Raw genomic sequence first — 72,089 nt, forward strand, 5'->3', positions numbered from 1 at the left:
GAGAAAAGTGGTGTTACACTTGTTGCCCACGAAAGGTTTTTAAAGCCTAAAGAAGTTGAGGTGAGTTATCCATTGGATTTGGTTCTTCAGTATTTTTACAGGAATTATTAATAAATGTATTCAATGAATAATGTTTGTTCAATGAATAATGTTTGCAGCTAGTTATGTTTTCTTTTCTATCTTGAAGTATATTACTTGCGAAATCCTGTTCAAGAACCATGGTTTGATGACATGATAGGTCGACTTTGGCATTAATGTGTTTGTATTTTTGCGTGCACTTGTTGTTGCTACTACAGAAACTTGTTATAGTGCCCTCAAAGAAAGACCTAGGGCTTGCTTTCAAGGGCAATCAGAAGATGGTGCTTGAAGCATTGGAGGTAACACATCTTGTGCTCCGTCTTTACTTTTTTTGGCAAGTTTATCATGTCAACTGAAGCAGAAACTTTGTCGCTGACTTTATTCTTGGACTCATAGGCTATGAGTGAGAAGGAAGCAATGGATATGAAAGCTGCATTGGAATCTAAGGGGGAGACAAACTTCCAAGTATGCACTCTTGGGAAGGACGTGGTGATTACCAAGAAAATGGTATCGATCAGTATGGAGAAGAAGATGGAGCACCAGCGAGTCTTTACCCCTTCAGTTGTGGAACCTTCATTTGGCATAGGGAGGATAATCTATTGTTTGTTTGAACATTCGTTCTACACGAGGCCTAGCAAGTCCGAAGAGGAACAGCTCAATGTGTTCCGGTTCCCTCCTATCGTGGCTCCTATCAAGTGCACTGTGTTCCCGCTGGTAAAGCTTCCGGAGCTCGATGCTGCTGCCAAAGTGCTTGCTAAAGAATTAACAGCTGCAGGCATATCACACATTATTGACACGGCTGGTATGTGATATCAAACAGAACAGTGTCTAAATATTATGGGATGGTATTGTGCTAACTCCAGAAACACATTATTATTTGCTTTCTGCAGGTATTTCTATTGGCAGGAGGTATGCAAGGACAGACGAGATCGGTGTTCCTTTCGCGGTAACGGTTGATTCTGCAACGGAGGTGACAATCCGAGAGAGGGACAGCAAGCAGCAGGTCAGGGTGGGCATCAATGAGGTGGCATCCGTGGTGAAACAGCTGACGGAGGGCCAAAGCACCTGGACCGATGTTGAATTTAAGTATCCCAGCCATCTCGGTCCCCAAGATGATCAGGAGTGATTATCCTGTCACAGTTTGAACCATCACCAGACAGATTACCAAAGTTGTTCAGTTGACTGAACAGGGTGAACTTCTATATTCCAGTTGCCCTAAGTTGAGTCAATACTGGCGTTGATGCAATTTGCAAGGCAGAGTTCTGCTTTCTTACATGCTACATTGCTGCACCGCTTGTCAAGATCTTACCTATACATTTTGGGAATGTTTTATCATAGTAAAAGAGACATCATGGATCATTTACTTCTCTCAGTTGCAAACATCTCTGTAGGCTTTCTTAAGGATTAAGTTTAAAAGTTGTAACAAAGCTATTGAATTTTCAACCTTTCACCTACTTCTGGCGTCTGCTGTGAAGAGTCAAATATTTTTTCTCACAAACCCGTGTTTGCAAGTCGTGTAAGGTGGCTCCGGTTCTCCTCAACTACCTGGGATGCATGTTTAACACTGCGTGGTGCATGGACTTTGCCATTGCCGTCAGAAACAGCTTCGGGCGACGGGTGCTCCGCAGTCCACAAATGGATAACGCAGCCCAGCCTCTGCTTGCTGCGGCGCACCATGATGATGAGTCCGGCGAGTGCACCACCGTCATTCCTGGCAACGGGGGCATAGGTCCCCAGGAGAGTGTAGTCCATGACTACAATGGCGCAGATGCAGATGAGATGTCCGTGTCCATGCAGCGCCGGCTGGAAGGAAGCGGCGCTTCCTCGGTCTGTGTCGGCGACGAGCAGGAGGATGGTGAGGCCAATAAGATGGCAGCGAGCATGCAGCGCCGCCTGGACGTGCTCCCAGGGAAGCCACACGAGAGCGAGCCCTTCACCATCTTCCGGGTGTCCGGGCCCATGCGCCACCGCAACCGCCACCTCTACGAGCCGCAGATGGTCTCCATCGGGCCATTCCACCGTGGCGCCGCCCGCCTCAGCGCCATGGAGGAGCACAAATGGCGCTACCTCCGCGACCTCCTCCATCGAGGCGACGCGCCGCTCGCCTCCTACGCACGCGCCGCGCAGGCCCTCGAGCCCAGCGCGCGCCGCCGGTACGCCGAGCCCGTGTCGCTCCCGGCACGTGAATTCGCCGAGATGCTCCTCCTCGACGGCTGCTTCATCCTCGAGTTCTTCCTCAAGGGCGAGGACGGCGCCGCCGACGCGCTCATCGACGCCGCCTGGGCCATGCAGAACGTCTACAGCGACCTCTTCCTCCTCGAGAACCAGCTCCCGTTCTTCGTCCTAGAGAGCCTCTACGCCGTCGCCACCCACGGCCGCGACCACATCGCGCTCACCACCCTCCTCGCCAAGTACCTCACCGTCGAGACACCACAAAACGCCGCCACGGCGCGACCACCCGACGGCGAGACCCTCCACCTGCTGCACCTCCACTACCACTGGTTCCTCCCATCCGAGGAGCCCGCCGGCGGCAACGGAGATAACCGCAAGGCCAACGAGGAAGAGGCGTTCGACGAGTGGCTGGCGAAGCCGATGGACGAGCGCCTGCCGTGGCTGCTCCCATCGGCGTCGGAGCTGGAGGACGCCGGGGTCACCTTCCGGGCCAAGAAGTCCCCCCGGAGCCTCGTCGACGTCACCTTCCGCGCCCGCGACGGCGTGCTCGAGATCCCCGCCGTCGAGAGCTACACCAACCGCCCCGTGTTCGCCAACCTGCTCGCGTACGAGCAGAGCCGCGGCCGGTGGGAGCTGCAGCGGCTCATGAGCTACGTGGTGCTCATGGCCTCCGTGGCCGCGCACGGGCGCCGCGACGTGCAGATCCTGCAGCGCGCCGGGGTGTTCGTGAAGGGGGACGAGGAGACGGCCGCCTTCTACGCGCACCTCGGCGAGCTCTGCGGCGGGGCCGGCGCCGGCACGCCGGGCGTCGCCAATAACTGCTACGCCGACATGTTCCGCGACGTCAGGGAGTACTGCGGACGCAGCTGGAATCGGCACCGCGCCGTGCTCGCGCACGACTACTTCAGCAACCCGTGGACGAGCATGTCCGCCGCCGCCGCCGTGCTCCTGCTCGTTCTCACCATCGTGCAGACCGTCTACACCGTGCTGCCGTATTACCACCATTAAAGCTAGCATCGTTGCATGCAACGGGCACACTTCACCTCGTAGACAATCGGTTGTACGAATACTATTACGAGTGATTATGCGATCATACAACCATGTTTCGAGCCTTGTATCTCAACGTATCTATGGACATGAGTTTGAGCTGATTATGCAATCATACAACCATGTTTCGAGCCTTGTATCTCAAACGTTTTCCTTGGTCCTCAACGTATCTATGGACATGACAAGCCTGATTTGACGGTGGCTCATCTACGACATTTTTTTACCACATCGGCTTAAATTACCATCGGCACCCTCCTTGATGATTGTCTGGATTGAGTCCCAGTCTCTGTCACACGCACAATCTTCATCTTCAGGGCACCCTTGCGCCCACGACTTCATTACGCTTCCCTGTGCTCGGTGGCTTCGCATGCGGCTACCTCGACACCAACTATCCTGGTCACAACATGGACCATGATGTCCCTTCCACGGCTAACTTGAAAACATGCCACACCGCCACACACTCTTGACCAACTTAGCATTGGCGCAAAGCGCTATCACCTCGCTTGGAGGGCACCTTGTCAGCTTCCTCTACGATCAAGGCATCCGATCCGTGATGCGATTCTTTCCACGACAGTCGCTGCGACTACGCGGAGGGGGAGGGTAGATGTAAACCGTCGGTATTTACATTTGGTTTCTCTTCAGTTTGAACTCCTGCAAAGTTCATGTTGTTTACCACGCTACCTTCATTACTTGGGGTGCGGTGTTTTAGATATTTTTCGTAGTTAAATATAGGGCAATGCTAGCCCTCGGTCGCCCGATCTGGGGCCAGAAAATCGGTTGCTCTCCCCGCCATCGGATCGCGATCCGGCGTCCACAAACAGCCACGCCAATGTTTGCATTTACCCCCTCAGGTTTTCTGAAAATCAACCCGCAGTCCAGGGCCAGTCCATTTACAACAAAAAAAACATGTGTTTGTAGCAATGCAAAAGTGGTTAACAACATTTTATTTATTACAGATTAGTTGACAACAAAAATCAAAAACTATATTTACTAAAATGACAAACGATTACAACAAAATAACCAATATGTTTACAACAACAAACTAGGAGCAAAAAACAATTTTTTGGGGTGTTTACAAATAGTCAGTTTCCATGCCATAAATATCTTTACACCAAATTAGTAACATATTTACAAAAATAATTAACAACAAAAAACAACATTTTTTATATTTGGATGTTTACAATAATACTTAGCTTTCATACCAGACCACCCTCTAGCCCTCATGTCAAATAGATGACAGAATTGTAAACAATCATAGAATGATTTAAGCTGAGGAACTGTAATATCCCAGGTATTGGGGTTACAAAAATAGAGGAAACAGATGTGTGCATTGCATTCATGCATAGAAAATCTGGGGAATTTTCGCGCTTTAAAGTAAAACAGTCACAGTAACTGAAGTTTCACTTGATCTTGGTGGAATTGAAGTAGCTCATCAAGTCAAGCGCTATAAACCTCAATGTGACTTTGGTTAAAACATTGTTTTGGGTAGAGATGATTTGATCTAAGGGGTTAGATCAAATGGAACTAATAATCAACACAACAATACTTTACTCAATGATCAATTGCTTGATCTTATAAAAGATTATAATATGGTAATCCTTGCCACAACATATGAACATCCATTTAATTGGAAATCAAGTAACAATAATTGGAGTAACTATTCCTAACTTATCTTCTCCATGTCTTAAACTAATCCTTGATCCTACCATGAACCTCATGGTATTCGTTTCACTTCATCCTTGGAAACAAGACAAGGAGATCCAACCAAGGAATACATCTCTTTCTCTATTCCATATTATTATACATCAAACCTAGAGGCAAACCTTGGATATAAATATCCATATGATCACAACATCATCCTCAAGAGGAACCCTAGGATAGTATTGAAGTCTTTCCCAAATGAGAGAGAGCATTCATATCAATCCTAGCTTTACCTAATTAAGAATCAAGGACAATTCTTGAACTAAAGTATTAGGACCTAAACCATTTCACTTTGAAATGATGGGATAACCTAATATCAAATGGAACAAGACTATATCCATGAATTGGTAAAAGAAAGTAGAGACTAACTCAACTAAGTCATCTAGGTAAAGACTTAACCTTTCATACATAGTGAGATCTTGTGAGTACACCCTAAACCCTAGAATAACTATTCTTATATGAGTGGGATCAAGCTATGGAGCTACAGATAAGTAGTTGAGGCAACACTTGAACCTTAGGGAGATAATTAACCAATCATCGGGATGATTATATCATCATATCTTGAGAATAACTCTAAGTAATTATCTCAGGTATTCTCCTGGGATATAATCTATTGAGACAACCATAACCATGTCCACCCAAGAAACTATAAGAGAGATATTATACCCTAGTTGATCAAGACAATACTTGATCTTAGAAGTGAGAAACCTAACTCAGGAGAGATACCTTAGGAAGCTAAACCATGATCATTATAAATTGAGTGATGATCATAAAATCCAAGAACTTGAGGAATTGATATCAAGAACAAGTTGATCATGTCTAACCATGATCATGTTCTTGAGATATGTGAGGATAAGATAAACCCTAATAGGATAAGTAGATATCATTCACCACATAAAATTATGGGGAGATCATTAGTAAGCAACCCTAGACTTATATCCCAACCTTTACTTGTGAACCACTTGGTGATCACAATTAGAATCCTACCATATCTATATTTCCTAAATTAAGGAACCCAAGAGCACCTTAAAGTTAAACACTATACTTTATGTAGTGAGAAACCATACATCCATGTGACCAAAGTTAACTATAAGAAGAACCATAACCAATGTAGTTACTTAAATGATAAATTGAGGTTAACAATAGAAGCCAATTGGTAGAAGATAAAACTAATTCTCAATATCATAGTAACTAGAGGAGAACATAAAATGTTAAGTAAACCACCACCTTATCATGGTTAGGGGAGATTAAACTCTAGCACATGCAATATGGTGTCATCTCATCTCTACAACTCAGAATTAAATCTCAACCCTAACTATTGTATCACTATGGAGATTACAATATAAACCTAGACCATAATTGAGAATCAAACCCATGGCCATTATGTAAATATCATTAGAACCCTGGTATGGCATATTAATGAAATCTTATGCTTCACTTATTAAACCTGAGAAAACCCCTTGTGATACATCTTATAAATAAGACCATAAGGGTGATTATCAACTACTTACCTATATAATTAAGACCCAACCTTGAGGAGAGTAATATCTACTCTAGATAGTTCAAAGTGTTAATAGATCATAACACAATTGCTAATTTAATATGGGATACCATCAAATCTACAAAACTATAATAAAAGGTTGCTCACATGAAATAACATGAAAGTGATTAAGTTCTCAAATAGGAACTAAGAAATAATCACAATTTCAGAAATACCTGGAGAAGAAGATATCAACTCTTATGTTTCTAAAGTGAATGGAATCAATAACAAGAAGGAAAATTAAGTGAAAATATCAATTCATGTCTAATTGCTATTCTGAGTAAAGTTCACATATATACAACTAATCCAATATAAAATATGAATTCAAATAGAATAGTAATACAATAGTCAGTAAACCAAATCTTGATTGAATCAACATAGTTGAATTATTACAAACAGTATTGAATTCAAATTTGAATTTAAATAGGAAACATAAAACAGAAAAGAAACAGAAATAAAGGGGAGAAAAAAACCTTACCTGGCCGAGCAGCCCATGGAGCAGCCCAGCACAAGCCCACCAACACGGCCCAGTCCATCGCCAGAACCAGCCCAACCCCAGCCCTCGTACCTCTTCGCGAGGATAAACACGAGGAAGACGTCCTCGTCTTCGTCCTCCTCTCTGGACGCCCAGGTGCTCGCCACCGCGACGCCCAGGGCCACGTCCCGCGTCGCCGCCGACGATGTTGAACGCCAGCACACGCCTGAAGTCATACAAGTAGCGCGGGAGCCCTCAATTTTCTTTCGTTTTGCCCCAATTCCTCCCCATCCCGAAACCCTAGCTCTCCGGCCATCTCGGCTCGCCGCCGATTGAGGCCGTCTCAAGCCCAACGGTGAGGTCGAGGAGGTGCGCCTCGACGAGTATAGCAACCTGGTGGAGCAGAGCATCTCGGGGAGCTAAGAGGTGGGCGAATTTTGAAGTTCCTTTCTTCTCAGGTTCGCCGGAGATTCCTCAATCGCCATCGATCCCAACCTTCCCCAACCTCGTTGACCATCTCGACGAGACCACGGTGAGCTTGCGCTTCTATGGATACTTAAATTGCATCAATCCGTGGTCTGTAGCTACCTAGAGCTACTTGGCCGGAATAGAACCACCGCGGCCATGCTTGCCGGCGATGCTCCGGTGATCTAATCGAGCAACGAACCACACCATCGGACTCAGCGAGTTGTAGAGGTCCGGAAAGTGCTACTGGCGCGTCTCGGGAGGCCAAAAATCGGCGTCGCCGTCGTCGTTTGACTCGCCGACGGCGAGTTGACCGGCGAGGTGAGGTGGCAGTGGGGTCCAAACACTGGTTTGACCCAGTCAACTGCCAACGAGGTAGCTGACTCAGCCAGACCCCACCTGTCCGTGACTGAGGGGTAGGATTAGGGCGGTAGCTTTAATTATTCTTGTTTATTTTCAATTTCAATTTTTACTGAAACTTCAAATAAATCTACAAAATTCATATTAACTCAGAAAAATACAAATGAGTTATCAAAATTCTTAGAAAAGTAAACTCTATCCAATAAAAATATAAAATGAAATTTTTATTTCTAATAAAAATTTAATTATTTAATACTTGTTATTTAAGCCTTATTTATTAATTCTAAATTCAATTAAATTCAATAAATAAGGAAAACTTTAAAAAATTAAATTGAAACCAGTAAATAAATAAAGAAAACTTTAAAACTAATTTTTTTATTGTTTTATTAAATCCTCATTAGAAGGATTAAAAACCCTGATTAGTAATTACCCTAATTATTAATTCATTTAAAAATAATAAAATGCCAAACCCAACATTATTTTATTTCTAAGTTATTAATAACTTCAATTTCCTTATTGAAGTTATTAATCCAAGAATTATAGGGTAACTAGAAAAACCTAGTTCCATATGGTAGAAAAACAGGAATTCATCATTTCATGGGAAACCTAAAACCCTAATTCAATTGGGACACCTAGCTTCATTATTACATGTGAACCCTAAATTGCTTCCAAACCTAAACCCCAAGTAACATGTGATCATGTCACTTCATTAGTTATCATAGATACATAGTAGCAACTAAATACTTGCCTTGCCACATAAAATGTAGAAGACCTATCACTAATATATGGGTATCCCATGTGTTCATCATCATTAGACCTAACTAATCAAATGGGGTTAACCAAGTGAAAACCCTAGACCCTATTACCCAAAGCCATCATCATTATTTATCCATATTTAGCATCACACCATTGTGATAAACCTTAATAGCAACCATACCTACTATTTTACTTTACATAACTCTGTTCCACTAAACCCTACTAGTGTGAGATACTTATGAACCATCCTATTTAGGAACCAACCATTCTCTACTTAGAAATCCAATATCTAATACAAGACAACCTCAACCTTAATTGTTATACTTCTTATTATTTAAGAAGTATGTTCTTCAAAAGTTATTCTTTTGAAGTAAACAAAGGATCATCATCAACCCTGCCTTATAGGACATATAAACCCTAGCTAGCTAGTACAAAGAAGGTATACCAACCTTGATAGCCCCCATACGCAATTAAATTCCTAAGGTACTCATGCTTCACTAACACTATACAAGCCCTAGGTGTTGATAAATCCAACTAGGTTGTGATCCATCTACTACTTACTCCAGAAGCTAGTTGAAACCATAGTAAACCATAGAACCCCACAACCCTAATTATCATACTTGTTCTTTATTAAAGAACATGTTCTTCAAAAGTTATTCTTTTGAAGTATATAATAATTAATCATTAACCATGCCATATAGCGTTAAAACCAACCACTATTCATTACATGTTAGGATTATACCAAATGTCATCGTTATGTGCTATTAGTATTATTATTATGATTTATTACCACACCTGTTTATGATAACAAGCAACCAATTCCTAATAAGAACCTGGTATGTGAATCACTCTAACAGTGCAACACACCCTAAACCAATCATTACAACTCACTGATCCTAAATCATCGGGGTTAGGTCACGCTTAGAACGATTGCATCTCATACTTATGCATTATTGCATCCTTGCCAATCTTTTAAACATCGTCCTTACCGGACGATGATGTTATTTCAGAATTTGGAGTTATTACGCATCGAAGACCTTGTCTGCATAATCTTGCAGCCAAGAAAGGCAAGTTCATCACTTGCTCATGTCATTTGAGTATTTCTATCAAATTACTTGCAAAGTACTATGATTATCACTATTGCATAAAAACCAAAACCACTATTTTCATAACTATGAATATGACTATGTGGTGGGCAATGGAACCATGGATTGTGTTGATATGGTGGAGGTTCCATTGCAAGGGTTTATATCCATCTAGGATTAAACAACAAATGTCGCCAGTGATTCTTGTGCCGTAATACCCGTGTTAACCATAAGATCTGGAATGGGACGGACTAGTCAATCGTATTTCCACTTCTTGTACATCAACGGATGCGCTTACCGTAGCAGTTGTATCTGGCGGAACAACCGGAGGGTGGGGATCCCACTCTAATTCCCCACGGTAAAGCATTGCTTGCCGTAGCAGTTGTGTCTTGCGGAACAACCGGAGGGTGGGGATCCCACTCTAATTCCCCACGGTAATGCGGTCTATGATGGGTTGCAGCTGCCGGCGAAGGAGTGTATGGTAGAGCCCAGCACTGTCGTCGTGGTCGGGGTCCACCCTGAAATTACGGGAATAATGGGACCGGCGAGGACCTAGGGTCGGGGTTTGCAACAAAGGGTGGGTGTGCGAGGTAGCGGAGGAATATGATTGGCTATGACCTTATACCGGGCCTCACACCATAGGAAGTGTGGACGGGAAGATCACCCGGTTGGCACCAAGGATAAGATCTCTTATGGGTAAAGCAACACACCTCTGCAGAGTGTAAAGAACTGTGACCTGTCACTCCCTGTTCCGGGATAAGGAACTGCGAACGCGGCCGGAAAGGAGCTCCATGAAGTTCTAGTAAACCGGTGAAGGCTGACGGACATAGTTCTTCTGAATAAAAGCAACCTTTTGAAGAAATGGTTATGAAAACCTGCATTGGTATTAGACTTTCTGGTCTAATGCTGTAGCTAGTGCATTAAACACCTCTTTCCTATAATGAACTTGTTGAGTACGCTCGTACTCATCCCACTCTTAAATCCCCTGCTTAGATATGGAGGCCACAAAGGAGGATCTACAGTACAACTTGAAGACCGAGGAGTCAACAACTACTTCAAGAGACAGGACCCTGTCAGATGAGTCAGATACCACATCCAACAAGGGAGAAAACCTAGTTTAGCCATAGAAGGGAACTAGCTTCCTAAACCTAGCTCCTATTTAGCTAGAATCTATTCATAGCCTCTATAGCTAGATAAATACTCTACAAATAGAGTTCGTGATAAGACTAGACTACGAGTCGTTCTTCTGGAGTTATTTGCAGTTTTACCTCATTGTAAAGTAGGAGGCTGTGATGATCTTATGTAACAGAGTCAATGTTATAATTCTATAGACATGCCTTGGACCCGCATATGTTTCTGTTGTACCACTCTGAGCGATATAATACTAGTGGAACAGTGTTTCATTGGTGTTATATCAGACTTGCATACTACACCATGCAGTGGTATGTCAGGTCACCACAGTTGGTATCAGAGCAAATGCTTTGACCTTAGGATTAAAATCCTTTAAAGGAGACCTATAGGATTGGTAGTGTCTATAGGAAGTTGTCTTAGTTAAACCAAATCTTCTTATGACTTGAAATGGATATTCACTTGAGAATAATCCTGACACACTTGAGTCAACCTTTTTATCTATCTTTACTAAGTAAAGTTAGCTAATCCCAAACATGTAGCACATCAATAAGTCCTTAAAACAATCGATGAGTAGATCATAGTTGGTATACGATACATGGTAGTCCAAAGAGAGGATACAACCATAAGGAAGATATCCTATTGGAAGATGTGTACCAACACCTGTCATGAATAAATAGAAGTTATCCAGACCTATAATAGGAGTAGTATCAAGTGATACAGATAATTAAGATATCCTAATAGAAGATGTAGACAATTTAAGTAATGAGTAAGTAAATTATCCAAACATGTGAAACAATTGATAGTAAGTAATAACTATGAGTTATATTAGGTAGTATAGACCATGATGCGTCAACCATGGGAGGTAAGAAAGAGATAGGAATAATATATGTCTACTTACATGGTAGAGATAGAAATCATATATGATTCACCTAAGAATCGTTATATGATGGACTAGAACATCATAAGTACTTAGGAGGAGTTTGATAAGAAGTTAGACGCGAAACAATAGAGCAAGATTTGTGTTCCAAAACTATGGGAAGTGTGCCAAGCACATCATAACCATAGTCTTAGGATAGAAACACTTGGAAATATAGGAACTAAGCTCTAATAGTTAGGAGTTTAGAGTAGCTATACTAGAATCTGGAGATAGCATGTGAAGTAGTCCTCAATAAAATGGAAGCTAAGTTAGAAGTTCCAAAGAAAATTAGGTTAACCTTAACTATCCTAGACCACTTTGTTTCAAGTTTATCTCACTGCAATTGTGCAATTAAGGTAAAGGTTGAGACAAATAGCAGAATCCCAGATACTCGTGCTAAGTATCACGATATAAACCTATCTTATGTGGTGTATATACTACACATCTCAGTCTGATGTTTAGAAATGTCTTACTCAACTAGTATACTCAGGCTATTGATGGTGTGTATTATATGCACAAAGCTGAATCTTCTTGGATTTTATTGGATTTTCATTGTTTGACTAGATCCATACATGAAGTTTGACTTTGATATGCAAATGCATGTTGCACTATCAAGTTCCTACTTGATGTTAAAGATCTAGAGGGTAATGGTAAACGTGTGAGGAAGTGACAAATTCTGAAGATTCCGAAGACAAGATGAAGGTTCATCAGAAAAAGGAAGCAAAATTGTGGGAAGTAACCACAATACTCTGAAGATAGTACCAATCAAAACTCATGCTTTGCCTCAACAGAGGAGTACCTTAGTACGAAAGAAGCATGAAAGTGACAAATCTTGTGATTATGGTGAAGCTAAAGCTGATCCATAGTCAACATAGGAGAGGGAATGCATGGGAAATCACTTAGGATACTATATTCATAGTGTCAGCTAGTGGTTTTCTTGCAAAATAAACCCTGAAGGAAGGTAGATAACCTATGAAACTATAGCAGATATAATCAGACCATAGTTGATATCAGAAGATCACAATTGGTATAGGATCAAAACTGCGAGATAAAGTAGAAGATGTCTCGTCCAATTGATCAGAACCTATAATAGAATCCATTTTTAGATAACAAATAGCCACAATTGGTATCAAGTAGTCCACCATTGGATTATTTGTACCAAGAAGTGGTGAACAAATAAAATTTTGTTAACCAAATAACAATGACCTATAATCATTTAGTTGAAGGATTCACATTGGATGTCCACAACTGAGTGGATATACCATAAACATTCTTCACAAGACCTTAGAAGAATCAAAAACCATAAGCTACACCTAGACCAATATTCTAACCATCAATCCAATGGTTGGAATAAAAGGAGTTGAAGACCATAAAAAACTCTAAGGGGTAGAGTAAAGATTGAGTTGGATCCACGACTCAATACTTTGAGTAAGATATAAGAAGAAGGTCTGAACTGAGAGGAAGTTCGATCTTATTTTCATAAGATTGTTGGACATTACTTTCAGAAGGATGTCAGACCAGAAGCCGAGATTCATACCTCGAGGAAGTAAGAAGTGGACTATAACTTGAGAAAGTAAGTAGTAATTACTCATAAGTACTCAAGCTTAAGTCAGCTAATGATAATGAAGTTGGATGAAGGAAATACCATAGACCAAATACAGATCAAAAAGGCCAAAGACCGGAGAAGATTGAACATACAAATACCAAAGTCTAATAGAATGATTCCTTTCATGGAACCTAAATAACCAACGTAATTATAGGTACCAACTATAAACCATGATTGGATGGACTAAATGAGTCTAATCAATTCTTAGGAAAATAAACCATCACGACCATTCCATGTTAAGTACCTTACTTAGTACAATTATTGCAGTTTTGGTAGTAAGGGAAAACAAAGACCTATTTACCAATTAGGAGTATTTTATCCAATTAGTCTTCAGTTAAGACTAGCAGCACAAGAAGAAGTCCCAATCATTGAATATTCAATGAGAAAGGAAACAAGCTTATAATATTTGAGGAAATCATGGAAGTAAAGGAAGTAATAGTTGTTTGATGTGAAACACTAATGGATTCCAGGAAGAATCTGGACAAGGGATATATTCAATTATATCCAGTGAGATCACCACGGAGTTCTAGAAAAGTTTAAGTCTGCATAAGTCAGAACCACACTTCGGAAACGTGAGAGAGTTCAAACTTCGAGGACGAAGTTTAGTTTAAGGGGTAGAGACTGTAATATCCCAGGTATTGGGGTTACAAAAATAGAGGAAACAGATGTGTGCATTGCATTCATGCATAGAAAATCTGGGGAATTTTCGCGCTTTAAAGTAAAACAGTCACAGTAACTGAAGTTTCACTTGATCTTGGTGGAATTGAAGTAGCTCATCAAGTCAAGCGCTATAAACCTCAATGTGACTTTGGTTAAAACATTGTTTTGGGTAGAGATGATTTGATCTAAGGGGTTAGATCAAATGGAACTAATAATCAACACAACAATACTTTACTCAATGATCAATTGCTTGATCTTATAAAAGATTATAATATGGTAATCCTTGCCACAACATATGAACATCCATTTAATTGGAAATCAAGTAACAATAATTGGAGTAACTATTCCTAACTTATCTTCTCCATGTCTTAAACTAATCCTTGATCCTACCATGAACCTCATGGTATTCGTTTCACTTCATCCTTGGAAACAAGACAAGGAGATCCAACCAAGGAATACATCTCTTTCTCTATTCCATATTATTATACATCAAACCTAGAGGAAAACCTTGGATATAAATATCCATATGATCACAACATCATCCTCAAGAGGAACCCTAGGATAGTATTGAAGTCTTTCCCAAATGAGAGAGAGCATTCATATCAATCCTAGCTTTACCTAATTAAGAATCAAGGACAATTCTTGAACTAAAGTATTAGGACCTAAACCATTTCACTTTGAAATGATGGGATAACCTAATATCAAATGGAACAAGACTATATCCATGAATTGGTAAAAGAAAGTAGAGACTAACTCAACAAAGTCATCTAGGTAAAGACTTAACCTTTCATACATAGTGAGATCTTGTGAGTACACCCTAAACCCTAGAATAACTATTCTTATATGAGTGGGATCAAGCTATGGAGCTACAGATAAGTAGTTGAGGCAGCACTTGAACCTTAGGGAGATAATTAACCAATCATCAGGATGATTATATCATCATATCTTGAGAATAACTCTAAGTAATTATCTCAGGTATTCTCCTGGGATATAATCTATTGAGACAACCATAGCCATGTCCACCCAAGAAACTATAAGAGAGATATTATACCCTAGTTGATCAAGACAATACTTGATCTTAGAAGTGAGAAACCTAACTCAGGAGAGATACCTTAGGAAGCTAAACCTTGATCATTATAAATTGAGTGATGATCATAAAATCCAAGAACTTGAGGAATTGATATCAAGAACAAGTTGATCATGTCTAACCATGATCATGTTCTTGAGATATGTGAGGATAAGATAAACCCTAATAGGATAAGTAGATATCATTCACCACATAAAATTATGGGGAGATCATTAGTAAGCAACCCTAGACTTATATCCCAACCTTTACTTGTGAACCACTTGGTGATCACAATTAGAATCCTACCATACCTATATTTCCTAAATTAAGGAACCCAAGAGCACCTTAAAGTTAAACACTATACTTTATGTAGTGAGAAACCATACATCCATGTGACCAAAGTTAACTATAAGAAGAACCATAACCAATGTAGTTACTTAAATGATAAATTGAGGTTAACAATAGAAGCCAATTGGTAGAAGATAAAACTAATTCTCAATATCATAGTAACTAGAGGAGAACATAAAATGTTAAGTAAACCACCACCTTATCATGGTTAGGGGAGATTAAACTCTAGCACATGCAATATGGTGTCATCTCATCTCTACAACTCAGAATTAAATCTCAACCCTAACTATTGTATCACTATGGAGATTACAATATAAACCTAGACCATAATTGAGAATCAAACCCATGGCCATTATGTAAATATCATTAGAACCCTGGTATGGCATATTAATGAAATCTTATGCTTCACTTATTAAACCTGAGAAAACCCCTTGTGGTACATCTTATAAATAAGACCATAAGGGTGATTATCAACTACTTACCTATATAATTAAGACCCAACCTTGAGGAGAGTAATATCTACTCTAGATAGTTCAAAGTGTTAATAGATCATAACACAATTGCTAATTTAATATGGGATACCATCAAATCTACAAAACTATAATAAAAGGTTGCTCACATGAAATAACATGAAAGTGATTAAGTTCTCAAATAGGAACTAAGAAATAATCACAATTTCAGAAATACCTGGAGAAGAAGATATCAACTCTTATGTTTCTAAAGTGAATGGAATCAATAACAAGAAGGAAAATTAAGTGAAAATATCAATTCATGTCTAATTGCTATTCTGAGTAAAGTTCACATATATACAACTAATCCAATATAAAATATGAATTCAAATAGAATAGTAATACAATAGTCAGTAAACCAAATCTTGATTGAATCAACATAATTGAATTATTACAAACAGTATTGAATTCAAATTTGAATTTAAATAGGAAACATAAAACAGAAAAGAAACAGAAATAAAGGGGAGAAAAAAACCTTACCTGGCCGAGCAGCCCATGGAGCAGCCCAGCACAAGCCCACCAACACGGCCCAGTCCATCGCCAGAACCAGCCCAACCCCAGCCCTCGTACCTCTTCGCGAGGATAAACACGAGGAAGACGTCCTCGTCTTCGTCCTCCTCTCTGGACGCCCAGGTGCTCGCCACCGCGACGCCCAGGGCCACGTCCCGCATCGCCGCCGACGATGTTGACCGCCAGCACTCGCCTGAAGTCATATAAGTAGCGCGGGAGCCCTCAATTTTCTTTCGTTTTGCCCCAATTCCTCCCCATCCCGAAACCCTAGCTCTCCGGCCATCTCGGCGCCCAACGGTGAGGTCGAGGAGGTGCGCCTCGACGAGTACAGCAACCTGGTGGAGCAGAGCATCTCGGGGAGCTAAGAGGTGGGCGAATTTTGAAGTTCCTTTCTTCTCAGGTTCGCCGGAGATTCCTCAATCGCCATCGATCCCAACCTTCCCCAACCTCGTTGACCATCTCGACGAGACCACGGTGAGCTTGCGCTTCTATGGATACTTAAATTGCATCAATCCGTGGTCTGTAGCTACCTAGAGCTACTTGGCCGGAATAGAACCACCGCGGCCATGCTTGCCGGCGATGCTCCGGTGATCTAATCGAGCAACGAACCACACCATCGGACTCAGCGAGTTGTAGAGGTCCGGAAAGTGCTACTGGCGCGTCTCGGGAGGCCAAAAATCGGCGTCGCCGTCGTCGTTTGACTCGCCGACGGCGAGTTGACCGGCGAGGTGAGGTGGCAGTGGGGTCCAAACACTGGTTTGACCCAGTCAACTGCCAACGAGGCAGCTGACTCAGCCAGACCCCACCTGTCCGTGACTGAGGGGTAGGATTAGGGCGGTAGCTTTAATTATTCTTGTTTATTTTCAATTTCAATTTTTACTGAAACTTCAAATAAATCTACAAAATTCATATTAACTCAGAAAAATACAAATGAGTTATCAAAATTCTTAGAAAAGTAAACTCTATCCAATAAAAATATAAAATGAAATTTTTATTTCTAATAAAAATTTAATTATTTAATACTTGTTATTTAAGCCTTATTTATTAATTCTAAATTCAATTAAATTCAATAAATAAGGAAAACTTTAAAAAATTAAATTGAAACCAGTAAATAAATAAAGAAAACTTTAAAACTATTTTTTTATTGTTTTATTAAATCCTCATTAGAAGGATTAAAAACCCTGATTAGTAATTACCCTAATTATTAATTAATTTAAAAATAATAAAATGCCAAACCCAACATTATTTTATTTCTAAGTTATTAATAACTTCAATTTCCTTATTGAAGTTATTAATCCAAGAATTATAGGGTAACTAGAAAAACCTAGTTCCATATGGTAGAAAAACAGGAATTCATCATTTCATGGGAAACCTAAAACCCTAATTCAATTGGGACACCTAGCTTCATTATTACATGTGAACCCTAAATTGCTTCCAAACCTAAACCCCAAGTAACATGTGATCATGTCACTTCATTAGTTATCATAGATACATAGTAGCAACTAAATACTTGCCTTGCCACATAAAATGTAGAAGACCTATCACTAATATATGGGTATCCCATGTGTTCATCATCATTAGACCTAACTAATCAAATGGGGTTAACCAAGTGAAAACCCTAGACCCTATTACCCAAAGCCATCATCATTATTTATCCATATTTAGCATCACACCATTGTGATAAACCTTAATAGCAACCATACCTACTATTTTACTTTACATAACTCTGTTCCACTAAACCCTACTAGTGTGAGATACTTATGAACCATCCTATTTAGGAACCAACCATTCTCTACTTAGAAATCCAATATCTAATACAAGACAACCTCAACCTTAATTGTTATACTTCTTATTATTTAAGAAGTATGTTCTTCAAAAGTTATTCTTTTGAAGTAAACAAAGGATCATCATCAACCCTGCCTTATAGGACATATAAACCCTAGCTAGCTAGTACAGCAAGGTATACCAACCTTGATAGCCCCCATATGCAATTAAATTCCTAAGGTACTCATGCTTCACTAACACTATACAAGCCCTAGGTGTTGATAAATCCAACTAGGTTGTGATCCATCTACTACTTACTCGAGAAGCTAGTTGAAACCATAGTAAACCATAGAACCCCACAACCCTAATTATCATACTTGTTCTTTATTAAAGAACATGTTCTTCAAAAGTTATTCTTTTGAAGTATATAATAATTAATCATTAACCATGCCATATAGCGTTAAAACCAACCACTATTCATTACATGTTAGGATTATACCAAATGTCATTGTTATGTGCTATTAGTATTATTATTATGATTTATTACCACACCTGTTTATGATAACAAGCAACCAATTCCTAATAAGAACCTGGTATGTGAATCACTCTAACAGTGCAACACACCCTAAACCAATCATTACAACTCACTGATCCTAAATCATCGGGGTTAGGTCACGCTTAGAACGATTGCATCTCATACTTATGCATTATTGCATCCTTGCCAATCTTTTAAACATCGTCCTTACCGGACGATGATGTTATTTCAGAATTTGGAGTTATTACGCATCGAAGACCTTGTCTGCATAATCTTGCAGCCAAGAAAGGCAAGTTCATCACTTGCTCATGTCATTTGAGTATTTCTATCAAATTACTTGCAAAGTACTATGATTATCACTATTGCATAAAAACCAAAACCACTATTTTCATAACTATGAATATGACTATGTGGTGGGCAATGGAACCATGGATTGTGTTGATATGGTGGAGGTTCCATTGCAAGGGTTTATATCCATCTAGGATTAAACAACAAATGTCGCCAGTGATTCTTGTGCCGTAATACCCGTGTTAACCATAAGATCTGGAATGGGACGGACTAGTCAATCGTATTTCCACCTCTTGTACATCAACGGATTCGCTTACCGTAGCAGTTGTATCTGGCGGAACAACCGGAGGGTGGGGATCCCACTCTAATTCCCCACGGTAAAGCATTGCTTGCCGTAGCAGTTGTGTCTTGCGGAACAACCGGAGGGTGGGGATCCCACTCTAATTCCCCACGGTAATGCGGTCTATGATGGGTTGCAGCTGCCGGCGAAGGAGTGTATGGTAGAGCCCAGCACTGTCGTCGTGGTCGGGATCCACCCTGAAATTACGGGAATAATGGGACCGGCGAGGACCCAGGGTCGGGGTTTGCAACAAAGGGTGGGTGTGCGAGGTAGCGGAGGAATATGATTGGCTATGACCTTATACCGGGCCTCACACCATAGGAAGTGTGGACGGGAAGATCACCCGGTTGGCACCAAGGATAAGATCTCTTATGGGTAAAGCAACACACCTCTGCAGAGTGTAAAGAACTGTGACCTGTCACTCCCTGTTCCGGGATAAGGAACTGCGAACGCAGCCGAAAAGGAGCTCCATGAAGTTCTAGTAAACCGGTGAAGGCTGACGGACATAGTTCTTCTGAATAAAAGCAACCTTTTGAAGAAATGGTTATGAAAACCTGCATTGGTATTAGACTTTCTGGTCTAATGCTGTAGCTAGTGCATTAAACACCTCTTTCCTATAATGAACTTGTTGAGTACGCTCGTACTCATCCCACTCTTAAATCCCCTGCTTAGATATGGAGGCCACAAAGGAGGATCTACAGTACAACTCGAAGACCGAGGAGTCAACAACTACTTCAAGAGACAGGACCCTGTCAGATGAGTCAGATACCACATCCAACAAGGGAGAAAACCTAGTTTAGCCATAGAAGGGAACTAGCTTCCTAAACCTAGCTCCTATTTAGCTAGAATCTATTCATAGCCTCTATAGCTAGATAAATACTCTACAAATAGAGTTCGTGATAAGACTAGACTACGAGTCGTTCTTCTGGAGTTATTTGCAGTTTTACCTCATTGTAAAGTAGGAGGCTGTGATGATCTTATGTAACAGAGTCAATGTTGTAATTCTATAGACATGCCTTGGACCCGCATATGTTTCTGTTGTACCACTCTGAGCGATATAATACTAGTGGAACAGTGTTTCATTGGTGTTATATCAGACTTGCATACTACACCATGCAGTGGTATGTCGGGTCACCACAGGAACATAGAGGTCTCTCCCACAATTTGTGTAATATACCTCTGGAATAGTGTTGAAATCACACGCCACTAAGCAGGGGCGGATCAAGTCATTTACTAGTCAATGAACTGACTAAACCCTGTCTGTTCTGGGAATTGATCCACTTAACTATACTCTTAGGGCAAGCCGCCCTGTGCTAATTAACTCCGTAAAATCTGTATCAGTCTTGAGGCAACCCATTCATGCGATTCAATCCTCTGCTCTGATTCTATTAAAAAGGAAACACTCCACTAAGTCGTACACACTCCCCAATAAGTCTGGTAATTAATTCCATTTCAATGTGTCTTTCCAAAAATCTTTGGTATGCCTTTTCCTGGTCAAAAGGTTTGTTTGGGAAAGCTTCTAAATCTAGGGTTCAATGTCCCCGAAAAACCCCCTGGGGCAGGATAGTAAAGAGCTGATTCTAGGGAAAGCTAGGATTTCACTTTTATCTCAGCCATCGAGTTGGAGTAGTTAACCTTCTATATGCCATGGAAGAATACGCATAAGCATTAGTTCTTGCCCTTCCAGTGTAAGTGGCAGATCAAAGGTCAGTAACATATTTACAACAAATAATTAGCAAAAAAACCACAAAATAATTTAGGTGTTTACAACAATAATCCACAACAAATTTACAACAAAAAAATTCCCATAGCATAAATATATTTACAACAAATCTCCAAAATATTAACAACAATAGTTAACAGTAAAACCAACAAAAAAATTATTGTCTGCTGCCCCCAAACCTACTTGCCCATCTCCACCAATACCTCCCCCCGCCGGCAACAGCACCGGTGGTGGGGGCGCAACTGGATGGGGAGTAGACGGCGCACACGCCAGGAGGAGCAGCGGCGGCGCGCTCGTCGGGGGAGGAGCAACGACGGCGCGCTCGTCGGGGGAGGAGCAGCAGCGGCGCGCTCGCCGGGGAAGGAGCAGCAGCGGCGCGCTCGCCGGGGGAGGAGCAGGAGGTGCTCTCGTCGGGGGAGGAGCGGCGGCGCGCTCGTCGGGGGAGGAGCAACGGCGGCGCGCTCGTCGGGGAGGAGCAGCAGCGGCGCGTTAGCCGGGGGAGGAGCGACCGCGCGGGGCAGCGCGCTGACCGGGACGACCGATTTTCTCCTCTGGATCGGTCGGTGGATACAGAGCATTTTCCTTAAATATAGCACTAAATTAGATAGAAATTATTTCCATCGTTGGCTTCTTGCCTGCTATATATAGTCACCCTCAGGGCCTCAGTAGTCAACAGCCATACTCCAATTGTCATCCTCTTTCACTGATAAGTAACATTCTCCATCGATAACAAAAGAAGAAATAACATCCTCCAGTATTCATATGAATTTTCTTTGAAGAGAAATAATGTCAAACCGTCGGTACGGAATTCTCTCCGCCGAGTGACATCCAGCAAAGATCATCATCTATTGTGGTGTATGCGTGGAGTTATAACTTTCTTGGCGTTGTACCGTGCTGACCTTTCTTCTCCTTTTAGAGTGTATTCTCAAAAAAAAAAATCATCATCTAATATATTTTTATATTGAATAATCATGCGTTCGATTCAAACATCATATCTGTTGAATACCACTCAGATGATAGTTATGATTTTGCTGATCATGCACCCGTCTCCATCACGCATCGGCAATAATACAGCGAATCTCTCCGTCCCATACGCCACATAACTAGCTAGAGGAGAATGTGTAGCCGACGAATCCCGAACCCGAAGGACGCTCGGCGCTCAGCTGTGCTCCAGATGGTAGTTCCACAACACAAGGGCATACGTACAACCGGCGGCGTCTCCAGGGTCAAGTGCTACTCCCAAACAATTCCGGAAAAATGAGGTCAACCGCCTCACCGGAGGTCGGTTGCCGATCAATGGGGAGCAGATCTGCCCGAGTGCCAGACGTGTACCTGTCGGAGAGAGCAAAATTAATGGCGCCAAATGTCATCGGACCAAGTGCGAGGTTCCGCCCAGGGAAACGGCACGGCATACATCGATAATATTGATACATATACAATCTTTCTGTCAATAGATAAATAAATACATACATACACAACCTTGAGAGTTGCTTGTGAACATTATTATAGTCCTGGAGAAAATAAGCATATAATCAAGTTTGGTGGCCTCTCGGGCGACTCCGGAGGCGCCCATCACCATTCAAAAAAAGCCCGTTTCTATGGCTTCGCTCACGATGTCACCGTTGCCGGAGGCTGTCGGCAGACGGCTTCGGTGGGGTGTTCCCAATAAATCCACTCTCTTGATGTTTTTTCGCCTCCTTTCTTGGCCCTAGCGTGTTCTGCCACCGTCACCATGTGCAACTTGTAACGACCGACACCGGATGTGAAATAGGGACCTCGATATGCAGTGGTTTGCCTCCCGCATCATGTTCCTGCCGCCAGTCGGGCGACACAGAGATTCCATAGGGGTTGCATTGGCGAGGTACACAGACCAGAATCGCGCGTGCTTGGATTTGCGGGCGTCATATCGGTGTATGTGATCGATAGAGCGATGGGCTCGTTCGCCTGCTCTGCATTCACCACCGAAGTGCGGCGCAAAGTGCCTCCTCCTTGAAGGTGATGTGAACATCATGTTCCTATGCATCTTGGGTCTGTCTTGGCACCTTCATCGTCGCGATTTTCAAGGTCTCGATGGGGATCATGGCAATCATGTTCGAAGAAGCCTAGATAGGCCCTGGAGGCTCCATCTCGCTTGCTCATGTCAAGTCGAGAACTTCCAGGGAGTACTCTAAGCGGTTTGGAAGAAGTATGCATGTTGGACGATCGGTGTTTTGCAGCAGTGTTCGGCGCCCGCATAGGCTTTGTTCTTGGGGACCTCGGTTTTTAGGGTGAAAAACCCTAGTTATGACATTCGGTGGCTGTACTTGGCAATGCCGGCTTCTTAATCGATTCCTTATTGGAGGCATTTTCTATTGGATCTTCTCCGAACCGAAAACTTAGAATCCAACCGTACTGGTTAGATTGGACGATGACGGTGTTTGTGCACCGTTGCCCTTCATAGAGACGTCGTTTTGGAGAACTTTTTTCGGAGTCTAGTGTCGTCATCACCCAGTGGTGCTCTTGTTACTCCGAGTCTCTGATTGCTTCGGCGGATTTTTGTTTCTTCTTCTTCTTCTTTGATTTTTTTTTGGCTGTGCAAATATTATTTGTTGCAGACATCGGTATCATCTTAATATCAACATATTACTAGTATTTTTTTATCAAAATATAATCACGTTTTGACTCTAGAGAAACATGCAATCACATTCAAAATTTCATAGATTATGATTATGATTACCATAATGCACCTAATCTCGCGATTAGCAGTCCAGTAAGGAGGCGCGGACGGGAACGGGACAGCGTTCCGTGCCCAACGGGGCCTCCAGAATTTGTACTCTTCCTTTGACTGCAGCACAGCAGCCGCCGATATACGACCATTCCCTCCCGCACTTGGCCCACCTGTCAGAGAAACGCCGTTCCGCAACCGCCAGCGAGTCAAACCCCCCGACGCGTCTTCGTCTCCGCCTTCGTCTTCTTCCCCTACCTCTCCCCTCTTCTCCAATGGCACCAACCAGCCTCCGCCCCTAGGGTTCCGTGCGCAACCGCCGAGCCGCCATGGACCCTCCTCCTCCGCTCCTCCCCCTGCTGCTGCTCCTCCTAGCCGCGGGCTCCAGCACCGCCTTCGCCGCGGGGGACGGCTGCACCGTGGGCACGGGCTGCGACCTCGCGCTGGGCTCCTACCTCGTGGGCACGGACCAGAACGCCACCTACATCGGCCAGCTCTTCGGGCACGGCGACAACTACCGCCTGCTCCAGCCCTACAACCCCGGGCAGCCCAACCTGGACTTCATCCGCGTCGGGGACCGCGTCAACGCCTCCTTCCCCTGCCGCTGCCGCGCGCGCCCCGCCGACCCCGCCGCCACCTACCTCGCCGGCTCCTTCCCGCACGACGTCAAAACGGGGGAGACCTACACCAGCATCGCCGAGCCGTACAACAACCTCACCACCGTCGACTGGCTCGCCGCCACCAACTCCTTCCCGCCCAACCAGATCCCCGACGTCGGCACCGTCAACGTCACCGTCAACTGCTCCTGCGGCGACCCGGCCGTGTCCAGGGACTACGGCCTCTTCCTCACCTACCCGCTCAGGGGCGGCGAGACGCTCGCCTCCGTCGCGGCTAGCCATGGCTTCTCGTCGCCCGGGCAGCTGGACATGATTAAAAAGTATAACCCTGGGATGGACGGGGTCACTGGCAGCGGCATCGTCTACATCCCTGTCAAAGGTGATTCACTGAATTCGATTTTAATTAGTACTGCTACTACTACTACTTGGTTTGAATTCTGGGGAACACTATTGGGAACCGATTAATTGCTGTATACAAAAGTGCGTTATGCAGTTGCGTGCTCAATTGTGCCGTATTATTGCTGTTTGATGCAAAATTGGTCATGGCGTTAGTTTTATAGTGGGTACTACCAGAAACTGTTTTCGATTAGCAATTGATCATAGTTTCAGCTATTACGTCATTGTGTTTGTGAGTAGCAGCCAATGAACCGATTGAACTGTTTTCGATTAGTCAATCGATCATAGTTTCTGCTTACAGCGCTGACTACACATGCTTCCTACCTCCATTTGCCATTTTTCTATGTTACTGATTATGGTTCATGTCAATTCTGCATCTATGTTAACTCAAGGAATTTTTTTCCTGAAATATTTGTGGAAGTCAAACTATCTGCAGTATTATAGCTCTTTTTTTTTGCAAAATTGGTCATGGCGTTAGTTTTATACTGGGTGCCACAAACTGTTCTCGATTAGCAATTGATCATAGTTTCAGCTATTATGTTATTGTGTTTGTGAGTAGCCAATGACCCGATTGAACTCTGCTTATGGTGCTAACCGTACACATTTTGTTCCTTCATGTACCATTTGGTTGCCACAAGTTGATTGATTTTTTTTATGTTACTGATTATGTGGGTTGGTTCATGTCAATTCTGCATCCGTGGTAACTCAGTAAGAAAATTGCCTGAAATATTTGTGGAGCTCAAACTATCATGGCATAATTATCAATTTGCAAAATCAAATTCGAGTGAAACCCTTAATGAATTTGATGATACCCTCAGCTTGATGCATATGTTTTTTCCTCAAGAACACAGTTGCCATCAATTGTATGTTGTGTAGAATTGATCACATCCTCCTAAAATATCTTACTCTGCTTGTTTGTCTTTCCAGATCCCAATGGAAGTTACCGTCCTCTGCAATCATCAGGGTAAGAGCTGCTCTACTGTTGTCCATGTTATGTTTATTCTCACGCAGTTGTGCTGATAAGTATCCTCGTGTTGTGCAGTACAGGCAGCCTCTGTCCTTTTGCGAGATATTTATTGCTCTGCATTGAGGTTTTTGGAAAGGAAAACATCATGTCGTTGATTTGAACTATGATGTTTATTTATCTTCAACTCCGCGGACCAGGGAAAGGAGCTTCGGCAGGAGCAATAGCAGGAGGTGTTGTGGGTGGCGTAACTGCACTAGTCCTGGCTATGTTGGTATTCTTGTTTTATAGGCGAAGAAAGGCGAAACAGGGTGCGCTGCTTCCATCTTCTGAAGAGTCTAGCCGGCTAGGTATTGATAATTTTTTTTGTGGATCTCTGTCTGTATCTTTGACCCTGCAACAGATTGTTATTCTTGTAGCGCTTCTGTAAAAAACTTTTTTGCATGCCCTAGTTTCACCACTGCAAGCTAATTTGTGCCATCATTCATCTCAACAATGTTCTGCTACAAGCACTAAGTGGTTTGAAGAATGCTTATCTATCCTGTGAGGAACTATTTTGATCTTCGTGACATTAGTTTGAATAATGCTTATCTATCCTGCGAGCAGTTTTTTTTTTTTATCTTCGTGAACCTGGAAATATTGTGAGTAAAAATAGGGTCTGATAGGGTTATGATCATGAGCAATAGTTTGGGGGACTTTTAACCGATGAGCTATTTTAGGTACCTATAAGTCTAGTTTTAGACAACAGAGAAAGTTAGAGAACCTTGAATTATGCTTCCATTGTTCACTTCTTCTGTGCTTCTACTATTTCTGAATTATTGTTCATTTTGTTCCAGCCAGTACAATATCCATGCAAAAAGTGACGCCATCGGCCACGCAAGCTGATGGAGCTTCACCATCTGCTGGCATTACAGTTGACAGATCAGTGGAGTTCTCATATGAAGAACTTTTTAATGCTACAGAAGGCTTTAACTTGATTCACAAAATCGGACAAGGTGGTTTTGGTGCTGTCTATTATGCTGAGCTTAGAGGGGAGGTTAGTTTTTTTTTCATTTGCATTTCAGAAATCCACATGCTACCTAACTAGGGGCTTGAACAATGGTGCAAGAACATAATTCTATGATGGTCCATGCATTTTGATCATGCAACATCATGATATGTTCTTCGTTTTAAATGACTTGCCTCTTTGTCTTGCTTTGTCCACTGTTCAGAAAGCTGCCATAAAGAAAATGGACATGCAGGCTACTCAAGAGTTCCTTGCTGAGTTAAAGGTTTTGACACATGTTCATCATCTGAATCTGGTTCGTTATTCTTCTATATTTTATCTAAATAATACTGTTTCTTAACGGGATAATAATCTTTAGTGAACTTAAAATTAACCTTTCACTGCCATTTCAATGTTTGATTTCATGCAGGTGCGCTTGATTGGTTATTGCACAGAGGGTTCTCTGTTTCTTGTCTATGAGTTTATCGAGAATGGCAACTTAAGCCAGCATTTGCGTGGAACTGGTAATGTTTTCCCTCTCAAAATACTTGCTGGGTCTTTTCTGTTGCTTCCAGCAAATTAATCCGTCGGCGCATTTTTATAGGTTATGAGCCTCTGTCTTGGACTGAAAGAGTTCAGATTGCACTAGATTCAGCTAGAGGTCTTGAGTACATTCATGAGCATACTGTTCCAGTCTACATACATCGGGATATCAAATCCGCAAACATATTGATAGACAAGAACACACGTGCAAAGGTAGGAATGATTCAAGGAGAATTCATGTGTTCTATGTATTCTGTCCCTACTTCATATAACAATTATGTGTATCTTCCAGGTTGCAGATTTTGGTCTCACAAAACTTACAGAAGTTGGTGGTACATCATTGCAAACACGTGTTGTTGGTACATTCGGTTACATGCCTCCAGAGTAGGTGTCCGCAACATTTACTTGTTATTGTCACTTTGTGAGTACCCCCTGTTTGTGATGAATGCTGACATTCATGGAAAATGATATTTGCAGATATGCTCGATACGGTGATGTTTCTCCCAAGGTTGATGTCTATGCCTTTGGTGTTGTCCTGTACGAACTTATTTCTGCGAAAGATGCCATTGTCAGATCAGCTGAATCTGCTACTGATTCAAAGGGATTAGTTTATCTGGTAATTGTGCTGCTCAGCTAACTGGTTTCTTTCTGCTCCCAGTGCTTGCTGAAACTGCTAGGGTACCTGTTCCCTGTGTCAATCTGCTTGTTTAGTTTTAATGACATCAGTTAGTTCAAGGAGGTCTGAATAATAGGATGTTGACCTCATCATCTGTTTTAAAATACCAGATGATAATGTCAAAGTCCTATTATTCAGACCTTCTGGAGCTAAGTCATAGATAGTCAAGCATCTTTTGTTATCGATCACTTTATGCTGTTCAAGACACATACATGCTCTGGGTCCATGGTAAAGTTCCTTCTTGCCTGTTTGATGACTTACCATATTGAAATCTGTAGTTTGAGGAGGCTCTCAACTCACCGGATCCAAAGGAAGGCCTCCGGAAGCTGGTCGATCCAAAGCTGGGAGACGATTACTCCATCGACAACATTCTCAAGGTTAGAGAAACATGCTCAGTCAGAGCAATTCCATCGCATACCCTTGCGTCGTTCAGTTAGATATACGCGAGGATAAAACATCTGTTGCCCTTGTGCTTGCAGATGACGCACCTAGCGAACGCGTGCACACAGGAGGACCCCAAGCTGAGGCCCACGATGCGATCCGTGGTCGTCGCCCTCATGACGCTATCTTCCACGAGCGAGTTCTGGGACATGAACGCCCTCTACGAAAACCCGGGCCTGGTCAACCTCATGTCCGGGAGATGACCTCCTTTAGCCACATGCTTCTCCCCTGGCATTGTACATCGGGGCGCATTTCATTTCTACCACGTACAGTCTAATGATGGACGATAAGGTGGTCGCTTATTTCTGCCATCTACATGTATTTTTTCCCCATCGGTATAGGCTCATTTTATTGTCTTGAAGACCTTAGAACTAGTGTCCATGTGAGTTATACGTCTGTTGTACGTAAGTGTAATATATGTATGAGTTTACTTTTCAATGGCTATGGAAGTAGGCTCTGCTGTCTATGGATAACTCTAGGGCTTCTGTGGCAGAACCGTGGCAAAGGATGCGCCGAGTCTATCTTCAGTGGGGACGGCGAGAAACAGCTGGACTGAGATATCGACAATACAGAGCCTCCGTAAGTCCGTTGGCTGCTTGCTCCAGTTACGTGTAGCCAAGCAAGCACGTCGGCAATCGCTGGGGGATGGAAACGTCAGACGTGTGGAAGATTGTCGCTGTGTGGAGGATGGAGAGTCAAAGAAGTGCACTGCTTGTCCGGGAATAGATAGCAGGTTACCAGCTTTCCATTTGTCCACGCGAATCGAAACGATAGGGCAATAAGCGTGACGTGCACCTATTAATTTCGTCGGCTTGATACTGTTTAAATTGTACATCAGTTGATTCTGTGCATCGGGAAGTTGATATGGCCGAGTTGGTCTAAGGCGCCAGATTAAGGTTCTGGTCCGAAAGGGCGTGGGTTCAAATCCCACTGTCAACAAATCCCCATCTTTGTTTTTGTCCTACGCGATACACATGCTCCATCATAACGCGTAAACACAGTGCATGGCCATTACTATGTGTGTGTGTTTTTATTTTTTTTGAGAGAAATATGGCGCTTTATTGATTAAGCAACATCAGAACAAAGTACATCATGGATGCAATCCGGAATAACATCAAAAGAAAGATAACACTTAGACAGCTCACTACTACGAGCTAAAATATGAGCGGCGCCATTCAGCTTACGTCCAACATGTTTGAAAGAACAAACAAAAAACTCTGAAGCAAGACGTTGGATATCGCCCACCAAAGAACCAACAAGAGTGCGATCCCTCACGGAAGAAGAAATCTTCTGGATAAGAGATAGACAATCCGACGCTAGGATGATGCTCCTGAATCCATGATCCTTAGTTAGAGTATGTTTAGCTAAGGTTAGTGCGTGCTCCCCGTCGTCATGCTTTTTTCCATTATCGTGCAGGTCCAGCCAGACGCAGCTAGTTGTTCTTTAATTTTTTTTTGACATGGGGTGCAGCTAGTTGTTAATAAATGGAGTGTCTTAGCAACAATGACCAATTAGATCACTCCATATGATCTTTATACGAAAAAACATCCAACTTTGTTGATTAAATTAATTAACATACACATCAAACTAAATTGAGATACATTGAACTTAAAATTTCTCCCTATGCTCCCCCTAAACCACACCCGTTGCTCGCCGGCAATGCGAGTTTTTCCGCCTTGATTCGATCAAATTTGGCCATATCTTACCTCAACACTAGACTTAATACACACATTTTTGCAGTGAAAACTTGAACATCATCCCAAAAAATAAACATAAAGTTCTGAAGGAAGAAATCTGCCCAAGAAAGTATGCAACACAACCCAGCTTGCCACAGCTTCGCCACCTTCTACAGAGAAAAGTCGCGTGAACTATCTTGCTCCTTCTTGTAGAAAGATATAGGGTTTTCAAGGAGGGTCTCGGGAAAAATCCTTCACTATATCTATTAATTCATTCACAACGGTGGGCAACCTTTTTTCAATTTTAAATAATTTTCAATTTTGAATTTTGTGGGCAACTTCTTTGACTAGAACATCTTCACCGCGATAATTAGGGTGATGTTTCTGCCTTCGCCGCTAAGTCTACGCCTCATGTGGTCGTGCCACCGGCCAATAAGCACTTAATTCTTAACTAACCCGCCATTTCTGTTTAACTTCCCCACATCTTACCTCAGGAGCAGTTTTACTGCATACACTTGCATATTGATTTTACCTCAGCACTAGACTTGCAAATTTTTAAAGGAAGAACTCCTCCCCAAGAAAACAAACATCCAACACCAACACAATCCAACTTGCCACGGCCTCACCCCCTTCTAGAAAGAAGAGGCGGTGTGAACTGCCTCCCCCGCGTTCAGATCAAATCCCCATACTACTACACGCAGCAGAAACGCAAGCACTGTCGTAAGCACCGCCGCCACGTGTTCTGACGCCACACCCTATAAAACCGGCCGCACGAACTGAGCTCCCACAGCTCCTCCTCCGCCCGGTCGTCAGTCCCCTTCCAGGTACGCCTCGTCGTCGTCCTCCTCTTCCTCTCCATCCTCCTAGCTCTGCTCCGCCCTCACCGCCCATCGCCCGATAGGATAGCTGTCATGAAGAATACTCTGATTTACAGTCCGCGTCGATTGACTGCTCTGTGGCACCATTCATCCGTTCAATCCGCCGGTTAGGGAGAAAGATTTCGTCGGTAGATCCCTTCGTGTCCTCTTGTGCTATCCTTTTTCTGCTCTCGCGTTCATTTCTTCCTATTTGCGATCCACGCATATGGGTCAGTACGCAGAGAAACCATCGTCTCTTCGCGGGGGGATGTTTCTGGTTCCAGATTTGGGGTCTGCTTGCGCCGCACAGGCTTGATTTAGCCTTCACCAATTGCTTATCTTCTTCTTATTTTATTAGTGGTCGAAAAGGTTCAGAGAGTCGGAGTGCTTGACCGCTTAGTTCCCCGGTTTAGTGATGATCCACGTGTGGGCAACAAGTCATCTCTGATGCTCACTTGAATACTAGTTTATTTGGATAACCTATGAAACATCCCACCTTATTTTATTGACTGGATTGGCATAGGGGATAGTACCACGAAGTTGATGTAATTGTCTGTTATGGTTGTCTTGTGCAAGGGTTTGGACTTTCTGTTGTCAAGTTGCTCAAGTACAGATGTGCTTGCTTAGTAAACGTTTCAGTTATACTTTCTTGCTATGCTTTCAGCCTTTCATACTCCACGTAGGATCGTCTGACTACTAATAGTTGTCTTGAATCAGTTTGATAAGGAACATAGGCTTATATTATTGTGTAGTCAGTTCAATACTCTTTCAAGAGAAGTTGCACCAGAACTCAAGAACAGATGTTCACACTCTACGGTTATAGACATATATGTTTTTTTTTTTTTTTGGAAAGCCAGTTAAGATATATGCTCACGCTCAACAGTTATAGACACATGTTTCCTCAGAAACAGTTCAGATATGTGACAAAAAATAAAGTATATTTATGCAAAATAGTTTTATCAGGTGTAAACTGACTTTTTCTTATTCATAATACTTACTTATATTGCTATAAAATGCTTTTTCACTCAATGTAACTAATTTTGTGATAGGTTGTTTAGCTTCTTTTTGGGCAATCATATCTGATGGATGATCCATTTTTTGCAGCTGGTAACAAGATGAAAATGGCTGTGTCTGTTGTGCTGCTCATATCACTCCTATCTGCTATCGCCCCACTACCCTCTGAAGCCCTCAATGTGAGAGGTCATCTACTGAAGTCAAAGACGTTCTGTTCTCCACCCATCTTATTGGCTCCTGGATCAGTCTCAAACAAGTTCTACGCTGATATTGACTTTCCTCAAGGACACCTTGCCATCAAGAGCTTTGATGCAGAGGTTGTCGATGAGAACGGCGTCCCTGTGCCGCTCCACGAGACTTACCTGCATCACTGGGTTGCAGAACCATACTATGCTTTGAAGAACAGTAATCACAGCACTGACACACAGAAGCTTCCAAAGGGGGTGCTTAAAAGGAATGATGGAGTGTGCAAGACCACACTAGGCCAGTACTTTGGGCTTGGTTCCGAGACTCGTCACACCGCCACATGGGTCCCTGATCCTTATGGAATAGAGGCAGGCAATCCGGAGAAGGCCCCTGAAGGTTATGAGGAGAAATGGTTGCTCAATGTTCACGCCATCGACACGAGGGGTGTGGCCGACAAGCCTGGCTGCACCGAGTGCAAGTGTAGCTTCTACAATGTTACAATAGATGAGTATGGGCGCACAATCCCAAAGAACTATATTGGCGGGTTGAATTGCTGCTATGATCAGACCCAGTGTCAGGTCAAAGAAGGGTTCAATGGTGAGGTGCGGAAGCTGTTCTTGCAGTACAAGGTGACGTGGCTCGATTGGACTGATGCGGTGGTGCCTGTCAAGATTTACATATTTGACGTTACTGACACCGCTCTGCTTGATGGGACTCCTGAACATTCTTGCAAGGTATGCAAATAGAACTTCACATAATGGCGATTGTTTCAGGTTTTGAGAACTCTCGTATTACTTCAAATGCTCAATCTTTTTTTCTTGCGAATTACTTCAATGCTCAATCTGAAGGCCTGAATTATTTTGTAGTAGGTTTGTTTTTGATTTAAGCCGTTGATTGTACAGGTTGAGTACCAGGTCGATGAATGCAGCTCAGTAAACCGAGCCAACAAGGATTGTACGCATGTTAAGACTTCTAGAGCAGTGTTACCGCGTGGAGGAGATATCGTGTTCGGTGTTGCACACCAGCACTCTGGCGGTAGCGGTTCTTCTTTGCATGGCCAGGTAATGGATTTTTCGTTAGTGTCTTACATGCGATGTCTTAAACTCTGCACAAATTGAATGCGACCTTCTATATATGATGTCTAAATGGTAACATCACAACATGTTCTTGAGAGATCAACAGTGGGTTAACTTGTGAGGTACATTCCATTTACTTCAGGACGGACGCCTTCTATGCGAATCTCTTCCAACCTACGGCACAGGACAGGAGGCAGGGAACGAGGCAAACTACATCGTCGGCATGTCGACGTGCTACCCAAAGCCGGGGTCCATCAAGGTCAGCGACAGCGAGGTGCTGACCGTGGTGTCCAACTACAGCAGCGACCGGCAGCACACAGGCGTCATGGGCCTGTTCTACATCCTCGTGGCCGAGCCCCAGCAGTTGGCTCCTGCCCCATCCCTCTGCTTCAGCTTCCCAGCCAAATGTGAGTTCCTCTAGAACTTGGCCATGTCTTTCCCCAGAGCATACTCATATTGCTGCCGTGAGAACTCTGAAAACTGCAAATTTGCATTTCATATTAATCCGTTGATCTCTCTTTTCTAGGGTGCTTACCGGCATGGATCACCAGCAACATGTGAAGAGAAGATGATCATCTATCATCTCCTGGTGAAGTGCAATTCAGTTATGCAAATGGTGATGTCTGAAGAATCAATCGATCAATCATAGTTAGCTTACGAGACGCGACAGACGTTTTGAGTCAATAAAATCGCCCTTTAACGGGGAAAATATTATGGCTGGGTTTTTGTCATGTATAGCTAATAGTAGTATACGCAGCAGTCAGTGAGTGGCAGGTTGTGTCATTTCGCTGAGGCGCTGAGCCATCAGTTTCTGATGATCTGTAGTTGAGTATCATCTGTATCCGAAGAAGCCGAGCTTTATGAGTTCGTCATTAGCAGAAGCAAAATCTGTGTCCGTGTAATAGTAATCAAAAGCTGTACAATCTCTTGTACGAACACCTTGCGGTCTTTACTAGTGATACACTGGCGTATACATTGTGGGGAATTGGTGCACTCGAATGTATCGTTGCCCGTGGCTGAAAAAGCATATTCATTAAAGTCAACATATGGAGGAAACTGACCCTAGAACAAGTCCTGGCTGCAACATCAGCTACTACAAGTACTAGCGGATTTCAGCAAACGAATAGAACAACTAGTACATGATACAAGCTTAGAGCAGAGCATGCAGGTTTTTGCAAGGAAAGAGGTTTCATTAATTAAAAGGGGGAATACAATCAGCCTTGATCGCGTCAGCGATTTCAGGCGGGTAGTTCTGTAGCTAAACACCAGATCGTTCATGTACTCTCCCTAACAAGGCGAGGCCACCATTGGCATCCCGACTTACCTTTTGTAAACCTACCTCTCTTTCCCTAATTCTATCACGAATCAATTTAATCCTCATAGGATGGCGTGACAAGTTCAGGGTTCCTTCCTTCGCGAGCATTAGTGCGTCCGTGCTGTCAGACTCAAGGATGAAAGGACCTGGTTCCCAGGCCAGGCCTAGTGCCAGCCCTTCTTCCATAGCTGCTATCTCCGCTTCATGTTTAACTTGGCAACTCCCTGGATGGATCGTAGCGAACACGGGGGGGGGTGTGTGAATGGGCATTGCCTTTTTCAATTTTTAGTGCAACGGAAGTAAATGTGATAGCTTTGATGCTCAAGGTGATCCTAGTATGATCCTAGACAAGTGCAAAAAGTAAAGGAACCAAGCATGATAGTAAGAGTAAGGAGCGGGACAACCGGAGGACGCGGAGACGAGGCGAGGTTTGTTTCCCGCAGTTTCTCTCACAAAAAGGAGTACGTCTGCGTTGAGGAGGTGCTAGCCTTACACAAGAGGCTAGGCGACCACACCACGAAGGAAGGTCTCACCTTCTTCCTCGAGAGAGCTCCACAAAGGGGCTCCCCCTTCTCCACTAAGGCACCGGTCGAGGCGGTGGTTCCTTCACAAGGTTGGGGCGAGCTCCACAACATTAGGAGGCTCCCAACAACCTATGGGGCTAGCACAACACCAAACTAGCCTCCATAGGTGCACTTCCTCCAAGATTCCACCATAGGAACCCTAGCAACAAGATCCACTAAGGACTACCACGAATTGGTGAAATCTCTCTTGGTAGAACGATAGATCGGGGCCTCCTCCATCACTCCTCAAAGTATGGGCAAGATTGATTGGTAGGTGGGGAGATCCACTAAGCTTGAGCTCAGGAACAATGGAGGAGAGAAGAAGAGAAGAGCTGAAAACGAGCTGGGGAAGAAGGGCCCTTTAAATAGGTCTCCTCAAATCTAACCGTTATATGCAGTTTCTGCCTAAGCGGTACTACCGCTTTGGCAAGCGGTACTACCGCTCTGGATTCGAAATCCCCACAGAACTTATCCACGTGGACACACAGCGGTACTACCGCTTGAGGTACCGCAATGGCCTCTGGGAGTACTGGATCCCAAGCGGTACCGAAGCGGTACCACATCGGTAGTGCCGTAACTTATGTTACGGTACCTAAGCGGTACCGAGGCGGTACTACCGCTCTCAAGCGGTACTACCGCTCAAGGTACCGCAGAGGTACCGCAACATGTTCTGTGGGACTTTCTCAGTGTAAAGCTCCAGAGCGGTACCGTTGGGCGGTACGAGTAGGGTAGCGGTACTACCGCTCCTGGTACCGGTAGTACCGCTTTGGCAGAAACTGCTTTTTCCTCTTTTCCTCTCCAACCATGTCACCTCGCGACACACACACAAAACCAGAAAACCTATAAGCTACGCTTCAGTCCTCTGATCATGACGTGTTCAGCGAGGATACCGTGCACTTGCAAATCTAACAAAAACAATATTTGCGCACGGTTAAATTCATTCAAGTGTTGTCATCACAAGAATTTGCAACATAGCATAAGATATTATGATAGGGTTCTTGATTTGCAAAAGTAGACGGAGCTCCCCCTAGATGTGTGCATATTTGGAATATGCATTTGTATACAAATGCACACATCCTAGAGGAACAACTCTCCCTAGATTCTACAAACCATGCACATATTCCAAGAATATTTGACAAGATCATATAGCATATGCACAATATGGAGGCAACACATGATCATGCAAGGAGCTTGGGTGGATTTGTCATACCTTTTCCTTGAGAAAACCCAACTCACAATAAGTGCCTCCAAAGAATTGGTGTAGCCAACAAGAGATAAATAACGAAGATCAATAGGCTACCACGAATAAGTATTAATACAAATCGGGGGATCGGGAGATCCACAAATAGAGTAGCAAGCACGCATACGAATAAAGTTCTAAATAACTAGGGGCAAGATATGATGCCAAGGCCGAAAAACCAAAATTAAGCACCAAGCCCTTGGCATCCCCATGCAAATTCCCGTCCTAATAGATCAACTTCTCCCCCTTTGGCATCGAAACACCAAAAAGGGAGAAGAAGCATACTAACGTCCCAAGGGGATCACTCGTCATCATCATCCTCCTCGTCATCATCATCATCATCATCGTCGCCTTCCTCGTCGTCCTCCTCACCATCACCTTCCTCCATCTCCTCGTCCTTGTCGTCCTCTTCATCTTCGTCTTCATCTTCAACATGGCCCTTGCCATGAGGTGGTGGAGAGGGGCGAAAAATGCGCTCGGGGATGGAGTCCTCGGAGCTTGACCAAGTGTACTTGGACTTTCATTCACCAGGAGGTGTGATGTTGTCCTTGGAGCCCTCGGAGACGGGAAGCCCCATGTGCCTCATCATCGCCTTTTGGCGTTGGCGGATCTTCTTGTTGTTATGGTGAGCTTGATACATCTTGTCTTGGAGGTCCTCCTTGAAGCAAAATGACTTCTTGAGGAGAGCAGTGAGCTTGGCGAAGAGGACTTTGGTCTTGACGGAGTTGGGCACGAAGTCGGAGTCATCACTATCGGCTTCCTCCTCCTCGGTGTCCTTGGGTGCCTTCTTGCCAAACCTCGGAAGATCATGATTCTTGACAAGGGAGCTCTTCTCCTTATGGATAGTGATATTGGGCGGCATTGCTCTAGGAGATCTCCACGGCCAGCTTGATCCCATTTGAGGCAAATGAGCCTCATGACATAGGGCGCATATTGAGGAAGCTTGCGGAGGAACGCACAATCCCGCATCTCATGCCATATGTAATCCATGATGTCCAATTGCTTGCCGCGACCCCTCATCTGATCAGTGCGAACAAGAAGGTTCACAAGAAATCCATGCACCTCATCTTGGTTGGTATGCTTGGGGTTGATGGTGCTGCGGTAGATGCGGTTCATGATGTCGTAGACGGGTAGAAGATGATAAGCACTTCCACACAACATTCTTCCGGGGATGTAGAGGTTGGCCATCTTTTCCTTGGCCATTGGCTTGGCTTGAAGGTGAATCCGGAAGAAGTTGATATCATAGTCGGGGAGATCATAACCAATGCCCCTAACAAACTCCTGCCACGTGGCCTCCATCACGTACTCCTTGGTCATCCAGTTTAGCGAGCAGAAACCACCTTCATCTTCAAGAAACACCAAGATGGCATAGAATTGACATATCACCTCCTTGGAGTAGTCGTGGGAGAAGGTCATCAAAGGAATCAACCCTTGCTCTTCACATATCTCAAGAGCCTCCCCAAAGTATTCCGGCTTAGATTGGAGCTTTTCCATGCTAATGGAGTATTGGGGGCAACAATTGAATTCCTTAGCCCCATAGACTTCATTGTAAATCCTCTCTTGATCGGCATGGTAGAAGAAGGGATTGGGGCATTGACGAGAGTTCCTTGGCAACAAATACAGATTGTCTCCTCGTACTTGTAAGAATTGAGCTTTCTTGAGGTCGGTCATAGACTTTCGAGGACCCGAGGCAGTCCTTTTGCTAGCTGCTGCTGCTGCATCCCTCTGGCGCTTGGTGGTTCTTGTTGGAACAATCTCTTCATGCTCTTCTTCTTCTCGATGACGACGAGTAGGAGGCTTGACCTTGGCGCCACCATGGGGCTTGGATGGACCTGTGAACATCATAGGTTTGGGAGGGAATAGGGTATAAGTGCACAAGTCATGGAGTTAAAGATCAAGTAGGACACTAATAAGCATCATAGGTGAAACTAGTCAAAGCGGTAGTACCGCGACCTAACCCGGTAGTACCGCTTGGACCGGTAGTACCGCTCGTGAACGAGCGGTACTACCGCTCAAGCTCAGCACATCTAGATCAAGGTCAAGATTCATGGAAAAGAAGTTCATAGTCTCACACAATGTTGCTAGCTAGTATCCCCGTACATGAAGAGCTTCCAAGAAGGTTTCTCCACCACAAACCCCCATCAAACCCTAGCCTATGCATCTAGGGAGTTCAACACACCCTAGAGAGAGAGATTAGAGCCCATACCGGAGGACTTGGTGGAGAAGAGGGTGGGGAAGCTTCTCCACGGAGGAGATTTGACCGGGGATGGCCGGAGGAGGAGATCGGGGCCGGTCCCCTCGAGGTCTTGGAGCTTGGGGGCGTTTTGACTTGAAGTGGATGGGGAAAAGTGATGAGTTGGGAAGGAACTCGTCCCACCCGGTACCCTAAGTCAAAAGTGCAAGCGGTAGTACCGCTCATGTGAGCGGTAGTACCGCTTACTGGTACTTGCCCGGTACCTCGGGCGGTAGTACCGCTCTGGGGCAAACTCCTGACAGTCGTCAGGTTACTGCACCGGAGCGGTCGTACCGGCCTCCAAAACTCCAAAACACTCAGATTTTGGTGTAGACTTGTGCTTTTACACTGAATTGGCTCAAGAGGTAGGTATTGGTTTAGGTTTAGATGTCGGAACTGTTAAGGTACTACTCAACCAAGCTTGCAAGAATCAAAGCATGAAAAGCCAAGCTTGGGTGAATCTCCCACAAAGAACATGGAGAGAAAAAAACCAAAAGCAAAAAGGGAAAAAGGGAAAAAGAAACCAAAAGAAAATCAAAGAAAACAAGAAGAACAAAAAAAAGCTCCTCAAGGAGGAGGTTGATGGCCGAGGCCACCGTGTGAGAGTATAGTGGTGTGAGGTCGCGTAGATGTATCTAGGACCAACGGTCACAACTCAACATGAAGCTCATTAGTCACTTAGTTGACAAATAGAGAATGTTTTGGGTTTCTTTATGCATTATGGGGGGAGGGATAGCTCAATAAGTTTAAAGCGCACTCCCCCTATGTTCATGCGTGTTTTCCATCTAGACATATAACACAAAAGTGGTATGTGAATACCCACTCTCAACGCAATGTCCGGATGAAAAGCACAAAGGGAGAGAAGCAAACCTTATCGTTGACCGGTAGAGCATGAGACCGTTTCCTTGTCGGCCTCATCAAGGGAGTGTTGACACTTTAGGTACTTCGGGGTTCCTATACCGTTGGCCCCTTACATATCTTGCTATTGAGAATGTCTTGAACGTACTTTGCTCGAGTTATGAAGGAGCCTTGACACTTTTGCACACCGGCGAGAATGGACCATAGGGATAGATTCTTGTGAGGTCCCTTGATCTTCATCATGGTTTAGGTCCTTGCCTTGACCCTCATTGTTGTTGATGCCGAACTTGAGGTTGTGGAAGAGGTGGACTTTCACTTGGTTGTTCAACGGAAGAAGCTTGGCCTTGTGGTGTAGATGGCTCCACATAGGTGGAACTTCATCCTTCCCCGGCACTCATAGAAGGTAGCTTTTGAGGTCGGCGAGTGCCAACACCCATCCTTCGTACGGTAACCGGGGGAATTGCATCTCCTTTCTCACAAGAAGCACATCGCCCCTCCAAAGAACTATCATCTTCAACAAAAGTCCCATCACACAATTCCACAAGCACACAATAGACTCATACTCCATCATCATGTTTGAGTGTCTTCACTAAAGTTTGACTTTCTCTTCAGACAACCCCATGGTTTTGGGGAAAGAAAATGGCTAGGAGCATATGTTGGATTCCTTCTTTGCCAAGGAAGACATCCAAGATGTAGAACTTGAACTCCATTCCATTGTTGGTCCTTATTGCGAAGATCATGGTGTAGAACTTGCGTTGAACTTGATTGAAAAACTTCATCATGGTCCATTGGGTCTTACTCTTGAACTCGTGATAGATATGGTTGTCTTGGCCTTGTGAGGAGCCCCATGCCTTTTCTTTCAACGCAATCCCTACAAAACACGATCTCTACAAAAGGAAGCATTTTCAATTAGTCCAAGACCGTGGCCTCTCGGAGAGACTAGCTCCACAAGAGGACCACCACATGTTCATTGTAAAAGGTACAAAGACCCAAGCGTGTGAAACGATGAACGAAAAGAATTTTGTAAACAAGGGTCTTGACAAGGTAGGATGTACCACCACCTTGTCAAGGCCCAATACCTTTGAGCTTGCTTGTGTTGTCGCCATGAGAAATAGTAGAAAGAGATGGCTCGAGAACGACAACAAATTCCTTGCTTCCGGTCATAAGACTAGTGGCTTCAACATCAACCACCCAATAAGCACCACCGAAAGCAAGGTCCTTCATGGATCAAGACTTGGATATAGGAACCCATTTTTCAACGGGTCCTATAATGATGTCCCTCTTTATCTTGATCCTTCTTCCTCTCTTCTTCTTTGGCTTTATAGCCACTTCTCCTTGATTGCAAGATCCCTCATTGGCTTCGACTCTAGCTTCAATGACTCCTTCCAAGAATTGGGCTTGGATTTGGAGACTTTGAATTTTGGACTTCAAATGGTTGACTTCATCTTCATGATCCGGGTGAGGGTGAGTGATGTCAAATACTTGAACCTCTTTCTTCTTATTCACCCGGAATTGTTCCGATAATGCTTCTTCTAGAAGAGAATTCCTTTTCAAGAGCAAACGCTTGTGTCCTTCTAAGGTTGCAATGTCGTCTTCATGGTTGCAACAAATGTGGTCCTTGCTTGCGAGATGGTACTCTTTCAACGCTTCATCTTGCATGGACTTGATAACCATAAGGTTGGCCTTGCTCCTCTTTAGAGAGGCAATTTCTTCCTCATGGTTACAGCAAGTAATCTTTTCCTTGCTCAAGCGAACCCACTCCATCAAGGACTCATTTTGCATATCATTCACTTCCTTGAGCTTGGCCTTGTGTCTCTTTAGAGTGGCAATCTCTTCTTCATGATCACAACATGGCACCTTCTCTTTACTTAAGCGGTGGTACTCATCCAAGGCTTCCTCTTGGATAGAAATGACTTCCAAGAATCTTGCATTATGTCTTCTCAAAGAACAAACTTCATCAAGGAGCTTATCACAACATGAATTGGGACCTTCGTCTTCTTTCTTCTTGTACACTTTGATGACGCGTCAAGCACACGCCCGTTGGGAACCCCAGCTAAGAGGAAGGTGTGATGCGTACAACAACAAGTTTTCCCTCAGTAAGAAACCAAGGTTATCGAACCAGTAGGAGTCAAGGAGCACGTGAAGGTTGTTGGTGACGGAGTGTAGTGCGGCGCAACACCAGGGATTCCGGCGCCAACGTGGAACCTGCACAACACAATCCAAATACTTTGCCCCAACTTAACATTGAGGTTGTCAATCTCACCGGCTTGCTGTAAACAAAGGATTAAATGTATGGTGTGGAAAATGATGTTTGTTCACGAAGAACATTAAAGAACAATGATTGCAGTAGATTGTATTCAGATGTAAAAGAATGGACCGGGGTCCACAGTTCACTAGTGGTGTCTCTCCAATAAGATAAAGCATGTTGGGTGAACAAATTACAGTTGGGCAATTGACAAATAAAGAGGGCATAACAATGCACATACATATCATGATGAGTAGTGTGAGATTCAATCGGGCATTACGACAAAGTACATAGACCGCTATCCAGCATGCATCTATGCCTAAAAAGTCCACCTTCGGGTTAGCATCCGCACCCCTTCCAGTATTAAGTTGCAAACAACAGACAATTGCATTAAGTATGGTGCGTAATGTAATCAACACAAATATCCTTAGACAAAGCATCGATGTTTTATCCCTAGTGGCAACAGCACATCCACAACCTTAGAACTTTCTGTCACTGTCCCAGATTTAATGGAGGCATGAACCCACTATCGAGCATAAATACTCCCTCTTGGAGTCACAAGTATCAACTTGGCTAGAGCCTCTACTAGCAACGGAGAGCATGCAAGATCATAAACAACACATATATGATAGATTGATAATCAACATGACATAGTATTCCATATTCATCGGATCCCACCAAACACAACATGTAGCATTACAAATAGATGATCTTGATCATGATAGGCAGCTCACAAGATCTAACATGATAGCACAATGAGGAGAAGACAACCATCTAGCTACTGCTATGGACCCATAGTCCAGGGGTGAACTACTCACACATCAATCCGGAGGCGATCATGGCGATGAAGAGTCCTCCGGGAGATGATTCCCCTCTCCGGCAGGGTGCCGGAGGCGATCTCCTGAATCCCCCGAGATGGGAGTGGCGGCAGCGGTGTCTCTGGAAGGTTTTCCGTATCGTGGCTCTCGGTACAGGGGTTTTCGCGATGAAGGCTATAAGTAGGCGGAAGGGCAGGGTTGGAGGCGGCACGAGGGGCCCACACCATAGGGCGGCGTGGGCCCCCTTTGGCCGCGCGGCCCTATGGTGGCGGCGCCTCGTCGCCCCACTTCGTATCCCCTTCGGTCTTCTGGAAGCTTCGTGGAAAAATAAGACCTTGGGCGTTGATTTCGTCCAATTCCGAGAATATTTCCTTTGTAGGATAACTGAAACCAAAAACAGCAAAAAACAACAACTGGCTCTTCGGCATCTTGTCAATAGGTTAGTGCCGGAAAATGCATAATAATGACATAAAGTGTGTATAAAACATGTGAGTATCATCATAAAAGTAGCATGGAACATAAGAAATTATAGATACGTTTGAGACGTATCAAGCATCCCCAAGCTTAGTTCCTACTCGCCCTCGAGTAGGTAAACGATAACAAGGATAATTTCTGAAGTGACATGCTATCATAATCTTGATCAATACTATTGTAAAGCATATGAGATGAATGAAGTGATTCGAAGCAATGGTAAAGACAATGATTAAACAACTGAATCATATAGCAAAGACTTTTCATGAATAGTACTTTCAAGACAAGCATCAATAAGACTTGCATAGGAGTTGACTCATAAAGTAATAGATTCTTAGTAGAAAGTTTTGAAGCAACACGAAGGAAGATATAAGTTTCAACAGTTGCTTTCAACTTCAACATGTTTATCTCATGGATAATTGTCAACACAAAGTAATATGATGAATGCAAATAAGCAAGTATGTAGGAATCAATGCACACAGTTGACACAAGTGTTTGCTTCTAAGATAGAAAGAAGTAGGTGAACTGACTCAACATAAAGTAAAAGAAAGGCCCTTCGCAGAGGGAAGCATGGATTGCTATATTTGTGCTAGAGCTTTTATTTTGAAAACATAGAAACAATTTTGTCAACGGTAGTAATAATTCATATGTGTTATGCATAAGACATCTTATAAGTTGCAAGCCTCATGCATAGTATACCAATAGTGCCCGCACCTTGTCCTAATTAGCTTGGATTTACATGGATTATCATTGTATAGCATATGTTTCAACCAAGTATCACAAAGGGGTACCTCTATGCCGCCTGTACAAAGGTCTAAGGAGAAAGTTCGCATTGGATTTCTCGCTTTTGATTATTCTCAACTTAGACATCCATACCGGGAAAACATAGACAACAGATAATGGACTCCTCTTTAATGCATAAGCATTCAACAACAGATAATATTCTCATAAGAGATTGAGGATTGTTGTCTAAACTGAAACTTCCACCATGGATCATGGCTTTAGTTAGCGGCCCAATGTTCTTCTCAAACAATATGCATACTCAAACCATTTGATCATGATAAATCACCCTTACTTCAGACAAGACAAACATGCATAGCAACTCAGATGATATTCAACAAAGGTGAAATAGTTGATGGCGTCCCCAGGAACATGGTTATCGCTCAACAAGCAACTTATAAGAAATAAGATACATAAGCGACATATTCTTCATCACAATAGTTTTTAAGCTATTTTTCCCATGAGCTATATATTGCAAAGACAAAGAATGGAATTTTAAAGGTAGCACTCAAGCAATTTACTTTGGAATGGCAGAGAAATACCATGTAGTAGGTAAGTATGGTGGACACAAATGGCATAGTTTTTGGCTCAAGGATTTTGGATGCACGAGAAGTAATCCCTCTCAATACAAGGCTTAGGCTAGCAAGGTTGTTTGAAGCAAACACAAGTATGAACTGGTACAACAAAACTTACATAAAAACATATTGCAAGCATTATAAGACTCTACACTGTCTTCCTTGTTGTTCAAACCCTCACCAGAAAATATCTAGACTTTAGAGAGACCAATCATGCAAACAAAATTTCAACAAGCTCTATGGTATTTCTTCATTAATAGTTTAGGGATTCGTTGCATAGAAAACAAAAAATTTCCTACCGCGAACACGCAATCCAAGCCAAGATGCAATCTAGAAGACGGTAGCAACGAGGGGATTATCGAGTCTCACCCTTGAAGAGATTCCAAAGCCTACAAGATGAGGCTCTTGTTGCTGCGGTAGACGTTCACTTGCCGCTTGCAAAAGCGCGTAGAAGATCTTGATCACGGCGCCACGAACGGGCAGCACCTCCGTACTCGGTCACACGTTCGGTTGTTGATGAAGACGACGTCCACCTCCCCGTTCCAGCGGGCAGCGGAAGTAGTATCTCCTCTTGAATCCGGCAGCACGACGGCGTGGTGTCGGTGGTGGTGGAGAAACCCGGTGGAGCTTCGCTAAGCGTGCGGGAAGTGGAGGAGCGGGGCGGCTAGGGTTTGGGGAGAGGGGGCACCGGCCACTCTAGGGGTGCGGCCACCTTGTGGTTGTTGGGGTGGCCGCCCCCTTCCCTTGGCCCTCATTATATAGGTGGAAGCCCCAAGTGTTGGACTACAAGTCTCCGAATAAGACCCGAACCCAAAACCTTCCATGTGATAGGGAAACCTACCCAAGGTGGGAATCCCACTTGGGGTGGGATTCCCCCCTTCCATGTGGGGGGGTGGCCGGCCCCCTTTGGGGAGTCCACTTGGGACTCCTCCCCTTCTAGGGTTGGCCGGCCATGGAGGTGGAGTCCCTTTGGGACTCCGCCTTCCAAAGTGGTTTCTTCCGGACTTTTCTAGAACCTTCTAGAACCTTCCATAGAACCTTCCGTATCATTTTAAATCTTATAAAATGACTTCCTATATGTGAATCTTATTCTCCGGACCATTCCGGAACTCCTCGTGATGTCCGGGATCTCATCCGGGACTCCGAACAAATATTCGAACTCCATTCCATATTCAAGTTCTACCATTTCAACATCCAACTTTAAGTGTGTCACCCTACGGTTCGTGAACTATGCGGACATGGTTGAGTACTCACTCCGACCAATAACCAATAGCGGGATCTGGAGATCCATAATGGCTCCCACATATTCAACGATGACTTTAGTGATCGAATGAACCATTCACATACGATACCAATTCCATTTGTCACGCGATATTTTACTTGTCCGAGGTTTGATCATCGGTATCACTCTATACCTTGTTCAACCTCGTCTCCTGACAAGTACTCTTTACTCGTACCGTGGTATGTGGTCTCTTATGAACTCATTCATATGCTTGCAAGACATTAGACGACATTCCACCGAGAGGGCCCAGAGTATATCTATCCATCATCGGGATGGACAAATCCCACTGTTGATCCATATGCCTCAACTCATACTTTCCGGATACTTAATCCCACCTTTATAACCACCCATTTACGCAGTGGCGTTTGATGTAATCAAAGTACCTTTCCGGTATAAGTGATTTACATGATCTCATGGTCATAAGGACTAGGTAACTATGTATCGAAAGCTTATAGCAAATAACTTAATGACGTGATCTTATGCTACGCTTAATTGGGTGTGTCCATTACATCATTCATACAATGATATAACCTTGTTATTAATAACATCCAATGTTCATGATTACGAAACTAATCATCTATTAATCAACAAGCTAGTTAAGAGGCATACTAGGGACTCTTTGTTGTTTACATATCACACATGTATCAATGTTTCGGTTAATACAATTATAGCATGATATATAAACATTTATCATAAACATAAAGATATATAATAACCACTTTATTATTGCCTCTAGGGCATATCTCCTTCAGTCTCCCACTTGCACTAGAGTCAATAATCTAGATTACATTGTAAGGTACCTAACACCCATGGCATTCTGGTGTTGGTCATGCTTTGCCCTAGGGAGAGCTTTAGTCAACGGATCTGCTACATTCAGATCAGTGTGTACTTTGCAAATCTTTACTTCTCCATCTTCGATGTACTCGCGAATCGAGTGGTAACGCAGCTTGATATGCTTCAGCCTCTTGTGTGACCTTGGTTCTTGTGCATTGGCGATGGCACCCATGTTGTCACAGTAAATGACTAGTGGGTCCAATGCACTAGGAACCACACCGAGCTCTACAATGAACCTCTTCATCCATACCGCTTCTGATGAAGCCTCTGAAGCCGCTATGTACTCTGATTCTGTTGAAGACTTCGCCACCGTGCACTGCTTCGAGCTTGCCCAGCTTACTGCAACACCATTCAATATAAACACGTACCCAGACTGTGACTTAGAGTCATCAGGATCAGTGTTCCAACTTGCATCGGTGTAACCACTTACAACAAGCTCTTGGTCACCTCCATAATAAAGAAACATATCCTTAGTTCTTTTCAAGTACTTCAGGATATTCTTGACCGCTGTCCAGTGTTCCATTCCTGGATCACTTTGATATCTGCTAGTCAAACTAACATCATGTGCTATATCCGGTCTAGTACATAGCATGGCATACATGATAGATCCTACTGCTGAGGCATAGGGGATATTACTCATCCTTTCTCTTTCTTCTTCCGTAGCCGGTCCTTGAGTCTTACTCAAGACCTTGCCTGGTAACATAGGTAAGAACCCTTTCTTACTTTCGTCCATTCTAAACTTCTTTAGAATCTTGTCCAGATATGTACTCTGTGATAGCCCTATTAGGCGTCTTGATCTATCTCTATAAATCTTGATGCCTAATATATACGATGCTTCACCAAGGTCTTTCATTGAAAAACTATTATTCAAATAACCTTTTACACTGCTTAATAGTTCTATATCATTCCCAATCAATAATATGTCATCTACATATAATATCAGGAATGCTACAGAGCTCCCACTCACTTTCTTGTAAATACAGGCCTCTCCATGACACTGTATAAACCCGAAGTCTTTGATCACCTTATCAAAGCGTCGGTTCCAACTTCTTGATGCTTGCTTCAGTCCATAGATTGAACGCTGAAGTTTGCATACTTTGTCAGCATTTTTAGGATCGACAAAACCTTTGGGTTGTACCATATACAACTCTTCCTCAATGTCTCCATTAAGGAACGCCGTTTTGACATCCATCTGCCAAATCTCATAATCGAAAAATGCAGCTATTGCTAACAAAATCCTCACAGATTTTAGCTTCGCTACAGGTGAGAAAGTCTCATCGTAGTCAACTCCTTGAATTTGTCGGAAACCCTTTGCGACAAGTCGAGCTTTATAGACAGTAATATTACCATCAGCATCTGTTTTTCTCTTGAAGATCCATTTGTTCTCGACAGCCTTGCGGCTATCAGGTAAGTCTACCAAAGTCCATACTTTGTTGTCATACATGGATCCCATTTCAGATTTCATGGCTTCTTGCCATTTGTTGGAATCTGGGCTCATCATCGCTTCTTCATACGTCGCAGGGTCCTCATCATTGTTGTCCACAATCATGACATTTAGACAAGGATCATACCAATCAGGAGTGGCACGTTCCCTTGTCGATCTGCGAGGTTCAGTAGTTTCCTCGTTCGAAGTTTCATGATCATTATCATTAGCTTCCTCTGTTGCCGGTGTAGGCGGTACAGGTACAACTTCGATCTTGCGCTACTCTGATCAACGAGTATAGATTCATCAATCTCATCGAGTTCTACTTTTCTTCCAGTCACTTCTTTAGTGAGAAATTCTTTCTCAAGAAAGGTTCCGTTCTTAGCAACAAAGATTTTGCCTTCGGATCTGTGATAGAAAGTGTACCCTATAGTTTCCTTAGGGTATCCTATGAAGACGCATTTCTCCGCTTTGGGTTCTAGCTTGTCCGGTTGTAACTTCTTTACATAGGCTTCGCAACCCCAAACTTTAAGGAACGACATCTTAGGTTTCTTATTAAACCATAATTCATACGGTGTCGTTTCTACGGATTTTGATGGTGCTCTATTTAAAGTGAATGCGGCTGTCTCTAATGCATAATTCCAAAATGATAACGGCAAATCAGTAAGAGACATCATAGAATGAACCATATCTAAGAGAGTTCGATTACGACGTTCGGACACACCGTTTCGTTGTGGTGTTTCTGGTGGTGTCAATTGTGAAAGTATTCCGCATTTCTTTAAATGCATGCCAAACTCATAACTCAGATATTCACCTCCACGACCAGATCGTAGAAATTTAATCTTCTTGTTACGTTGATTTTCTACTTCACTTTGAAATTCCTTAAACTTCTCAAAAGTTTCGGATTTATGTTTCATGAAATAGATATACCCATATCTACTCAGATCATCTGTGAAGGTTAGAACATAACGATAACTACCGCGCGATGCTACGCTCATTGGTCCGCACACATCGGTATGTATGATTTCCAATAAGTCAGTAGCTCGCTCCATCATACCAGAAAATGGAGTCTTAGTCATTTTTCCCATTAGACATGCTTCGCATCTATCAAGTGACTCAAAGTCAAGTGATTCAAGTAATCCATCGGTATGGAGTTTCTTCATGCGTTTCACTCCAATATGACCAAGACGACAGTGCCACATATAAGTAGAATTATCATTCAATTTAATTCGCTTAGCATCAATGTTATGTATATGCGTATCACTACTATCGAGATCTAACAGAAATAAGCCATTCTTTTCAGGTGCTCGACCATAAAAGATATTATTCATAAAAATAGAACAACCATTATTCTCAGACTTGAATGAATAACCGTCTTGCATTAAACAAGATCCAGATATAATGTTCATGCTCAACGCGGGTACAAAATAACAATTATTTAGGCTTAAAACTAATCCCGAAGGTAGATGTAGAGGAAGTGTGCCGACAGCGATCACATCGACTTTGGACCCTTTTCCAACGCGCATCGTCACTTCATCTTTCAATAGTCTTCGTTTATTCTTTAGTTCCAGTTTCGAGTTACAAATATGAGCAACCGAACCAGTATCAAATACCTAGGTACTAGAACGAGAACCAGTGAGATAAACATCTATAACATGTATATCAGATATACCTTCTTTCTTTTTCTTGACAAGGCCGCTCTTCAGATCAGCCAGATACTTGGAGCAATTACGCTTCCAGTGTCCCTTCTCCTTGCAGTAATAGCACTCAGCATCAGGTTTAGGGCCGTTCTTAGGTTTCACAGTAGGCGTGGCAGCTTTCTTGCCACCCTTCTTGAATTTCCCCTTAGACTTGCCCTGTTTCTTGAAACTGGTGGTCTTGTTGACCATCAACACTTGGTGCTCTTTCTTGATCTCAATCTCAGCAGCTTTTAGCATGCCAAAGTGTTCAGGTAACTCCTTGTTCATGTTCTGCATATTGTAGTTCATCACAAAGTTCTTGTAACTTGGTGGCAGTGATTGAAGGACACGATTAATCCCCAGTCTATTAGGAATCACTATTCCCAAGTCACTGAGTTTCTTCGCATGCCCGGTCATGGCGAGCATGTGCTCACTAACGGAGCTGCCTTCTTCCATCATGCAGCTGAAGAAGTGTTTCGATGCTTCATAGCATTCCACGGCCGCATGAGTTTCAAATATAGCTTTCAGCTCATTGACCAACTCATGAGGATCGTGGTGCTCAAAACGTTTTTGAAGATCGGCTTCCAGACTGCACAGGAGGGCACACTGAACTTGAGAGTACCGAGTTTTCCGAGTCGCGTAAACAGCTTTTACTTCATCAGTTTCAGTTTCTGCAGGAGGGTCACCTAGCGGTGCATCAAGCACAAATTGCAGATTTCCGCCAGAGAGGAAGATCCTCACATGACGGAACCAGTCGGTGAAGTTGCTACCGTTGCTCTTAAGTTTTTCTTTCTCTAGGAACTGGTTAAAATTGACTGGGGACGCCATCTCTACAACATATATTTGCAAAAGTTTAGACTAAGTTTATGACAAATTGAGTTCAAATTTTAATTCAACATAATTAAAAAACTAGGTGAACTCCCACTCAAAACAATATCCCTCGCATTGTCTTAGTGATCACACGAACCAAATCCACCGCACCTAAGTCCGATCATCACGAGACAAGGTGTGATTTCAATGGCGAACACTCAAAGTGTTCATCATATCAACCATATGATTCATGCTCTACCTTTCGGTATCACGTGTTCCGAGACCATGTCTGTACATGCTAGGCTCGTCAAGGCCACCTTAGTATCCGCATGTGCAAAACTGGCTTGCACCCGTTGTATGCACTTGTTGATTCTATCACACCCGATCATCACGAGATGCTTCGAAACGACAAGTCTTGGCAACAGTGCTACTAAGGATGAACACTTTATTATCTTGAGATTTTAGTGAGGGATCATCTTATAATGCTACCGTCGCGATCTAAGCAAAATAAGATGCATAAAAGGATTAACATCACATGCAGTTCATATGTGATATGATATGGCCCTTTTGTCTTTGCGCCTTTGATCTTCATCTCCAAAGCACGGACATGATCTCCATCATCTTCGGGCATGATCTCCATCATCGTCGGCCTAGCGTCAAGGTCAATGGCGCCGTCTTCATGATTGTCCTCCATGTAGCAACTATTACAACTACTTTGAAATACTACTCAACATGAAATTTAAAGACAACCATAAGGCTCCTGCCGGTTTCCACAATACAATAATGATCATCTCATACATATTCATCATCACATTATGGCCATATCACATCACCAAACCCTGCAAAAACAAGTTAGACGTCTCTAATTTGGTTTGCATATTTTACGTGGTTTAGGGTTTTCGATAGAGATCTAATCTACCTACGAACATGAACCACAACATTGATACTAATGTTGTCAATAGAAGAGTAAATTGAATCTTTACTATAGTAGGAGAGACCGACACCCGCAAAGCCTCTTATGCAATACAAGTTGCATGTTGAACGAGGAACAAGTCTCATGAACGCGGTCATGTAAAGTTAGTCCGAGCCGCTTCATCCCACTATGCCACAAAGATGCAAAGTACTCAAACTAAAGATAACAAGAGCATCAACGCCCACAAAACCATTGTGTTCTACTCGTGCAACCATCTATGCATAGACACGGCTCTGATACCACTGTAGGGATTCGTTGCATAGAAAACAAAAAATTTCCTACCGCGAACACGCAATCCAAGCCAAGATGCAATCTAGAAGACGGTAGCAACGAGGGGATTATCGAGTCTCACCCTTGAAGAGATTCCAAAGCCTACAAGATGAGGCTCTTGTTACTGCGGTAGACGTTCACTTGCCGCTTGCAAAAGCGCGTAGAAGATCTTGATCACGGCGCCACGAACGGGCAGCACCTCCGTACTCGGTCACACGTTCGCTTGTTGATGAAGACGACGTCCACCTCCCCGTTCCAGCGGGCAGCGGAAGTAGTAGCTCCTCTTGAATCCGGCTGCATGACGGCGTGGTGTCGGTGGTGGTGGAGAAACCCGGCGGAGCTTCGCTAAGCGTGCGGGAAGTGGAGGAGCGGGGCGACTAGGGTTTGGGGAGAGGGGGCGCCGGCCACTCTAGGGGTGCGGCCACCTTGTGGTTGTTGGGGTGGCCGACCCCCTCCCCTTGGCCCTCATTATATAGGTGGAAGCCCCAAGTGTTGGACTACAAGTCTCCGAATAAGACCCGAACCCAAAACCTTCCATGTGATAGGGAAACCTACCCAAGGTGGGAATCCCACTTGGGGTGGGATTCCCCCCTTCCATGTGGGGGGGGGGGGTGGCCGGCCCCCTTTGGGGAGTCCACTTGGGACTCCTCCCCTTCTAGGGTTGGCCGGCCATGGAGGTGGAGTCCCTTTGGGACTCCGCCTTCCAAAGTGGTTTCTTCCAGACTTTTCTAGAACCTTCCATAGAACCTTCCGGATCATTTTAAATCTTATAAAATGACTTCCTATATGTGAATCTTATTCTCCGGACCATTCCGGAACTCCTCGTGATGTCCGGGATCTCATCCGGGACTCCGAACAAATATTTGAACTCCATTCCATATTCAAGTTCTACCATTTCAACATCCAACTTTAAGTGTGTCACCCTACGGTTCGTGAACTATGCGGACATGGTTGAGTACTCACTCCGACCAATAACCAATAGCGGGATCTGGAGATCCATAATGGCTCCCACATATTCAACGATGACTTTAGTGATCGAATGAACCATTCACATACGATACCAATTCCCTTTGTCACGCGATATTTTACTTGTCCGAGGTTTGATCATCGGTATCACTCTATACCTTGTTCAACCTCGTCTCCTGACAAGTACTCTTTACTCGTACCGTGGTATGTGGTCTCTTATGAACTCATTCATATGCTTGCAATACATTAGACGACATTCCACCGAGAGGGCCCAGAGTATATCAATCCGTCATCGGGATGGACAAATCCTTTGTTGATCCATATGCCTCAACTCATACTTTCCGGATACTTAATCCCACCTTTATAACCACCCATTTACGCAGTGGCGTTTGATGTAATCAAAGTACCTTTCCGGTATAAGTGATTTACATGATCTCATGGTCATAAGGACTAGGTAACTATGTATCGAAAGCTTATAGCAAATAACTTAATGACGTGATCTTATGCTACGCTTAATTGGGTGTGTCCATTACATCATTCATACAATGATATAACCTTGTTATTAATAACATCCAATGTTCATGATTATGAAACTAATCATCTATTAATCAACAAGCTAGTTAAGAGGCATACTAGGGACTCTTTGTTGTTTACATATCACACATGTATCAATGTTTCGGTTAATACAATTATAGCATGATATATAAACATTTATCATAAACATAAAGATATATAATAACCACTTTATTATTGCCTATAGGGCATATCTCCTTCAAATAGGTGCAAAGTACATGATGCAAGAGCTTAAACATGATCTATTTGAGCACAACAATTGCCAAGTATCAAATTATTCAAGACATTATACCAATTACCACATGCAGCATTTTCTGTTTCCAACCATATAACAATGAACGAAGCAGTTTCAACCTTCGCCATGAACATTAAGAGTAAAGCTAAGAACACATGTGTTCATATGCAACAGAGGAGCGTGTCTCTCTCCCACACAAAGAATGCTAGGATCCGATTTTATTCAAACACAAAAACGAAAATAAAAACATACAGACGCTCCAATTAAAGCACATAAGATGTGACGGAATAAAAATACAGTTTCACTAGAGGTGACCTGATAATTTGTCGATGAAGAAGGGGATGCCTTGGGCATCCCCAAGCTTAGATGCTTGAGTCTTCTTGAAATATGCATGGATGAACCACGGGGGCATCCCCAAGCTTAGAGTTTTCACTCTTCTTGATCATATTGTATCATCCTCCTCTCTTGATCCTTGAAAACTTCCTCCACACCAAACTCAAAACAAACTCATTAGAGGGTTAGTGCATAACCAAAAATTCACATATTCAGAGGTGACATAATCATTCTTAACACTTCTGGACATTGCACAAAGCTACTGAAAGTTAATGGAACAAAGAAATCCGTCAAACATAGCAAAACAGGCAATGCGAAATAAAAGGCAGAATCTGTCAAAACAGAACAGCCCGTAAAGACGAATTTTTCTGGGGCACTTAACTTGCTCAGATGAAAATGCTCAAATTGAATGAAAGTTGTAGGATAACGTTGCATAGAAAACAAAAACTTTCCTATGGCGAACACGCAATCCAAGCCAAGATGCAATCTAGAAGACGGTAGCAACGAGGGGATTATCGAGTCTCACCCTTGAAGAGATTCCAAAGCCTACAAGATGAGGCTCTTGTTGCTGCGGTAGACGTTCACTTGCCGCTTGCAAAAGCGCGTAGAAGATCTTGATCACGGCGCCACGAACGGGCAGCACCTCCGTACTCGGTCACACGTTCGGTTGTTGATGAAGACGACGTCCACCTCCCGTTCCAGCGGGCAGCGGAAGTAATAGCTCCTCTTGAATCTGACAGCACGACGGCGTGGTGTCGGTGGTGGTGGAGAAATCCGGTGTTGCTTCGCTAAGCGTGCGGGATGTGGTGGAGGAGAGAAGCCGCTAGGGTTTGGGAGAGGGGGGCGCCGGCCACTAAGGGGTGCGGCCACCTTGGTGGTTCTTGAGGTGGCCGGCCCCCTCCCCTTGGCCCTCATTATATAGGTGGAACACCCAAGAGTTGGTCTACAAGTCTCCAAATAAGACCCCAAACCAAAACCTTCCATAACACATGAAACCTACCCAAGCTAGGACTCCCACTAGAGGTGGGAATCCCACCTTCCTTGGGAGGGGGTGGCCGGCCCCCCTTGGGGAGTCCACTTGGGACTCCTCCCCTTTAGGGTTGGCCGGCCATGGGAGGTGGAGTCCCACCGGGACTCCGTCTTCCTTGGTGGTTTCTTCCGGACTTTTCTAGAACCTTGTAGAACCTTCCATAGAACCTTCCGAATCATTTTAAATCACATAAAATGACATCCTATATATGAATCTTATTCTCCGGACCATTCCGGAACTCCTCGTGATGTCCGGGATCTCATCCGGGACTCCGAACAAATATTCGAACTCCATTCCATATTCAAGTTCTACCATTTCAACATCCAACTTTAAGTGTGTCACCCTACGGTTCGTGAACTATGCGGACATGGTTGAGTACTCACTCCGACCAATAACCAATAGCGGGATCTGGAGATCCATAATGGCTCCCACATATAAAACGATGACTTTAGTGATCGAATGAACCATTCACATACGATACCAATTCCCTTTGTCACGCGATATTTTACTTGTCCGAGGTTTGATCATCGGTATCACTCTATACCTTGTTCAACCTCGTCTCCTGACAAGTACTCTTTACTAAATGCCGTGGTATGTGGTCTCTTATGAACTTATTCATATGCTTGCAAGACATTAGACGACATTCCACCGAGAGGGCCCAGAGTATATCTATCCGTCATCGGGATGGACAAATCCCACTGTTGATCCATATGCCTCAACTCATACTTTCCGGATACTTAATCCCAACTTTATAACCACCCATTTACGCAGTGGCGTTTGGTGTAATCAAAGTACCTTTCCGGTATAAGTGATTTACATGATCTCATGGTCATAAGGACTAGGTAACTATGTATCGAAAGCTTATAGCAAATAACTTAATGACGAGATCTTATGCTACGCTTAATTGGGTGTGTCCATTACATCATTCATACAATGATATAACCTTGTTATTAATAACATCCAATGTTCATGATTATGAAACTAATCATCCATTAATCAACAAGCTAGTTAAGAGGCATACTAGGGACTCTTTGTTGTCTACACATCACACATGTACTAATGTTTCGGTTAATACAATTATAGCATGATATATAAACATTTATCATAAACATAAAGATATAAATAATAACCACTTTATTATTGCCTCTAGGGCATATCTCCTTGATCTCCCACTTGCACTAGAGTCAATAATCTAGATTACATTGTAATATACCTAACACCCATGGCATTCTGGTGTTGGTCATGCTTTGCCCTAGGGAGAGCTTTAGTCAACGGATCTGCTACATTCAGATCAGTATGTACTTTGCAAATCTTTACTTCTCCATCTTCGATGTACTCGCGAATCGAGTGGTAACGCAGCTTGATATGCTTCAGCCTCTTGTGTGACCTTGGCTCTTGTGCATTGGCGATGGCACCCATATTATCACAGTAGATGATTAATGGGTCAAATGCACTAGGAACCACACCGAGCTCTACAATGAACCTCTTCATCCATACCGCTTCTGATGAAGCCTCTGAAGCCGCTATGTACTCTAATTCTGTTGAAAACTTCGCCACCGTGCACTGCTTCGAGCTTGCCCAGCTTACTGCAGCACCATTCAATATAAACACGTACCCAGACTGTGACTTAGAGTCATCAGGATCAGTGTTCCAACTTGCATCGGTGTAACCACTTACAACGAGCTCTTGGTCACCTCCATAACAAAGAAACATATCCTTAGTTCTTTTCAAGTACTTCAGGATATTCTTGACCGCTGTCCAGTGTTCCATTCCTGGATCACTTTGATATCTGCTAGTCAAACTAACAGCATGCGCTATATCCGGTCTAGTACATAGCATGGCATACATGATAGATCCTCATCGCGAGGCATAGGGGATATTACTCATCCTTTCTCTTTCTTCTGCCGTAGCCGGTCCTTGAGTCTTACTCAAGACCTTGCCTGGTAACATAGGTAAGAACCCTTTCTTACTTTCGTCCATTCTAAACTTCTTTAGAATCTTGTCCAGATATGTACTCTGTGATAGCCCTATTAGGCGTCTTGATCTATCTCTATAAATCTTGATGCCTAATATATACGATGCTTCACCAAGGTCTTTCATTGAAAAACTATTATTCAAATAACCTTTTACACTGCTTAATAGTTCTATATCATTCCCAATCAATAATATGTCATCTACATATAATATCAGGAATGCTACAGAGCTCCCACTCACTTTCTTGTAAATACAGGCCTCTCCATGACACTGTATAAACCCGAAGTCTTTGATCACCTTATCAAAGCGTCGGTTCCAACTTCTTGATGCTTGCTTCAGTCCATAGATTGAACGCTGAAGTTTGCATACTTTGTCAGCATTTTTAGGATCGACAAAACCTTTGGGTTGTACCATATACAACTCTTCCTCAATGTCTCCATTAAGGAATGCCGTTTTGACATCCATCTGCCAAATCTCATAATCGAAAAATGCAGCTATTGCTAACAAAATCCTCACAGATTTTAGCTTCGCTACAGGTGAGAAAGTCTGATCGTAGTCAACTCCTTGAATTTGTCGGAAACCCTTTGCGATAAGTCGAGCTTTATAGACAATAATATTACCATCAGCATCTGTTTTTCTCTTGAAGATCCATTTATTCTCGACAGCCTTTCGGCTATCAGGTAAGTCTACCAAAGTCCATACTTTGTTATCATACATGGATCCCATTTCGGATTTCATGGCTTCTTGCCATTTGTTGGAATCTGGGCTCATCATCGCTTCTTCATACGTCGCAGGATCCTCATCATTGTTATCCACAATCATGACATTTAGACAAGGATCATACCAATCAGGAGTGGCACGTTCCCTTGTCGATCTGCGAGGTTCAGTAGTTCCCTCATTCGAAGTTTCATGATCATTATCATTAGCTTCCTCTGTTGCCGGTGTAGGCGGTACAGGTACAACTTCCGGTACTGCGCTACTCTGATCAACGAGTATAGATTCATCAATCTCATCGAGTTCTACTTTTCTTCCAGTCACTTCTTTAGTGAGAAATTCTTTCTCAAGAAAGGTTCTGTTCTTAGCAACAAAGATTTTGCCTTCGGATCTGTGATAGAAAGTGTACCCTATAGTTTCCTTAGGGTATCCTATGAAGACGCATTTCTCCACTTTGGGTTATAGCTTGTCCAGTTGTAACTTCTTTACATAGGCTTCGCAACCCCAAACTTTCAGGAACGACAGCTTAGGTTTCTTATTAAACCATAATTCATACGGTGTCGTTTCTACGGATTTTGATGGTGCTCTATTTAAAGTGAATGCGGCTGTCTCTAATGCATAACTCCAAAATGATAACGGCAAATCAGTAAGAGACATCATAGAACGAACCATATCTAAGAGAGTTCGATTACGACATTCGGACACACCGTTTCGTTGAGGTGTTCCCGACGGTGTCAATTGTGAAAGTATTCCGCATTTCTTTAAATGCATGCCAAACTCATAACTCAGATATTCACCTCCACGATCAGATCGTAGAAATTTAATCTTCTTGTTACGTTGATTTTCTACTTCACTTTGGAATTCCTTAAACTTCTCGAAAGTTTCGGATTTATGTTTCATGAAATAGATATACCCATATCTACTCAGATCATCTGTGAAGGTTAGAACATAACGATAACCACCGCGCGATGCTACGCTCATTGGTCCGCACACATCGGTATGTATGATTTCCAATAAGTCAGTAGCTTGCTCCATCATACCAGAAAATGGAGTCTTAGTCATTCTTCCCATTAGACATGCTTTGCATCTATCAAGTGACTCAAAGTCAAGTGATTCAAGTAATCCATCGGTATGGAGTTTCTTCATGCGTTTCACTCCAATATGACCAAGGCAGCGATTGCCACATATAAGTAGAATTATCATTCAATTTAATTCGCTTAGCATCAATGTTATGTATATGCGTATCACTACTATCGAGATCTAACAGAAATAAGACATTCTTTTCAGGTGCTCGACCATAAAAGATATTATTCATAAAAATAGAACAACCATTATTCTCAGACTTGAATGAATAACCGTCTTGCATTAAACAAGATCCAGATATAATGTTCATGCTCAACGCGGGTACAAAATAACAATTATTTAGGCTTAAAACTAATCCCGAAGGTAGATGTAGAGGAAGTGTGCCGACAGCGATCACATCGACTTTGGATCCGTTTCCAACGCGCATCGTCACTTCATGTTTCAGTAGTCTTCGTTTATTCTTTAGTTCCTGTTTCGAGTTACATATATGAGCAACCGAACCAGTATCAAATACCCAGGTACTAGAACGAGAACCAGTGAGATAAACATCTATAACATGTATATCAGATATACCTTCTTTCTTCTTCTTGACAAGGCCGCTCTTCAGATCAGCCAGATACTTGGAGCAATTACGCTTCCAGTGTCCCTTCTCCTTGCAGTAATAGCACTCAGCATCAGGCTTAGGGCCGTTCTTAGGTTTCATAGGAGGTGTGGCAGCTTTCTTGCCACCCTTCTTGAATTTCCCCTTAGACTTGCCCTGTTTCTTGAAACTGGTGGTCTTGTTGACCATCAACACTTGGTGCTCTTTCTTTATCTCAATCTCAGCAGCTTTTAGCATGCCAAAGAGTTCAGGTAACTCCTTGTTCATGTTCTGCATATTGTAGTTCATCACAAAGTTCTTGTAACTTGGTGGCAGTGATTGAAGGACACGATTAATCCCCAATCTGTTAGGAATCACTATTCCCAAGTCACTGAGTTTCTTCGCATGCCCGGTCATGGCGAGCATGTGCTCACTAACGGAGCTGCCTTCTTCCATCATACAGCTGAAGAAATGTTTCGATGCTTCATAGCATTCCATGGCCGCATGAGTCTCAAAAATAGCTTTCAGCTCTTTCATCAACTCATGAGGATCGTGGTGCTCAAAACGTTTTTGAAGATCGGATTCCAGACTGCACAGGATGGCACACTGAACTTGAGAGTACCGAGTTTTCTGAGTCTCGTAAACAGCTTTTACTTCATCGGTTTCAGTTTCTGCAGGAGGGCCACCTAGCGGTGCATCAAGCACATATTGCAGATTTCCGCCAGAGAGGAAGATCCTCACATGACGGAACCAGTCGGTGAAGTTGCTACCGTTGCTCTTAAGTTTTTCTTTCTCTAGGAACTGGTTAAAATTGATTGGGGACGCCATCTCTACAACATATATTTACAAAAGTTTAAACTAAGTTTATGACAAATTGAGTTCAAATTTTAATTCAACATAATTAAAAATCTAGGTGAACTCCGACTCAAAACAATATCCCTCGCATTGTCTTAGTGATCACACGAACCAAATCCACCGCACCTAAGTCCGATCATCACGAGACAAGGTGTGATTTCAATGGTGAACACTCAAAGTGTTCATCATATCAACCATATGATTCATGCTCTACCTTTTGGTATCACGTGTTCCGAGACCATGTCTGTACATGCTAGGCTCGTCAAGGCCACCTTAGTATCCGCATGTGCAAAACTGTCTTGCACCCGTTGTATGCACTTGTTGATTCTATCACACCCGATCATCACGAGATGCTTCGAAACGACAAGTCTTGGCAACGGTGCTACTAAGGATGAACACTTTATTATCTTGAGATTTTAGTGAGGGATCATCTTATAATGCTACCGTCGCGATCTAAGCAAAATAAGATGCATAAAAGGATTAACATCACATGCAGTTCATATGTGATATGATATGGCCCTTTTGTCTTTGCGCCTTTGATCTTCATCTCCAAAGCACGGACATGATCTCCGTCATCTTCGGGCATGATCTCCATCATCGTCGGCGTAGCATCAAGGTCAATGGCGCCGTCTTCATGATTGTCCTCCATGTAGCAACTATTACAACTACTTTGAGATACTACTCAACATGAAATTTAAAGACAACCATAAGGCTCCTGCCGGTTGCCACAATACAATAATGATCATCTCATACATATTCATCATCACATTATGGCCATATCACATCACCAAACCCTGCAAAAACAAGTTAGACGTCTCTAATTTGGTTTGCATATTTTACGTGGTTTAGGGTTTTCGATAGAGATCTAATCTACCTACGAACATGAACCACAACGTTGATACTAATGTTGTCAATAGAAGAGTAAATTGAATCTTCACTGTAGTAGGAGAGACAGACACCCGCAAAGCCTCTTATGCAATACAAGTTGCATGTCGAACGAGGAACAAGTCTCATGAACGCGGTCATGTAAAGTTAGTCCGAGCCGCTTCATCCCACTATGCCACAAAGATGCAAAGTACTCAAACTAAAGATAACAAGAGCATCAACGCCCACAAAACCATTGTGTTCTACTCGTGCAACCATCTATGCATAGACATGGCTCTGATACCACTGTAGGATAACATTGCATAGAAAACAAAAAATTTCCTACGGCGAACACGCAATCCAAGCCAAGATGCAATCTAGAAGACGGTAGCAACGAGGGGATTATTGAGTCTCACCCTTGAAGAGATTCCAAAGCCTACAAGATAAGGCTCTTGTTGCTGCGGTAGACGTTCACTTGCCGCTTGCAAAAGCGCGTAGAAGATCTTGATCACGGCGCCACGAACGGGCAGCACCTCCGTACTCGGTCACACGTTCGGTTGTTGATGAAGACGATGTCCATCTCCCGTTCCAGCGGGCAGCGGAAGTAATAGCTCCTCTTGAATCCGACAACACGACGGCGTGGTGTCGTTGGTGGTGGAGAAATCCGGCGGAGCTTCGCTAAGCGTGCGGGATGTGGTGGAGGAGAGAAGCCACTAGGGTTTGGGAGAGGGGGGCGCCGGCCACTAAGGGGTGCGGCCACCTTGGTGGTTCTTGAGGTGGTCGGCCCCCTCCCCTTGGCCCTCATTATATAGGTGGAACACCCAAGAGTTGGTCTACAAGTCTCCGAATAAGACCCCAAACCAAAACCTTCCATAACACATGAAACCTACCCAAGCTAGGACTCCCACTAGAGGTGGGAATCCCACCTTCCTTGGGAGGGGGTGGTCGGCCCCCCTTGGGGAGTCCACTTGGGACTCCTCCCCTTTAGGGTTGGCCGGCCATGGGAGGTGGAGTCCCACCGGGACTCGCCTTCCTTGGTGGTTTCTTCCGGACTTTTCTAGAACCTTGTAGAACCTTCCATAGAACCTTCCGAATCATTTTAAATCACATAAAATGACATCCTATATATGAATCTTATTCTCCGGACCATTCCAGAACTCCTCGTGATGTCCGGGATCTCATCCGGGACTCCGAACAAATATTCGAACTCCATTCCATATTCAAGTTCTACCATTTCAACATCCAACTTTAAGTGTGTCACCCTACGGTTCGTGAACTATGCGGACATGGTTGAGTACTCACTCCGACCAATAACCAATAGCGGGATCTGGAGATCCATAATGGCTCCCACATATAAAACGATGACTTTAGTGATCGAATGAACCATTCACATACGATACCAATTCCCTTTGTCACGCGATATTTTACTTGTCCGAGGTTTGATCATCGGTATCACTCTATACCTTGTTCAACCTCGTCTCCTGACAAGTACTCTTTACTCGTACCGTGGTATGTGGTCTCTTATGAACTTATTCATATGCTTGCAAGACATTAGACGACATTCCACCGAGAGGGCCCAGAGTATATCTATCCGTCATCGGGGTGGACAAATCCTTTGTTGATCCATATGCCTCAACTCATACTTTCCGGATACTTAATCCCACCTTTATAACCACCCATTTACGCAGTGGCGTTTGGTGTAATCAAAGTACCTTTCCGGTATAAGTGATTTACATGATCTCATGGTCATAAGGACTAGGTAACTATGTATCGAAAGCTTATAGCAAATAACTTAATGACGAGATCTTATGCTACGCTTAATTGGGTGTGTCCATTACATCATTCATACAATGATATAACCTTGTTATTAATAACATCCAATGTTCATGATTATGAAACTAATCATCCATTAATCAACAAGCTAGTTAAGAGGCATACTAGGGACTCTTTGTTGTCTACACATCACACATGTACTAATGTTTCGGTTAATACAATTATAGCATGATATATAAACATTTATCATAAACATAAAGATATAAATAATAACCACTTTATTATTGCCTCTAGGGCATATCTCCTTCAAAAGTTACGTACATATCTGAGGATCACGCACGTAAATTGGCAGAATTTTCTGAGTTACGTACAGAAGGGGGGCTCAATTTCGTGACAGTAAGAAATCTGTTTCTGCGCAGTAATCCAAATCTAGTATCATCTTTACTATCAAAGACTTTACTTGGCACAACAATGCAATAAAATAAAGGTAAGGAGATGTTGCTACAGTAGTAACAACTTCCAAGACTCAAATATAAAACAAGAGTGCAGAAGTAAAATAATGGGTTGTCTCCCATAAGCGCTTTTCTTTAACGCCTTTCAGCTAGGCGCAGAAAGTGTGAATCAAGTATTATCAAGAGATGAAGCATCAACATCATAATTTTCACAACTTGTCACAATAGGTATCTTAGATGTTCCATTATCTATAGTGGTACTAAGGGCTTTGTCAATTTTAGGCCTATAATTGTTTTTTGGCTTAGGCAACTTAGAGACATACATGAATTTTAGCTCCTTACCCACATAAGCTTTCTCCTTAAACATAAGAGAAGAAAAAGTTGAACCCAAGGTTACCATAACTTCTTAAAGTTCATTAATCCTATGGGTTTGATTATCATGAGTAGCACAAGTTTTTAAGACGGCAATTCTCTGATTAATTCCACCTAGAGATTTATCAAGTTTATCAGTGCTATTAAGTAATATTCCCAATTTAGTATTAATACTTGGAAGATTTTTCTCTATGGTCTCCAACTTTTTCATGACATCTTCAAGAGAGATTTCAATTTTAACTTCATTAACAGGTGGTATTCCAACTAGACTCTCAATAATGCAACTAGCTTCTAAAGCAGGAGTGCCTAGGAAATTACCCCCCGCGAGAGTATCAAGAACATACCTATTCCAGCTAGAGATACCAACATAAAAATTCCTAAGTAGGATAATAGTGGAGTGTTTCTTAGTGCACCTATTATGAGCATCACTAATTCTATACCAAGCATCTTTTAAACATTCTCCCCCTTGTTGCTTAAACGAACGAACTTCAACTTCAGGATTACTCATTTTAGCAATAGTAAATAAAGCAAACTAGATAAAGTAAATGCAAGTAATTTTTTTTTTGTGTTTTTGATATAGAGAACGCAAACAAGACAGTAAATAAAGTAAAGCAAGTAACTAATTTTTATGTATTTTGATATAAAAAAGAAAACAAAGCAGTAAAAAAAATAAAGTAAAGCAAGACAAAAACAAAGTAAAGAGATTGGAAGTGAGAGACTCCCCTTGCAGCGTGTCTTGATCTCCCCGGCAACGGCGCCAGAAAACAGTTGCTGGCGTACAGTTGACGTGGGAGTTAGAAATCTTTGTGGTGTAACTTTTCTTCAGTTCCCCGGCAACGGCGCCACAAAACAGTCTTGATGACGCGTCAAGCACACGCCCGTTGGGAACCCCAAGAGGAAGGTGTGATGTGTACAACAGCAAGGTTTCCCTCAGTAAGAAACCAAGGTTATCGAACCAGTAGGAGTCAAGGAGCACGTGAAGGTTGTTGGTGACGGAGTGTAGTGCGGCGCAATACCAGGGATTCCGGCGCCAACGTGGAAGCTGCACAACACAATCCAAATACTTTGCCCCAACTTAACAGTGAGGTTGTCAATCTCACCGGCTTGCTGTAAACAAAGGATTAAATGTATGGTGTGGAAAATGATGTTTGTTTGCGAAGAACAGTAAAGAACAATGATTGCAGTAGATTGTATTCAGATGTAAAAGAATGGACCGGGGTGCACAGTTCACTAGTGGTGTCTCTCCAATAAGATAAAGCATGTTGGGTGAACAAATTACAGTTGGGCAATTGACAAATAAAGAGGGCATAACAATGCACATACATATCATGATGAGTAGTGTGAGATTCAATCGGGCATTACGACAAAGTACATAGACCGCTATCCAGCATGCATCTATGCCTAAAAAGTCCACCTTCGGGTTAGCATCCGCACCCCTTCCAGTATTAAGTTGCAAACAACAGACAATTGCATTAAGTATGGTGTGTAATGTAATCAAGACAAATATCCTTAGACAAAGCATCGATGTTTTATCCCTAGTGGCAATAGCACATCCACAACCTTAGAACTTTCTGTCACTGTCCCAGATTTAATGGAGGCATGAACCCACTATCGAGCATAAATACTCCCTCTTGGAGTCACAAGTATCAACTTGGCCAGAGCCTCTACTAGCAACGGAGAGCATGCAAGATCATAAACAACACATATATGATAGATTGATAATCAACATGACATAGTATTCCATATTCATCGGATCCCACCAAACACAACATGTAGCATTACAAATAGATGATCTTGATCATGATAGGCAGCTCACAAGATCTAACATGATAGCACAATGAGGAGAAGACAACCATCTAGCTACTGCTATGGACCCATAGTCCAGGGGTGAACTACTCACACATCAATCCGGAGGCGATCATGGCGATGAAGAGTCCTCCGGGAGATGATTCCCCTCTCTCGGCGAGTGCCGGAGGCGATCTCCTGAATCCCCCGAGATGGGATTGGCGGCGGCGGCGTCTCTGGAAGGTTTTCCGTATCGTGGCTCTCGGTACAGGGGTTTTCGCGACGAAGGCTATAAGTAGGCGGAAGGGCAGGGTTGGAGGCGGCACGAGGGGCCCACACCATAGGGCGGTGCGAGCCCCCCTTTGGCCGCGTGGCCCTATGGTTGCGGCGCCTCGTCGCCCCACTTCGTATCCCCTTCGGTCTTCTGGAAGCTTCGTGGAAAAATAAGACCCTGTGCGTTGATTTCATCCAATTCCGAGAATATTTCCTTTGTAGGATTTCTGAAACAAAAAACAGCAGAAAACAACAACTGGCTCTTCGGCATCTTGTCAATAGGTTAGTGCCGGAAAATGCATAATAATGACATAAAGTGTGTATAAAACATGTGAGTATCATCATAAAAGTAGCATGGAACATAAGAAATTATAGATACGTTTGAGACGTATCACACTTCTTCTTGAGGATGCCTCCTCATCTCAGATAGGAGCTCAAACTTGCTTTCCAAGGATTTTAGGTTCTTGGTGAGGGTTGCAACATCCTCAAGCAACCATTCGTGGATTTCTTCAAGATAACGCTTCTTCGTCTTGAGCTCATCCACCCAACCAATAGCATATATAATCTCGGTCCTTGATGAGTTGGGAGATGAAGGAATTGTTGGAGTCTTCAAGAACAATAGCACTAGCTTCAAGAGACATGCGCATGCACAACTCTTCCTCATGAGCTTGAGTGAGAGAGATAAGCTCTAATTCTGTCTCCTTCTCAAGCCTTTCCTTTTCCACCATACGGTCTTGATTCCCTAGCATGTTAGTGAAGGGAGCATCCAATCCCACAATAGATATATCATTAGAGGAAGGTGTAGGTTCGGAAAAGGGATTCTACCTCCACCAATACCTTTGCCACTAGGCAACGAGAGTTGTTGGTGACGAGGTTCTCATTTGGAGAGTCGAAGAGGGAGATGGATGATGGGATTTGTAGCATAGAAAACAAAAAATTCCTACCGCGAGAACGAATAACAAGCCAAGATCCAATCAAGAAGATGGGAGCAACGAGAAGATCATGAGACTAACCCTCAAAGATTTCCAAAGCCTACGAGATTAGATCTCGTTGTTGCAGAAGATGATCACTTGCCGCTTTCAAAAGCGCGTAGAAGATCTTGACGGTGCCACAGTCGGGCAGCACCTCCGTACACGGTCACACGTACGGTGTTGATGACGACGTCCTTCTCCCCGTTACAGCGGGCAGCGGAAGTAGTAGATCCTCCTCGGAATCCCGACAGCACGACGGCGTGGTGGCGGTGGTGGTGGAGATCTCCGGCAGGGCTTCGCCTAAGCGCTACGGGAGGTGTATGAGGAGGGGGGCGGCTAGGGTTTGGGGAGAGGGGGTAGCTAGCTGGGGCGCCGGCCTTGGTGCCTCTGGTTGGTGCGGCCAAGGTGGTGGCCGGCCCCCTCCCTCTCTCCCTCATTATATAGGTGGAACCCCAAGGGTTAGCCCTAGAATCCGAATAAGAGTCCAACTCCAAAACCTTCCAAAGGGCCAAACCTAGGGGGAGTGGGACTCCCCCCTTTCCTTGTTATTTTGCCGGCCAAGGGTGGTGGAGTCCACCATGGACTCCACCCTCCCACTTGGTTGGCAAGTTAGGGTTGGTGGAGTCCAACCGGGACTCCACCTTCCATGGTGATTTCTTCCGGAAAGTTCTAGAACATTCTAGCACCTTCCATAAATGCACCGGATCATTTCCAAACTTGGAAAGTGACTTCCTATATATGAATCTTATTCTCCGGACCATTCCGGACCTCCTCGTGATGTCCTGGATCCCATCCGAGACTCCGAACAAAATTTGAACTCCATTCAATATTCGATATCTACTTAAAACGACATCAAACCTTAAGTGTGTCACCCTACGGTTCGTGAAGTATGTAGACATGGTCGAGACTCCTCTCCGACCAATAACCAATAGCGGGACCTGGAGATCCATAATGGCTCCCACATATTCAACGATAACTTAGTGATCGATTGAACCATTTACATACGATATCGATTCCCTTTGTCACGCGATATTTTACTTGTCCGAGGTTTGATCATCGGTATCTCCATACCTTGTTCAACCTCGTCTCCGACAAGTACTCTTTACTCGTACCGTGGCATATCATATCTCGTGAACTATTCACATGCTTGCAAGCTAATCAGACGACATTCCACCGAGAGGGTTGAAAGGACACGGATGTCGCCTAGAGAGGGGGGTGAATAGGCGATTTAAAACTTTTACGAGATGGGCTTAACAAATGCGGAATAAAACTAGCGTTTACTTTGTCAAACCCAAAGCCTATATACTATGGTTCACCTATGTGCACCAACAACTTATTCTAAGCAATGGTTCATCTATGTGCACCAACAACTTATGCTAAGCAATACAAGCAAGTATGTGATAGCAAGATATATATAACTTCAAGTACGATGGATATCACAAGGTAAAGTGCATAAGTAAAGATCTCGGGTATAGAGATAACCGAGGCACGCGGGAGACGATGATTTATCCCGGAGTTCACACTCTTGCGAGTGCTAATCTCCGGTGGAGAGGTGCGGTGGCTTAGTGCTCCCGAACGCCAAAAGAGGCTCACCTTGAGGTGTGGTTGCTCGATGCACACCAACGCCACAAAGGCCTCACCCCAAGATGCGGTACTCACACCACACACCGAACGCCACGAAGGCGCCTCACCTAAATCTCCGGTGACCCTCGCCACAAAGGCCTAGGTCACGGTTCCACTAAGGGATTTCCTTCGAGGCGGAAACCGGGCCTTACACAAAGATTGGGGCACACATCCACAACTTAATTGGAGGCTCCCAACAAACCGCCACAAAGGCCTAGAATCCGTCTAGGGTTCCAAGAACCCAAGAGTAACAACCTTCTTGTTTTCACCACCACGAATCACCGTGGAGAACTCAAACCGATGCACCAAATGCAATGTCAAGAACACCACAAAGATGCTCAAGTCCTTCTCTCTCAAATTCCAACAAAGCTACAAAAGCTATTGGGGGAATAAGAGAGGAAGAACAAAGGAATTCACAAAGAACACCAAGATCAAGATCTAGAGAGTTCCACTCACAAAGAGATGGATATGATTGGTAGAAATGTAGATCTAGATCTCCTCTCTCTTTTTACTCAAATGGGGGCAAGAATCATGGAGGGATTGAGAGATAGAGCAAGCTTCTCTAGTTCAACAATGGAGGAGAGAGAGAGTGAGAGAAGCCACAGCCCAAGGAGGAAGAAGGGGGTATTTATACCCCCCCCCCCAAGAAAATCGAGCCGTTGGGCAAAACCAGGGCCGGATATTCCGGCCTAAGTTGGGGCCGGAAAATCCCCCCCCCCCCCCCCGGAAAATCCGGCCTTGGGGAATTTCCGGACAAAAGTCCGGCCCCCTATCCAGTGAGCATCGCCAGAAAGTCCTTAGCCGATTTTGGGGCCCCGGATATTTTGCAAATATCCGGCCCGGATTATCCGGCCCAAAATCTCCGGCCTGGGGAATTTCCGGACAAAATTCCGGCAATATATCTGGGGCAGTACTGAGCCGAAAAGCCTCGAGTCCTTAGCCAAATTTCAGGGGCCGGATATTTGGGAAATATCCGGCCCGAAAAATCCGGCTTGCTGATATAAAACTGCTACCTTGTAAAATCCAAAACTTAAGATTGGTAGCTCCGAATAGAGTGAAACCAATTTTGTTGGAAAGAGGACAACAAGAGCTTACCCAAAAAAACTAGTGGGGGTTGATTTTCTATTATATTTAGAGGTGCAACACCTCAACATGAGAAACTGAGAAAATCACCAAACTCGAAAACGCAACAAGTGATCTATGCAAAATCCGTTTTCGATGAACTAGAGCTTGTCATGAGAATAAGCACAAGCTCTAAAACATCACATGGATAAGATCCAAATAACAACCAAGAAAGATGATGCAAGGATGAAAAGGTTTGAGCTCTCTCCGAACGATACAATCGAGTTACTCACTCGAGAGCCCTCTTGATAGTACGGCAACTAAACTATAAACCGGTCTCCAAATACACCATGAGACCGGTGAGAAAGAAACCCTATCAAGAGCAAACCTTAACCTTGCGCATTCCACTTGAGCTCGATGATGACGATCTTGACCGCAACAAGCAACAAGATGGAACGTCTTTCTTGCTTGTGCTTGCTTGACGAAGTCTTGTAGATTGCTCCCCCATAAACCACCATGGGAGAGCTTCTTCTTCAGCGCAACTTCACATATCCATGGTCACCATATGGATGACAAGAGTAAATCAAAGGATCTCTTCGAGATGGCTCATCTTGAACTTGCACTTCATTTCTTCATTCTTCATCATGTTGATGTCTTGAAGTAACTTGAGGGCACACTTCATCTTCATCTTCAAGACATACTTGACACTTGATATCCTTCATCAATTTCTTCTTATTGCAACCTAATACAAACATGTTGATGTCTTGAAGTAACTTCAGGGCTCACTTCATCTTCATCTTCAAGACATACTTGACACTTGATATCTGATACGCATACAACACGCGTCCGTTGGGAACCCCAAGAGGAAGGTGTGATGCGTACAGCGGCAAGTTTTCCCTCAGTATGAAACCAAGGTTTATCGAACCAGTAGGAGCCAAGAAGCACGTTGAAGGTTGATGGCGGCGAGATGTAGTGCGGCGCAACACCAGGGATTCCGGCGCCAACGTGGAACCTGCACAACACAACCAAAGTACTTTGCCCCAACGAAACAGTGAGGTTGTCAATCTCACCGGCTTGCTGTAACAAAGGATTAGATGTATAGTGTGGATGATGATTGTTTGCAGAGAACAGTAGAACAATTGCAGTAGATTGTATTTCAGATGTAAAGAATGGACCGGGGTCCACAGTTCACTAGTGGTGTCTCTCCCATAAGATAAATAGCATGTTGGGTGAACAAATTACAGTTGGGCAATTGACAAATAGAGAGGGCATGACCATGCACATACATGATATGATGAGTATAGTGAGATTTAATTGGGCATTACGACAAAGTACATAGACAGCTATCCAGCATGCATCTATGCCTAAAAAGTCCACCTTCAGGTTATCATCCGAACCCCTTCCAGTATTAAGTTGAAAACAACAGACAATTGCATTAAGTATGGTGCGTAATGTAATCAATAACTACATCCTCGGACATAGCATCAATGTTTTATCCCTAGTGGCAACAGTACATCCATAACCTTAGAGGTTTCTGTCACTCCCCCAGATTCACGGAGACATGAACCCACTATCGAGCATAAATACCCCCTCTTGGAGTTAAGAGTAAAAACTTGGCCAGAGCCTCTACTAATAACGGAGAGCATGCAAGATCATAAACAACACATAGATATAAATTGATAATCAACATAACATAGTATTCTCTATCCATCGGATCCCAATAAACACAACATATAGCATTACAGATAGATGATCTTGATCATGTTCGGCAGCTCACAAGATCCGACAATGAAGCACATAAGGAGAAGACAATCATCTAGCTACTGCTATGGACCCATAGTCCAGGGGTAGACTACTCACTCATCACTCCGGAGGCGACCATGGCGGCGTAGAGTCCTCCGGGAGATGAATCCCCTCTCCGGCAGGGTGCAGGAGGCGATCTCCTGAATCCCTCGAGATGGGATTGGCGGCGGCGGCGTCTCTGGAAGGTTTTCTGTATCGTGGCTCTCGGTACTGGGGGTTTCGCGACGAAGACTATTTGTAGGCGGAAGAGCAGGTCAGGGGGCCACACGAGGGGCCCAGATGACAGGGCCACGCGGCCAAGACCTGGGTCGCGCCGCCCTGTGGTCTGGCCACCTTGTGGCCCCACTTCGTTAGCTCTCCGGTCTTCTGGAAGCTTCGTGTGAAAATAGGCCCCTGGGCGTTGATTTCGTCCAATTCCGAGAATATTTCCTTACTAGGATTTCTGAAACCAAAAACAGCAGAAAACAGCAACTGGCTCTTCAGCATCTCGTTAATAGGTTAGTTCCAGAAAATGCATAAATATGACATAAAGTATGCATAAAACATGTAGATATCATCAATAATGTGGCATGGAACATAAGAAATTATCGATACGTCGGAGACGTATCAGCATTTCCAAGCTTAGTTTTACGCTCGTCCGTGCAAACGATAACAAAGATAATTTCTGGAGTGACATGCCATCATAACCTTGATCATACTATTGTAAGCATATGTAATGAATGCAGCGATCAAAACAATGTAAATGACATGAGTAAACAACTAAATCATATAGCAAAGACTTTTCATGAATAGTACTTCAAGACAAGCATCAATAAGTCTTGCATAAGAGTTAACTCATAAAGCAATAATTCAAAGTAGAGGTATTGAAGCAACACAAAGGAAGATGAAGTTTCAGCGGTTGCTTTCAACTTATAACATGTATATCTCATGGATATTGTCAATGCAAAGTAATATAACAAGTGCAAGTATGTAGGAATCAATGCACAGTTCACACAAGTGTTTGCTTCTTGAGGTGGAGAGAAATAGGTGAACTGACTCAACATAAAAGTAGAAGAAAGGTCCTTCAAAGAGGAAAGCATCGATTGCTATATTTGTGCTAGAGCTTTGGTTTTGAAAACATATAGAGATCATAAAAGTAAAATTTTGAGAGGTGTTTGTTGTTGTCAACGAATGGTAGTGGGCACTCTAA

General features: G+C 43.4%; 4 protein-coding genes and 1 non-coding gene across 5 annotated transcripts in view; all 5 read left to right on the forward strand.

Annotated features, from left to right (window-relative positions):
• Positions 1-1,540, forward strand: part of LOC127316558 (glycine--tRNA ligase, mitochondrial 1) — a 4,770-nt gene extending 3,230 nt beyond the window's left edge. The window contains exons 6-9 of the mRNA XM_051346986.1: positions 1-60; positions 297-377; positions 475-880; positions 969-1,540. Of these exons, the coding sequence (XP_051202946.1) occupies positions 1-60; positions 297-377; positions 475-880; positions 969-1,204 (783 nt within the window). The 3' untranslated portion in view covers positions 1,205-1,540. The remainder of the gene's footprint in view (positions 61-296; positions 378-474; positions 881-968) is intronic.
• Positions 1,541-1,632: 92 nt separating this feature from the next.
• On the forward strand, positions 1,633-3,340 carry LOC127316559 (UPF0481 protein At3g47200-like). The gene has a single exon (XM_051346987.2). The coding sequence runs from the start codon at positions 1,633-1,635 to the stop codon at positions 3,256-3,258; it is 1,626 nt and encodes a 541-aa protein (XP_051202947.1). The 3' UTR covers positions 3,259-3,340.
• A 20,724-nt stretch (positions 3,341-24,064) lies between these two features.
• On the forward strand, positions 24,065-28,839 carry LOC127316557 (chitin elicitor receptor kinase 1). Its single transcript, XM_071824658.1, has 11 exons — positions 24,065-24,775; positions 25,720-25,752; positions 25,954-26,106; positions 26,593-26,792; positions 26,968-27,057; positions 27,172-27,265; positions 27,346-27,497; positions 27,577-27,668; positions 27,762-27,900; positions 28,239-28,337; positions 28,440-28,839. Exons 1-11 carry the CDS (start codon positions 24,109-24,111, stop codon positions 28,602-28,604), a joined length of 1,884 nt encoding a protein of 627 aa, XP_071680759.1. The 5' UTR covers positions 24,065-24,108; the 3' UTR covers positions 28,605-28,839.
• Positions 28,840-29,259: 420 nt separating this feature from the next.
• Positions 29,260-29,340, forward strand: TRNAL-AAG (transfer RNA leucine (anticodon AAG)). The gene has a single exon. It is a non-coding gene; the product is annotated as a tRNA-Leu (tRNA).
• A 1,409-nt stretch (positions 29,341-30,749) lies between these two features.
• On the forward strand, positions 30,750-34,183 carry LOC127316556 (uncharacterized). The gene is made up of 5 exons (XM_051346983.2): positions 30,750-30,901; positions 32,039-32,868; positions 33,037-33,195; positions 33,353-33,617; positions 33,737-34,183. The coding sequence occupies exons 2-5, from the start codon at positions 32,050-32,052 to the stop codon at positions 33,769-33,771; spliced, it is 1,278 nt and encodes a 425-aa protein (XP_051202943.1). The 5' UTR covers positions 30,750-30,901; positions 32,039-32,049; the 3' UTR covers positions 33,772-34,183.
• The last annotated feature ends 37,906 nt before the right edge of the window (positions 34,184-72,089 follow it).

Source organism: Lolium perenne, chromosome 7, assembly GCF_019359855.2.
Source record: "Lolium perenne isolate Kyuss_39 chromosome 7, Kyuss_2.0, whole genome shotgun sequence".
Lineage (NCBI taxonomy): Eukaryota > Viridiplantae > Streptophyta > Magnoliopsida > Poales > Poaceae > Lolium > Lolium perenne.

Bases quoted from the DNA above. Each gene is read 5' to 3' on its own strand.
- LOC127316559 (XM_051346987.2), top strand. From the start codon at position 1,633: ATGTTTAACACTGCGTGGTGCATGGACTTTGCCATTGCCGTCAGAAAC.
- LOC127316557 (XM_071824658.1), top strand. From the start codon at position 24,109: ATGGACCCTCCTCCTCCGCTCCTCCCCCTGCTGCTGCTCCTCCTAGCC. The intron at 26,793-26,967 runs GTTAGTTTTTTT...TCCACTGTTCAG, and splicing joins ATGCTGAGCTTAGAGGGGAG to AAAGCTGCCATAAAGAAAAT. The intron at 28,338-28,439 runs GTTAGAGAAACA...TTGTGCTTGCAG, and splicing joins CCATCGACAACATTCTCAAG to ATGACGCACCTAGCGAACGC.
- LOC127316556 (XM_051346983.2), top strand. From the start codon at position 32,050: ATGAAAATGGCTGTGTCTGTTGTGCTGCTCATATCACTCCTATCTGCT. The intron at 32,869-33,036 runs GTATGCAAATAG...TTGATTGTACAG, and splicing joins CTCCTGAACATTCTTGCAAG to GTTGAGTACCAGGTCGATGA. The intron at 33,196-33,352 runs GTAATGGATTTT...CATTTACTTCAG, and splicing joins GTTCTTCTTTGCATGGCCAG to GACGGACGCCTTCTATGCGA.